Source organism: Melozone crissalis, unplaced genomic scaffold (assembly GCF_028551555.1).
Source record: "Melozone crissalis strain CALT ecotype California unplaced genomic scaffold, PUWL_Pcris_2 ptg000019l_1, whole genome shotgun sequence".
In the NCBI taxonomy this organism is placed as follows: domain Eukaryota; kingdom Metazoa; phylum Chordata; class Aves; order Passeriformes; family Passerellidae; genus Melozone; species Melozone crissalis.
In genome coordinates, this window is record NW_026535797.1 from 6,424,713 (window position 1) to 6,496,801 (window position 72,089).

The window sequence follows — 72,089 nt, forward strand, 5'->3', positions numbered from 1 at the left end:
AAGAAGTCTGAATAAAAATCCTTGAAAACTAAAATTAAAAAGTAATTACCTGAATAAGGCTCACAGAATTCATTACTTTGTAGACAGGGCTTACTAGAACAAGACAGACATGACAAGTATGACCTGCCATAAACCAACCAAACCACAACTGCATGTAAGAATGTACCATTTTGTCTGCCTTGTTTTCAGGTCATTGTTAGTGCTGGAGAATAGCTCTGCTCAATGGCAAACAAGTGATGGCCTCACCTTCTGCAGAACTGGCACATAATGGGAGCTGTAAACTGGGGAGACTAAACAGCTGGGAGGTTTGAAATATATTTTTGCACATTTTTTCCTATTCAATCAGCACTTTTTCCATAAATGTTTGCAGGTTAGAGGGATTTTTGGACCCTGACCAGACAAAGCTCTTGACTGCTTGCAGGTAAAGAGCTTGGAAGTCAATAGAATTACTGACCAATTTGAGAGCTCAAAAGAGCAAGGTAGGCAAGGTTTGTAGGGAGAGGTGATGTATTTTATGAGGAAAACCAGTATCACTGGAAAAAATGGACAAGCTGTCATGGACACAATTTTTAAGTGCAAGCCATGTCAAAGGTTTTAGTTTCTGCTGCAGATGAATTATTTGGTTTACCCCTTCTGTTGCTTTGAAACACCTCAGGGCCAGTTTCCTCCCATTCTCAGCCACTTGGCTGTGGTGCCTTTTCCCACAGCCTCGTCCATGAGATCTGAGTTGCTCTCTAGGTGTACCTTTCTTTTTTCACAGGGCACCTGAGGCACCTCCTGAATTATATGCCTATAATTCAAGGGGATTTAGGACACCTGACGTGTCGTGTAATGCTCCACAATTACATCTCAGATCCTAGCTTTCAACATCTAAAATCCAGCAAGCCTAAATGAGATGATTTCAGGCTGAGTCTCTTTGTGGTTCCATTATGGATTTTTTTTTCTTTTTGGACAAAGATTAGCTGTAGCATAAAGCAAATCTAAAAAAAAAAAAAAATAAAAAATGTGGCTCTGGATTCTTTATATACTCAATCCTCTAATCCACCCTCACATAACCTGTTCTGTCACACAGCCCTTGGTGTAGGTGTGTAATGGGATCTGATGACTGAGCCCCATTGTGTGAACACCCACTCAGCGCAAGCAGACGGAGCTGCTGCTGCAGCTCTTCCTCCAGCACAGCAGTGAGCTCCACCATCCTCCCTCCCTCTCATCCCCTCTGTGCTCCCTCCTTTTCCCTCCTTTACCACACCCCAGTGCCAGGGAACTGCTTTCTGCAGGCCAGACCATGGCCCGAGCTCCACTCCCTGCTCTGAATCTGCTCCAGAGATGGAGAAAAGTCCTCACATGTCCCTGACACCACCAGAGCTGCAGGATCTGAGCTCTGCAGGTGAGAGTGGAAAATGTGATGGGATCTGCTTCATACTGCACAAACACATGAGCTGACAGTTCTTTTGAAGATGAGCAAAAGAAGAGGGTGGGGATAAAGATTTCAACTGCATGTTCCCCAAATATTCCCCTGAATTTGACACACAAGGTCTTCATTTATTTCAGGTCATGCTGGGGACATTGAAACCCTACTGGAATATATATTATTTCTTCCAGTGCTGCAACTTTGCAATCAAATAACCTCCTATACTCAATTTATATTTCTCAGCCTTCACAATATGTGCCAAATGCAGAATCTCTGAAAAACTAGAGGACTGGTCAACAAGGGTTACTGCCTGCTAATAAGATAAATTGTGCTACAGAAACTTAACAGGTTGTGTGTTGAATGTTTGAAGAAAAAGAAACCAAACAATTTCCACCCACCCAAATACTAACTGAATAATATGAGGCAAAAGCCTCATATTCTTACACAAATCTACTTTATTATTAAGAAAAGATGTACAAAGAAAGATTCAACTCCTAGCAGGATGCAGCTTAAGAAATGGAGTGGTAGCAAAAGGGAGATTAGAAAAAGCAATGAGGCACAGGTCAATGCCAATATATCTCTTATATTTGTCTAAAGCAAACCTAATTGGAAATTTAACTAAAAATTGTTGCCAAATACCCCATTAGCTGATTCCAAAACCTGTTTCAACAGCTCAAACCTTTTCCATATCACTGAGACTGCACAGGTGCCTAAAAAGGTATAATTTGAATTTGTTTCTTATAAAACAGCTCATAAGTAGAAAATACCCTGGTTTAGCCATTATCAGGCATATTTTTCTAGGTGCCCATAATGGCAAAAGCAGCACAAGCCATTCACATCGTTAAAGCTTTGGGAGCTGACCAGGCTCAGCACACGGGCACTGTGAGACCATAAAGAAAATGTCTGCAAGCAAATTCCTATCAAGAATGAATCAGAACTCTGTGTAAGAGGTAATTTCAGCATCTCTGGCCCAGCAAAGTAATGCCAATTTAGGTACATAAGATAGGTATATATACCTATATAAGATATAAGGCCAAAGTCTTTTTACATAGACAACATTTCCATCCAGAAAAAAAAAAAAATAGTAGGAAACCTAGGTGGGTATTAGCCCTTTTTGTGCTTTGTTTTTTAACAAAAAGTAATAACACACCCTCATTCTAAAATTCACAGTCACATCATTTAATGGTTGCAGCTCATGCCAGCTCTCTGGATTAGTAAATCACAGTAATGAAATTGTGAAATATCTTCCTACCATCAAGAAAAGAAAAAAAAATTAGTTTTAGGGCTTTCCCAAGCATTTCCAGTGATGATCTTGCCAATCAATTCTTGTTGTGTTGTGAGCAGAAAAGAACTAATTATATGACGTTTTTTTTTTTTTAATTTCAGAACAAAGAACATATAATAATTATTGGTCCTGGAAACTTAAATATAGAATATGCTGTAATCCTGAGTTCATTATGACTTGAGGGACTGGTAATAATAATAAGGCATTACACAGCCCTAAGGAGCTTCATATCTAGAAGGTAAATACTTAAAAGCCTTGGTACATCAGCAATCCAGAGGCAGGAGGAGAGATTATTATGGTTTTAGGTGAGGGTGCATTATAATTCTTGTTTTTAAATCAGCTTTAAATCTGATTGCAGAAGAGCTGGATTTCAAAAAAAGGCTTTGGAGTGCAAGAACATGGGAAGGGCCTGTATTTTGCTTTCTATCCTTGTTTGTTGGTGCTCTGGGGTAGAAAAGGGGCCTGAAAATCATTAGGAATTGAACAAACTGAAGTTAAAAGCTTTGATCATGGAGTGGAAACAGGAAGCTGGTAAATGTGTTGAGTTTCCCTTCATTGTTTTGCCCTTAGACATGACATTTGAAATTTAAAGTCATTGTTTGCCCATTTTTTTTTGTTTGTTTACACTTTCCGTGTGTGTTTTGATCAGCTCAGTTCACTTTGTCATACAGAAATACTCTCACTGCAAAACAGCAACTACAAAGCTGCCCTTGTTTTTGACAGGCTAAAACACCTGCGTGATTAAAGCTATCAAATGACCTCCCTACCCTTAAAGCACTGAACAGCACCCAAGCCATAACTCAGCAATTACAGATGATCTATATAATACTCCTCCAGTTATAGAGTCTGTAACTCTGTAACCCTGATAAATATAATATTGGTAATTAATGAAGAGTTGCACTGGGGTGTTCTGTCTGTTCTGTCTCCTGAAGGCTGCCTGTGCTTTGCTTTGGCCCTGAGTAACACAAACCTTGTGGAGAGAAAGGAGAGGAGAAATCACCTTTGGGGCACTCTTGGAAGTGTCAGTGATTTATTCACAGCCCTGATCCAAATAAAACACAGGATTTCAGTCATGGGCTGGTTACATGTGCCAGTCACTGGACTGCAGGAGAGGGGCACTGGGGGAAGAGTTGCTGTCTGAAATAGAAACTTGGGGTGGAAATGAATCTTTGAGAGCTGATGCTCCTCTGAGTTGTGTTTCTGAAGGGTTGCTCTGGCTCCTCTCACCAGGATGCCAGCTCTCCACAAACACCTGGAGGTCACAGAACCCACCAGGCAGCATAAATATTCTGTTTCCATGATTCCTGCCACTTCTAATCCTTGCAATCCAATCCTGCTCTTGGATTCAGCACTGACAAGTGGCCAGGACTGACAGGACATCTCACAGAAATGAGACTGCTCCTGCAGCAAGGGGCTCTTGGAGAAACACTCTGTGAAGTTGAGGGTGGAAAAGTCAAGAGGACGAGGAAAGCATCCCAAAGAAGCCCATGAATTGAGGGAAAGGTAACAGCTGGATTAATGTTCAACTACTTCATCTTGGGGTTTGCCATGAATAATTAAGTGTAATTAATAAATAGTGCCCTGAAGATAGGATCAAACAGACTTTGGGTGTGGTGCTTAATCCTTCCTGAGTTGGAGAGCAAGGCCAGCAGCCCATAATGGATTTAACTAATTCTCTTAATTGCAGCTTCATTTGCCTGATCTTTCTAAATGGTATTAATCTAGATTTGCAGAATAAGCACTTGGAAAAGATTTACCAAAATCATGGTAGGATCTCAAAGATACATTTCTCTTCTTAGGTTTTCTTCAGTGGGAGAAGAGATTTCATTGTCAATGCAAATTCTATTAATTTGGCTAAGCATCCACAGTCTTTGTTGGCATAAAATAAGAATTTAAAAAGTCATTAACAAATTCAACCCTTAGAATCAACATTGGAAACGACAAATTCTGCAAGACAGCTAATTAGTTATTTACAGATTAAATACTTCTAAAAGGCAAAACTGCAGCATTTGAGTCTTGTTTCTGCACTGGGTACGGAAGCACTGCACAGATTTCTGTGTCTCACAGAAGGAAACACATCCCACGTGCTGACAACCACACTGGGAGACAAGATAATCACATTTCTTTATCGCCCTTTGCCTGGACAACAACAAATCTGCATGAGAGGTCCTTAGCTCTGAGCAAATTCCAGCCAAAAGAAGTTTTCATTATAGATGAAATCCTCAGGTCTTCCAGATCTGATCTGCACTCTGCTCCCACCACACTCCACCACTCAGGTGTTCAGCTCCCTTGTCTACAGAGCTCATTAAGTTGGTTAAAACAATTAACAAAATCTAGAGATGAAAACTGCCAACAGTTTGTCTCCTTGGGCACAACAGAATTTTTTTTCTCTGACAGTGTTTTGTTGGAGAAAAAGGAATAAATTGCAGCTCATATGGAAAAATGTGAAGTTGTATGAATGGCTTTGACTTGCCAGAGGTGACCAGCTGTGCCAGTTTTGACTCCTGACCCATTTTGAGTTTGATTTCCTACCTAAGTCCTGCAGAGGTAACTTCTGTCCTGCTTGCCCAAAATCAAGACCAACATTGGTGTTACCAACCATGAAAATAAATGCCAAAATTCCCACTGGCCCTGTGGTGCAACATCTGCCAGCTGAGCCCAGTTCTGCTCATGGCAAGGATTCTTCTCTCTTTTAACTACAGACTGTGAATAAAAGATAAATAAAATTAAATCAAACACGAGCAACATGAGCTGTCCAGCCACACACAACACTGTGTAGGGTTTAATGTAGGTTCACACCACTCATCTTTTCCCTTCCTATGGTTTGCTGCCTCCATTGCTGTGTTTTGTCTTAAGCTGGGTTGTAATTTATTAGGAAAAATATGTTTGTTTATTCCCCTGTTTTTGTGCAGCATTGAACACTGAGAATCCAAGGGCCTGTCACCCCACTCTACTATTAATAATTGAGACGAGTAATTATTTTATTCTCATTATCAAATCAAAGAAATAACGCTGCTTCAAAGCTACACATGTTGCAAGTAGCAAAGTGCATGTGATATCCATGGCCCTTTTGCTGCTCTTAGCTAGCTACTAACTCACTTAATTTTGTGTAGTTTAGCACATTACAAGATTGTTCAGGAGTGCCATAAATGATGTCAGGCACCATCAGAAACCACTTCAGAAAATCATTGCCTGTAGCCAGATCAAAAGGTGAACACCTGGAAACTTGCAGTTCTGGGAAAGCAGAATAAATCTTTTTTTCTTTCCCCCTTTTTTTCTCTTTTTTTCCTTTCTCTTCCTCTTGGAGATTTGTTTCTTTTTGCCTTAAAGAATTTGAAAGGTTTATTTACAGCTTTTCAAATGACCCCTAATCTATTTAGAAAAACACAGCACGGCAAATTCATCTCGGGTGTAACTCCATTTGTTGACTTAAGCAGAGTTGTGCCAGAAGGGAGCCTGGCCCAGGAGTTTCTCTGCAGAGAAAAACAAAGCATTTGAATACAACACTTAATTGGCTCCTTGAGTCTCCCATCACAGGCTGTCCTGGAATATATTTATTAAAGGCAATTCTTTTATTGTGGTAAGATTGTATCAGTGACTGAAAGTCGCGGTATTAGTTTTAAACCTTGCCTTGCTCCTTAGGCTTCCCTGCTTGAGGCTGATAATTTTCACAGCACCTGACAGTGTTTAGAGAGACATTGTATTATGTAGCTGAGTGAAATCTAAGACCATAAATAACTGGGAACGTTGCTTATTTTGTCAGATATCAGCAATATAATTAATTGCAATCCATCAGGGTCAACTTTCAGGAAGTAATATAAAAAGTTGTTTACTGTGGAGCTGCGGAATTTAGAGATGTGCTGGGAGCCTCTTGCAAAGACACACAGAGTCCATAAGTAACATTAAAATTATGCCTGCTATATAATGAAAAGCTAATTGATTTGTTTAATCCTACAAAATTCTAGCATTCTTCTCTCAACCTGGTTTTTATATTGATTCACTATTTTTAGAGGAATTTGTTATTTTTTTCAGCAAGTCCTGAAAAATGAATTCTTTTATAAACACATCAACCCCAGAAAAATAATCTGGGACACAAAAAGTCTATTAAAATCAATAGCTGCTGATTTTCTTGCACTAAGGATAGAGCATGAACCTGCCTATAAGAGCTCTCTCCACATGTTGTATATAGAGCACGGGAATGGGGGAGAGTGGAAGGACACTGAAGGGAAAGGATTGGCAAAAAGGATAAGGAAAAGAGAGCAAGGAGAGAGCAGGGAGAACATTTGTGAGGGGAAAATATTGAAATATTCTGAAAGCAGAAATCAGAAAGTCATTGAGACAGGGACAAAGCATGAACAGACAATTGATCCTCTTCCCTGCTTGGCTGGTGACTGGATATAATGTCCATGGAGCATTAATCCTCCCTGTCCTGCCCCAAGCAGCAATCCTTAAAAGATCCAGTGATGAAGCCAGCAGAAAACTGGTGGACAATTAGTGCACATTCTGGATGAATCAGTTGCTTTGCTTTCATTTGGAGGCTAATGATGTTGTGATTGTGTTAGAGTAAGCTGCGTTTGGGTTTTCTCAAGTACACAAAAAATCTGCACAGTTTTAATTAGTTTGCTATGAACAAGCTCACTTTAAAGAGTAGCATTTAGTAGATTGTAGAAGATTTTCGTCCCTTTTTTTCTGACTTTAATATACCAATTAAGAGTAGTGGTTGTTGCACTGTTTTGGCCTTACACAGTGATTTTGGTCCTACAGTTTAAGAGTTTATAAGAAAATCCTGAGGCCACAGAGCATTTGCAAACACATACCAAGCTGAACTGATGGGGAGAGCACTGAGAGGGGAATTTGCTTCAAAAAAAATATGACCTTCCATGTGCAAACAAACTCATTTATAGGAAAAGGACTAATAAAACAGAGCCTTTTAATGAGGCACCCAAACAATATTTTTACAAACCAACTTCTTGCTAAAGAAGCTGTCTCTGGGTGTATGCACGTGCATTGCTGCTAAAACCAATTACTTTACTACATATGCTAATAATACATATGTATGATTAGCAAATACATATGCTAATAATTCAGCCAGGGTAAAAATGTTAAAGGAAAAAAAAAAAAGAGTAGCATTTTGTAGAATTCTGGTTTTATTTATCCAAGCAACTTGAATTTATACACCACAAGGAAGAAAATGTTTTCTTTTTCACATATGAAACAACAGCAGGTAATTTAAAAGCAACAAATACAAGCAGTGCCAATCCCAAGCAATTATTTGAGATAAGAATAAATTAAATGCCCAAATTATTTCTATATACCTATATATCTTCCAGCATCACTGGGATTTTTAAAACGGCTTCATGAGAGCAAGGTCAAGCTCTGTAGCAACAAGGACATTCTAGACATTATTAAGATATAGAATTACCAAGTCAGATAACTTTTGGTTTTGCTCTCCTCTGTGAAACACACTTACAATCCTTTCTGCAGTTCCAGGTTACAAATGGCAAACTTAATCTGAAGAGAAACATTTATATATTTGATGCTAACTGCAATAACAGATCTATTCAGTTAGAGCTTTTAAACCTTTTAATAAAGCAGATACTTGACACAAAGTTTTTATTTTATTTTCATAATAGATATATCCCCCAAAAGCTTGAAGTAATAAATCTGACTATAGAGTAATATTTCTCAGAATTTGCCACATAGTTTGTACGTATTAGTGTTGCATAATAAATAGATGTTTAAAATATTTGCTCATAGAGGTCTTTCCTTGAACTTAAGCGTAAGTTATCTAAACAGTTGAAAAAAGATTTATAGTTATGAAGAGGCCTATATGTCAAGCAAAGTTTTATGATATGTTCCATAATAAATTAGCAATAAATGGATACAGGTGACTGTGGAATTTATGGCCTTTAATGTTTTAATGCTTCACTAAAGAAAAACCTATTATTAAGGTCCTAAAGGGTAATACAGGAATACCATCTACAAATTGTCAAATTAAATAGTTGTTGCCAGGTATTTGAACAGTGGAACATTTCTGCTTGTCCAGCAGCTGGGGTGGATAGCAAAGAAAGCAGGAAAAGACCAGATAATTTCTAAAGTACAGCTGAAGGTTTCACCTTGCAAACCCTACTCACTGGAAGTGATGGGTCTGATCCTAAACCACCTCACATTTGAAAAAAATGTCATTATCCAGTTAATCTAAGTCTGCTTGAAGGGCTCCAAACCACTCATACAGGTAAAGGCTGAAGGATTCATCCCAGTTTAATGGAAGGCTAAAAGGCAGTGAGTGAAGCTTTGCTTGGTAGAGACTTTTTAAAACATGAAAACTATTGCTTGAATTTAAGAAATAACACACTGTGGAAAAGAAATGGAGTTCACTGTCCTAACTCTGTGACCTCAGACAATACTGGAAAGTGCCCGAAAACACAAATGCCAATTTGCTGCTGCAGTCACTTGTGAACCTCTCTTAAGTGTTTAGACCTCCATCAAAGGATAAAAATATGGGTAAAAACTGATGAGAACCCAACCAGAAAATAAACAAAACCTTTGAGTCAAAAACAGGGATGGCACATGGTGAGGTAAAGGAAGAGAGATTTGTCTTTGAAGGGAAATCAGACCTGGCAGTAAGGAGTTAAGACCCCAAAACCACTTGGCAGTGCTGCCCACTCTCGGGAAACAGCCCCCCCCAGGGATGCAGCAGAGAGCAACCCCGTCCTCAAAATTGCTTTTTAAGATTAAGCACATCCAAGCTATTAGCAGGATGTCTGCACGTTAACACATCAGCACAGAGATAGGGCCAGGGGGAGGGGGAAAGAGTTATGCTAAAGTGCTCTGCGACTGCCATTGGGGCAGTTCATCCCTAAAGGGAAACACATGTTAGACAATCCTCTGCCTAATAGGGTTGGACAGTAATTAAAAAATATCTTTTATTTGGAGAGCTGGGTCTTGAAACTACCAGCTCGCACCATTAATCTTTGTGATGTACTGCAAAGATCTGCAGCAAAGGTCAGCGGGCAGGAGCTCTGCCGTTTGTAGGGGGACGAGCTCCCTGATGGGACAGTGAACTGCAGAGCAGATAAAGCCATTACACCCGGCTATCAGATAAATGTGCCTCACAAAGGGACCACAGGGTGACCACGACCTGATCGCATCCCCATCTGCTCTCATACCGCCGGGCCGTTGGTAAATCACCTTGCAGCTACTGGGAAATAAAATTCAGGTGAGGCAACTGCACAAGGAAACGATTTAAATGGAATGGAAAGCGGGGAGAGGGCTCATTGCTCTCAGGATGCCTTGGCCTGCTCCTCAGAGATGGCAGAGCCAAACCTACTGTGAAATGAGGTGTCTGAAATCCAAGTTATACCTTGCTGACTGTGCCATAGCAGTTAAAGCAGCAAACCCAAAGCTGCACTCTGTCCTCTCAGCACTAACACTGCTCTGCCCTACCAAATGTTTCCAGCAGTCCCATTTGCTCCAGCTGGGGAATCTTCTGCTCTAAAGAACCTTGATGTCTTCTACCAGTAAAACCAAATTCCCTGGTTGTACTGCCAGTATAACCAGGCAGAGTTTGTGGTCGGGGGAAACCCATCCATAGCCAGAAGAGGCACCAAATAACAGTTCCACAGCAGAGACCGGAGGGCAGCGTTTTAGCCAGCCTCTGACACTGTCTCCGAGCATGTGTCAAATTAAGCCCTGTTGTCATTCAAATCATCTCCAGCCAGAGCTTTCCACTGCAGATAGGGATATTAATTAATTAGCCCATCAGTCTTGTTCATTTCACAGCTCCTTTCCCTTCTGTGCTCTACTGTCGTGACACCACGAGATGTTTTCCCTTATTTTGACATGGCTAAGAACCTCAGTTCAGGGCTTTTTTTAGAATTTGGGGTGTTTTAAAAGAGAATTTGATGAACACCTGTGATTTCATCTGGAAGTTGTTTTTATCCCCATGCTGTGAGGAGCTAACTTCCAGATCACCCTCCCGCCCATGTGTCTATCAGATGTGTTCATCTTGTGCTGGGCTGGGCAGGGTGCTTGGGGGTTTTTTTCCACTATGAACTATGAGCTTATCTGACCCTTAACAACACAACACAGAGTGCTGCAGGTGAGTTGTAAAGCTATCTGCTGCTCAGATAAAACACAGATACTATCTGCAGGTATAGCCTCTGTTTCCAGGAGCCTTCTGCTGTGCTCTGTCCAGAGGGCCAATAGTTATTGCTTCCCAGGGAATGCTCCTCCATCCCCAGGGTGAAGCTTCTGCTGAGTCTAATATTATGTAAACTCTCAATGGTTGCTTTTTCCTTGTGCTTTTTTTTTTTTTTTTTTTGGCATTCATCATTTGCCCTAAAAATTCTGTATCACTGTAAAAGGCAGATTACCAAATACAGATCCTGTGGTTATTTTTTTGAATGCTGTTGTCTCCCTCAGGACAGAACAAACTGAGATGATTGTGAAGGATTAATTTAGCTTGGTAAGTGTCCCCAGATCTGGCTCTAGGGTGTAATGTCACCTCTCTATTGTCTCTGTATCCATTTCCACTCAGAAAATGGGGGAGAAGGACATCCTCTGATATGTTTTTTTCCTCCTTGGACAGCCGAAGTTAGCAAACTTAGGCCTCTCTATTCCTTTTAGGTCAACAGTGTATTTTATGCCATGAGCCCACATACAGAAATATTCTAGAAAGATCAGTTCACAGCAACACTCAGCTTCTGGGGACAGGACAAGAAAAACAACTCTTGTGCAAAGACAGTTGATATCTTCTAAATAAGATGGTAACAAAAAAATAGGACATATTTCTGATTCAAAACAATATTTATTTAATTTACATATTTAGCTGGCATATTTGTGCAAATGAGAGAAAAAACCGCACTACTATTTCACCACAGATAAGGCTCTTCATTATAACTACATGCTTCTAAATAATGATTTTCAGGTTTTTCTGCCTCTATCCACTACTGCAACATGACAAATCTTTAAACATATTATACAGATATGTTTTTTGAGGTTTCTAATGTATGAGTATTTTAATGGTATCTACAGTAGTGTTCAAATGAGGATAAAGAAATAAAATTTATGGATTTCAGATGCCCCTTCATTTAAAACAGACTGAAAAAACAAGGAAGTGGGGAAGCGATAGGTGTAATGCACCACAATTGCTTTGCATCTGGGATTTTCAAACATGTTTAAACCACTGGAATCTCTTCATGCATCCAGACACATTTCACAGAGCTTTGAAGGGCCTTCCTTCATACAAATGTGGTGCATTGGGAATGGGTGTGATCCAAAGCCCCACTCTGCATATTCCTCTGCCAGTCTGTGGCTCTGCATCCTCACCTGAATTTTGCAGCTGAGCTATTGCCCTGTTATGTCCAGGATTGAATTTTCTTGTAACCCTTGTAAGGCACCATTTCAAGTACCAAAATTATATCAGTGACCTCTGAGAGCTTCAGCAGGGGAAGAAGGGGCTGCCAGCCTTCAGCTGCAGCTTTCAGGCTGGTTCTTGGAGATTGGGCTGCAGGGGCAGATGATGTTTCCAGCATCTCCCAGTGGAAACTGCAGCACTGCTTGTCATGTACCACAAAATGGGATTGCTCTTGGCTTGAGAAGTCTGTACTGAGCCAAAACCCAGCAAAAAAGCCAGAGTAGAAATGCAGGAGGTGTGTGGTTTTCATGCCCAGGTTGCTGCAGCAACTGGGACCAGAGGGAAAGGGCAGCTGTCTGTTGTAAACACAAATGCAAAAAGAGGTGGGGGAAAGCAGGAGGTGTTCTGTCAGAGGGAATGGAGAAAGTGATGGAAGGAGCACCAGACAGAATAACATCCAAGTGGAGGTGAAGAAATTCAGATGGGGATTTTTCTTCTAGGCACAAGACAGGACTGCACAAAATCAGAAAAACTGAGAAGAGGTTAAGCTCACTGGAGGGACGGGGTTGCTATTGACAATATGAGATCAGTGTTTGAAATAGTAGCTACAAAACATGGCACAGATACCATGCTGCTGAAAAATAAATAAAATTTTAAAAAAAGGCTTTTCAGTTATTTAGACATTTCAGGAGTTGCTGAGTTCAGTAGAGTCTGTATGGAACAAAACAAAAAAAGAAGGACACAGCTTTTAAACAAAAGAAAAAGAAACCAAGATAGAAAAGTGAATGAATAAACCTCAATCTGTGAAGCTGGTGATACTTTCCACACACTCAGAAGGGGCTTTCTAAAAGAGTAGAATGTCTTTTGATGTTGAAAGATAAATACAAAAGAAAAGCACCAGTGGCTATGACTGGATATCCAAAAAATGTAAAGGTCCATTTGCACATACACCTTCAATATAAAGTGATAGTCTAAGACACCTGGGTACCTGTGTGATTTCCTGGGTTAATTGATTTATAGTCTTTTGTTTCACAGTAAGTATTTCCATAATGGAGATAATGGAGTGTGACATTTGGGGTTTTTTCTTCCCAAAGGTATGCAGCAAACTGAGTTTTGTACCCAAATATATATGTCTCATTTGATATGGGCTTAATGGCTACTTTCCCAAACACAACAATGCCTGGCTCAACAGCATTTCTACTGTGATTTATCTCACAGCCAAGTTCAGGAACATTGCTTTCTTTTTCTTTTGTTTTTTCTTTCTCTGATAGTATCTTCCTTTTATTTCTTAATTTCAACTCGAGATATGCTTGTATCTTTTGAAGATACAAGCAAAATCTTTAGTTAACATGCTTATTGCAAATTCAGGCACGCAGGATCAAAATTCAAAATTATTCTCACTTTCAAAAATAAAATCAATATGTAAAAATCTCTAAATCACCGCAGGGAGCACCACACCTTAAAATCAATAGCCTAATTCATATATAAAGCTGAAATTCCACCACTAAAGGTCCTGTGTGGTGAATCTAGCCCAAGCTGTTGTCTGTAAATTCATTTTACCAAACATCCCAACCTGGGAAGTAGGAGATTGAAGCAATAGCAGAAACTCACCTCATGCAGGAACCAACCTGACTGCAACTTGTCTGGTGTTGAGTGTCTGGCTCTGGTTTTACTCCTGTAAGACTGAAGTCAAACTATATATTCTTGCCCTCTGTCATCTGACAGAGGAATGTACTCAGCCCCCTAACATTTGCACTGCTTGTCTTGCTGCCATCATTAAAAGAACCTCCTGCCTTGTAAAAATGTAACTACACGTGTTTCATAAAAATCGATATAAAAATAACAACACCGGGGTACTTACATCTTTCTGGAACAATTGAATTCTGAAACAAGCATCTTGGTTCTTCCTCCTGCAAATGGATCAAATTACATTTCACTAGGTAATAAAGTGTGGTACAATAGCCTGCCCAATCTGTTTTCATCTTGTCTGGTACAAAGTTTCAGATATACTCACTCATTATTCAACCTAATGGGCTGGGTTTGGCATATATTGAATGTTAGCGCTCTCCCTGGAAGCTGCAGAGGTTAACTGCTCCTAACAGCCTCTTTCCTTCCTTTCTAGGCATGTTTTCCCCCTGAATATTTGAAACAACAGAACTAAATCTCATAATACCCTACAATGAAGGTGCTGCTACAGACAAGAGCGATGAAATAATGGCAGCAATTTTTTTTTGTTCTAATCCTTGGTCACCCCAGCGGAACCTGCTCCATACCTGGAAATATTTTGAAATGTATCAGAGAAGCAATCTGCTCTCGCCAAAATGCTTGCAGAATTGAAGGTCCACATTATTAAGCATTATTATTGTTCTTTATTCACTTTGTTGGTAGCGTTTGCTTGATTGTGGCTGTCCATGAGAAAATAATAATAATACTGTCAGAGAATGAACTGGAGATGTTACACCCTTCGTTCAATTATCATTTCAGAGGGGGAAGAAAAATCTTTCTAAACACAAATGACTTAATTTAATGTTAACTATGAGCTAAATAATGGTCATTGTAGTCCTGTAAGTAGTCCTGCTGCAGGAAGTTAAAAACAAAGTTACTTCTAAAAGCAGAAGCTTGAAAAACCTATGTATATCATTTCTAGGCTCCGAAGCAAGGAATTACACAAATTGCTAATCAGGCACTAAAATGAATATGCTGTTGATACAGTTGAAATGTTTTCTTTGCTCTCCTGTCGTGCTATAATATTTTTCTAGTCCCTGCACTCAAAGTAGATACATCACATTTTGATGTAGTTAGGCTCTTTTCAAGGTGTGAAATTGGTAAGTACCAACACCAAAGGAAAAAAATTCTTTTAATACTGCGCTGTGCCACTTGAAGCTGTATTACCCTTTGGCTCCGAGCCAGCAAACTCCAGTGAGAACTATTTTATAGCACATGACTATAATAAAAGATATTTAAACATGGCCTAACAATGGATTAAACTAGTAAGACATAGTTTGTGTTAGATCCCAAGGATGAATATCAAAAATAGAGGCAATAGTTTTGAAACAACAGCCAGCAGTGAAAAGTTTGCTTCTAATACAAACCAGACAGCCCCCAAAATAATTTGTGGTTTATTTAATTCTTACCGTTCATCTTGTGTTCTTTTGAGTAAGCTAAAGTAAGACACCCGCGTAAAAGCAGCAGCTGGTTTAGATTTTGATTCTGGATCTCTAGTGAGCTGAAAAACTCTAATCTGCATCTGCAAGGGTGGGGAGTCGTTTTTGTAAACAAGGAGAAAAAAAAGGATTTGCTGCAGGGGGAAGGGCAGCTTAGAAGAAGGTGCATTTTGGGAGAAGAGAGAAAAAACAACCTCGTTAATATATTATAATAAATTACTGTTTTGTCATTATCTGGTTATATTTGCACAAACATCAATTGCATGTGAGCCCTGAAAAAAGAATGTTTCATTGCCTTTAATACGCACTGCAGTGTGCACCCATACAAAATCATTACTGTAACAAAACCAGCTGCATGTAATAGAAAGCAAATGATTTACAATGTTACTATAAGAAACTACTTTATTTCATATTATCATAAAAAGAACAGCACTGAAAATTTGCATGACAAACACAAGAATCCAGGAAATTCCAAATCTAATTCATTTTTAGGTTTTAATAGGTATTAACTTATTGAGGTGAATTGTTAAGAACATTTCTTGCAGAATATTTCCAGAGAGTTTAGCTGCAATATTGGAACATATATTTAGTGAAATGTGAACTAGCCCAGCAGATGAAGGAAATGCATAAGCTTTAAATTCACTGCTGGACCTAAAAAAAGCACATTTATTTTTATCACCATGCTGTGGCAGAAGGTTTGGGTCTACCAAGGATCTCTCAAGCCAATGGGTTTTGTTCAGTCCTTGAACAAAGACTGCTGGATTTGACGCTGTTCTAAAATTTTCACTTCTGTTACCAACCTTCACAGTGACTGTTCTAAACTGCTGTGAAATTTTAACAAATAAATGTGAGCAGTTTCAAGCCCGCATTCTGCCTGGTTGTGTGGAGGGGTTGGGATACTGTGCTGATTTAGCAGATTATGAAGGACCAAATCCCAGGTCTGTCTCACACAGGTCATGAAAGCAGTTCCTGTTGTGTCCGGAAAGGTAAGCCTATTGTACTCAGCTAGGAAAGGAGATAACAGCTGTTACCAAAAAGGTGGCAGGCATGTAAAACAAAAACTGAAGTCTTGAACAAATGAAGCTTTATAAGACCCAGGCAGAACTCAAACAAATGTTCAATGAAAGTCACTTTTATGGCTGTACTTTGGTTTATCGCAAGGCAGTAATAAATGTGTCTCATTAAAAGCCAGTAAAAGAACACCACCTACACCACCAATTGCTGTAACTGCAGATATAGCAGATCTGGAATAGTTACCTAAAGACCCTCATTTCCTAGCATTTAATGCTTCCCTGTCCATATAAACTAGCTTTCTATGGATTTAAAGACTGTTGGATGCTAAAAGCAGCAGCTGTTGCTGGGAAAACGACACTTTCAAAGCCCTGTTTCTTTCTCAAGGTGAAGTTAGAGGAAGGTTGAATGAACATGGAACGCTCCTTGGTGAAAAAAAAAATTGCCAGAGGAGAACATGCCAACAGAAAAACAAGCAATTCCCCCATCCTGGCTGGAGTGTGAGTGTTTTGCCTCAGCTTTATTGCTCAGCGGGTCAAATTCATTCCTGGTGAAATGGCAGTTCCCATGGTGAAGCTGCAGGAAAATTCTGAAACATTCTGGCACCTGTCAAGAAATGGGGATGTGAAAGTGGGGGGAGGAACTGGCATGTAGAAGCTGGGATTAAGGGTGGGAGCCACCACATAAAAGGTTATTCTTGTTCTAGTTGTAAGAACTTTTTTATTGCGTAGAATTTACATACATGCTTATTAAGTGGTTTAAAAAAGAAGCCTGACAGATATTAAACAGCATGCCACACTCTTTATGCTGCTGCCATACAGATGTGTCCAAAGCATAAACAGACTTACAGTCAGCACTTGATTGCTCTATGGGAGAGTATCTCTGCAGTAAACTTCTCCAAACTTTTCAGGACAATTAACTTGAGAATTGGAATTTTTTTTTCTCCCCCCACACATTTGATCCATTGCTTGATCTCTCACTGCTTTCCAATTATGCAGGGAAAATATATAGCAAGTGTTTTAATACCCTAGATTGAATTTCCTAAACCTAAGCTAGCAGCAGAGTTACTAGGCCAGGGATTCTGGCACAAGAAGTACAGCTGTGTGTGAGCTGGTGGGAAAACTACTGGAATATCATGACTAGTCTTGGTGTTCACACTTCAAAGAAGCCATGGAAAATTGAAAATAGATCAGAAAAGAATGATTTCAAGATCTGGAATATCTGTCTTGCAGGGATAGATGTTTGCAGCTTAATCTGTTTATCAGAAAAAAGGTTAAAAGACTTGATCAATATATTAATACCGACACGTGGAGAAAGTGTGTAATGGTGCCATAATTTAAAATATAAAAATGAATCAAGACATAGAAGCTGGAAATGACCAAATTCTGATTATAGGTAAAACATATAGGATTATTAACAGTGAGGTTAGTTAGTTCTCAGGTTAGCTTTTACAAAGGGATTGTGGGTGTTTCACCCTAGAAGCTTTTCAGAGAGGATGGATCTGTGACCAAGGAGAGCTGGGAAGTGGGCTGGGTGCAGGTTTCCCAGGTGAGGCATTCTGAGCAGGAGAAATATGTTAACCCTGATGGTCCCTGTGACCCAGGATGTGCTGGGGCAGGTCAGACTTCTTCAGCTGAACTTCAGCCAACATCAGCACATGAACCAAGGTAAAACCTTCCTGAAGAGTTCCCTCTTCACAGCAGCGCTGATGCCCTGGGAAACCATGCCACATGTCCTTGGCTTGGTGAACTGCCCCTTCTTTCCATCCTGATTCCCTCCCTGTCTGTGCTTTCCTGCAGAAAACAGAACAAGGGACCCAGGTAATCTGCTTTGTGCAATCCCCCTGGTGCCATGCACAAACCAAGTGCTCTAACCTCTCTTTTACCTCTTTTTTTCTCGCACTTAAAATTTCAGGCTTGCCACTGGATAAAAGTCTTCTTTGGGAACATATGGTGGATACTGAAATATTGAAGCAAATCTCTGTTTCTGCAATATAAGTAATTCCAGGGATGACCCTGAGAAGTCATATCTTGGCTGGGATGATATTTAAGTTAGTATTTACAACTGCCTGTGAGTTTTGCTGAGTAAAGGTTATTTGCACAGTAATATATGTGGCTCTTTACTCAGCACTGTCCAGCCTTTACCATGCTGCTCAAACTCAGCAGTTGTGCAATTATCAGCTTCTGTGACATCTTGATACTGTCACTAGCAACCGAAGGACTCAGGCAGTGGCAGGACGCTGCACAAAAGACCCTTCAATAAATAAATAAACACCAAGAATATCTGATTGCCAAAGTGAAGCATTTAATCACAAAGGCTTTTCTATCACTGGAAATGAAGGCAGACATGCTGTTACAGTAATACGGGGAGAGAAAAAATTAGATTGAGCAGCAGCAGTAAAGAAACAAAGGAGAAGCTGAAGGAAAACAAAATATGGAGATGATTTAAAATCACTTATGAGACCTGTGCCTGCTAATGCATTTTTTCAAATGATTATGACTTACAGAAAATACATTCAGACATCTTCTTCTCATTAGAAACTGAGTTGAAAAAGATATAACCAGTATCCCAGTGTGCTCCCCTAACATGAGCTTTTGAACCACAGCTACGAAGTTGCATCCAACACTGGTATGCCTTAATATCAGATGTTGCTGCATGATGAGACATCTGTGTTCTTATATGGACAATCCCACTACCCCAGCATCAGCAAGAGTGCTTCTAGAGAACAATTGCTGATGTGTTAGCATGGTTTCCATCTTTCTATTGAGACTAGTATGCTCCATCTTTGACTTCATCATTTTCTAGCTGATGGGAATTTCAAAAGAGCTGCTGTAGAAAGCTTTTACTGTTTCTCATTGCTTTTTCAGTGATTGATAGGCAATGGTGTCAAACACCAGCAGAAATGAGGATGCATCATTGGTTCAAACTGTGAAGATCCAGTGAAAACTCTGAGGTAATGACAAATTTTGCTAAAACACCTTTTAAAGTGGTGGTGAAGAGGCTCAGCGTGATGTCTATGTCCTAACATAGTTAGTGGTGACTTTTTTAGTGAGAAAGAACTCTGGTTGCAAACTTTAGGAAGCAAAGACAAAGGAATATGAAGAGCAAAGCAACAAGAGATTTTAACACCAGGCAACTGTTCTCATTTTTATTTACTCAGACTCCAAAACCAGCTAACTCTGCCTGTGTCATTTTGTTTTCACATGCAGGTACACTTTCTGAGCATAATTCTAAAGTGAGAGTGGACAAAGTGACAGAAGAGCCTCAGTAGTTTCCTAGTGTAGGGAAAAAGCCTTCAGAGCTGCAAATAATAACCAGAGACTAAACTCTGCTCTCTGTCACACTGGAGAAAATTCAAAGTAATTACTCCACTGACTTCAGTGTAGTGATCCTAGATTTATATTACTGTAAATGACAGCAAAAATTGGACCCAATATAGAAATAATTTATCTAAGGCCCTAAGTATAGTTAGTTGCACAAATCAATCTGTAAATAATGCCTCTAATGCACATATGGCTAATTTACATCCAGACTATGAGAACATATCCAGTGCTGATTTCCAGGATGCTTAAAGCACTAGGCAGTGCCAAAATAAATCTGCAGTATTCCCAGAGCCCTCACAATCCTTCCAACTTCTGGGGTTGGAAAGAAGATGCACTACACACATTTTGGAAAAGTGAAATTCTATCTGCTATATACTAGTTATTGGATAATTCTTACCAAAAGGGCATAGAAGGCTGTTAAGCAGCACTCCATCTCTATTTCCAAGCGCTCTGCAAGCTCTCTCCTCTCAAGAAGTTGTTTTTATCTAATTTGTCTCTTACTGGGAGCAGAATTCTAGGAGCAGCTTGAGTTTTCTAAGAATAAACCACATTTGAAAGATATAAGGGTTTTAAGTAACATTGGAGAAGAGTGCTTGGAGTATATACATTTAACATACATAAAAATTAACTACAGTAATTTAAGTTAGATTCCTTCTCTAATCACATATTTATGTTAAGACCTCGCTGAAGCCAAATTGAAATTGATATTTGTAGGAGGAAAGATGGTATAAAAATCTGAATTATTCACCAGCTCGGCAAGAGAAAAAATTTCTGCCAAAATATCAAGTATTGTTCTGGCTTTGTATGGGCACTGCAATGTGGTGTGTGAAGAGTGAGAAAATCCATGTCCTGCTGTACCTTGGACGTCAGAGGAGATATGTTAAACCTAAGTGTAACAAACACAACCAACCTTCCTTCCTTCCTTCCTTCCTTCCTTCCTTCCTTCCTTCCTTCCTTCCTTCCTTCCTTCCTTCCTTTCTTCCTTCCTTCCTTTCCTTCCTTCCTTCCTTCCTTCCTTCCTTCCTTCCTTCCTTCCTTCCTTCCTTCCTTCCTTCCTTCCTTCCATTTTATGTTAAGTTATTTAATTTTTTGGTTGGTTGATTGGGGTGTGGGTTTTTTGTACCATAAGGGAAGAAGAACTCTCCTGTTATGAACGTGCAGGAAGTGTTGAGACCCTGTGGTTAAATGCAGATTAATCACGGCTGCCTCAGCGCTGCAGGTGGATTCCATTACACCCTTCAACAACAGAAGAGACACAGGATAGTCCTCTGGTAGAACAAAATCCCTGGGAAGAGATTTTGGGAGCAGCTAAGCCTGGGAAAAAGTCTTGGGGATGAGCAGGAAGTTTAGGTGTGTTTGGTTAAGACCAGACTTCAATGAGGACTCATTTACTCACTCATTTAAATGAGCACACCATGCTTGAAGGTGGGTGGGTGTTTTACCCACTTGATGTGACTGCTACCTTGGTGAACAAATAAATGATGTAAATATAACAATTTAATCTTTGTACAAATAATTCCATTTAGTCTGTCCTCACATGAGAGCCTAATGATGTTGAATGTGTGGGTCCTATAAAGCCATTTGAGGTCTTAGAGAGGGAAAACAATTAGAGAAGTTCAGAACTAACCTCATAAAGGACTCTTTTTAGAAGGAAATTTTCTGGTATTTGCCAAGATTCCCCTTAAGGAAGTTGATAACTTTGGAGAATTTGTGAGGTAATGGTCTCTCAGATCATTGGAGACCCATAAAGAATAAATGATCTAGAGAATAAATGCAGGAGTTATTTAAACACAGGAAAAGTACCTCTGAAGAAGCCTCATACTCAAACAATGATAAAAATCTTTCTTTTTTTTTTCTTCTCCTAGTTCATTAAGAAACTAGAAAGGTCATCATTTTGAAGCTGTTTTTCCCTACTGTTAATGTTTCTTAGGTTCTGTCAAGCACAAAAAAAATTTCTGCAAAGATGACAAAATTATCCTTGGTCCTCCCTATATTACTAATTTCTATTTCCAAAGCATAAAAGTTCTTTGAGATGTTCAGTCACTGGGACATGTACTGAAAACAGGAAAAATGTTTATATTTAAGTCTAAAAATAGATGCCATATAGACAATTTCCATCTCTAATTTAACTATTCATTTTGAGCCTCAGTTTATGTTTGTGTGATTTTTGAACAGGTACTTCTCCAATGGTCAGTTTGGAGATTTCCATGAAGTTTAGGTGAGCCAAGGGCAAATATGAATTTGGCTTTTGGAGGTTAGTTTTGAAAGAGTTTTGTGTCACTGGTGCTGTCCCCTGTGGAAGTATTGCTGATGACATTCTGAATTCTACCAAGTGTGGGACAGGATGTACCCCATGGCCATGTCAGGTTGAAGGTGCTGGAGTTTGCATGATGGGGAAACTTTGACAGAAGAGCACAATGGTTTGTGCAGAAGCTGCTGAGAACGAGGTGTTTTCATGTTTTTAAAAGGCTGAACTGAAATCTAACCCAGACAGCTGACTAACATCTTGAGACACAGGCAGTTTGGGTCAAACCTGGGTGACTGGCAAGTTTAATTATAGCATTTGATGACTGCTTTACAGCATTTAAGCCTCTTTGAACTTCACAATGGATGAGAGTGTTGAAAGGCTGTGAAACATGTTCAGCTAAAAATGGACAAAAAAGATGATGCTTCCAACACTCTTAGTGGTACCTGGCATTTATTTGAAGTCTGATATTGCACACAGGACTTCCATATCCGTGCCTCCAGATTTCCGGTGGAAAGTACTGGATTTCTATCAGAACAATGGACAATTCTGTGGCCTTTGCCCGATTTCAAGCCCCCACTCCCCTTTTCAGAGACACATTTCCTTTGCTGGTTCTTGTATCATCCCATTCCTTGCATTAATGCAAGAAAGAGAGGTGAAGAGTGAGGCAGGGCAGACACAAACTGCATCCCAAGCAGATAAACCCACAGATGGCTGGAGAGAAGAAATGAAAGTGGCAGCACCTGAGAACTGAGGACCACTGAGGTCTCTGTAGGGCTTTCGAAACCTACCAGAGAAAATTCAACCTTCAGGCCAAAGGTCTCCTCCTTCTGAGATGTTCCACAACAGTGAATGTGAAAGGTAAAAGAAATCACTCAGAGCAGGACAGTGGCTAACTGACCCAGCCTCAGCAAACCTTGAACATTTTGGGTTGCAAAATTTGTGATCAGAATAGAAAATTCATTCATATCCTTCTAGATTTTAATAATTACATCGAAATCCTTCCAGCATAATTAATTCTTCTCAAACCAAGAGAGCAGAAAAAATCAGTAGCTTGACAAAAACTTTCCAATTCACAGCAGTTTGAACCTAGCTATTTGATTTCTGCAGTCAATTAATTCTAGTGAATTCCTGAAGAAGTCACTAATTGAAAAAATAACGACAGCTAAGATAAAGCTAACAGGCAACAATGTTCAGTCTCAAAAATTGTGCAGTCTTTCCAGCAAACATTCTGGACAGTTGCAACAGCTACTGAAAGTTATTCAGCAAGGCAGGAAGCAGAAGCTTGTCACATGTCAAGACAAAACCAGCCTGTTCCTCACAGCAATGTAACGTTCAAAGCAAACACAACGCCTGCGATCTGCCAACGAAGAATTATTCAGCAAATAATTTCAAAGAGGAGATAGCATTTTCATAAGAAAAAAAACCCAACAAAATGTTTCCTACTTCATAAACAGAAATCAGGGAGAAAATAAAGCACCAAATTACCTGCTACAGTTTACCAGTGTAAACACAACTGCTCTGATCCTCTTTAGCAAGTACACAACTGGAAATAAGAAGCAGAATATGGAATTGTCTCAGTGGCACAGGCAAAAAGATTTTCTTGCATTTCCTTTTGAAAGGGCAGCCAGAATATCAAGGCTCATGTTTAATCAGATGTACTGTAGGCTCAGGAGGGAGAAATGAGAGGGAACTACAAATTACTGACATAGAAAAAAATCCACCATATTTCTTGGAATTCCCTCTTAAAAAAAAAAAACCCAAAAACCAAAAAACAACAGTGTTGATGTCCTGGGTCAGAAATGACTGGAAGAACATGTAATAGAGATAGATGGCACAGATGAGCTTTAGGGGTCTGTATTAAATATACCATGGATATCCACTGCTGTTCTGTGATTAACAATTGATTTTTAAACTCACTCTCATCACTATCTACAAGGAGATGGGGTGTTGGAGTATCCACCAGGAACACAGGACATCTATTTCAAATTAGAAACGCAGAAACAATTTTCTGAGGCCACATATTCCAGATTTGATGGCTTTTTCTTCATCAGCAAGAATTCTGGGCTTGTTTTTCTCACCTTTCTCCAAAGCTATGCAGAGGGTGGCAGAACAGGGAAAAGGGGCAGGGCACAAAACACTACAGGAGCCACCTACCATCCACAGGGAGAAATCCCTTTTATGACAGTGTAGCAAACAAAGGAGCTACATTTGACTGCAAGCTCCAAATATAAAATTTTGAGCTCAAAATCCTCTAAACTAAATGAAGGACTAGAAAATTCATGATGAGACATCCTCAGAGTGAGTGGATTTGGACAGAAAGCATGATAAAGCAGTGACAGTGAGTGTAAAAGATTATTATTACAGAATAACAGTGGATATCTATGGTGCATTGAAGGAATGGTACAGTTCTGTAACCAAAATGGTGCATAGGAAATAAAATGGATTTTCTAATGTAATATTCACTAAATCATGGACAGTGACAAGCAAAACCTACAGTGCATACAGGCACTGAGCAGTTGGGGTGGCTCAGTGAATGAAAATCTGAGTCATTTTTGGATTAATGCTCTAACATAGTGCCAGGGGACACTGTGCTGCTGGAGATATCATTATTTCTCTGAGATATTTTGTCATTTATATCCCACGCTACATTCCAGAAGATGACAATTACCCTATTCCAAAGAGGACAAAATCAAAAGGCCAGCCTTCAGCTTGACCCCAGAGGGGTGCAAGAGGGAATAAAATATATCTAGTGCACCTTTGAGCAGAATTCTCTTCAAACACAGGGGTGGAGGAGTTGAGGAGGCATCTCCCCAATGCCTGCTCCACCAGCTGAGCAGAGAGGAGAAACATGAGAAAGGGGAAAGGTTCACACTCCTCTTCTCACATGCCAGATTGCACATAAGGAGTAGAGGACTAATAATCTGTTTATTTTTGAAAGCAGGAAAGGCAGATTGGGTATTGCATTGATATATGGTCTGCAGCAGTACAAAAGTTCTTCCACCTTCCCCTGTTCAGCTGTGTGCACATGTATTTCAGTCAGCTCCTGCTTAGAATGAGACAATAACAAGAAATTAGAGAATACCAATAAAAGGCAAGGAAAAAGCACAAAACTTGCCTCTTGTAAAAACTCACTAAAGTTTTCCTAAGACGCAGCATGCGGGACATAATATTTGACTTAAATTTCTAATAAATAAATACATTCTGCCTACCTAAAATTCACTTCTTGTTTTGATTTGATGAGTTCATCATGCTTGGTTTTTACTTACTGCAATGAAGATTATTCTACTAAAAGAGAATTTGTATGTGGCAAAATTAATTTCAGAAATGTTCTGATGTACATGAATCTCTCTGGTTTCCAAGAAGAACCCCGTGGCTTTCCCCCATGGCCTAAATCTCCTGCAGAGCACTGGCACCATAATCCCTTCTGGCTCTTCCAGCCCAAAATACTGCAACTCTCCCCAAGCACAGCAGCTCCTCCTGCGAGCTTCACTGTGGAATTTTTGGGAAAGATACCCGAGGATGTGGAAGAATGGCAGCTGCAGAGTAGGAGAAGGGGTTTTCAGGTGAGGGGATGGTGATTTATCCCAAATAAATATGGGATATTTATATAGGAAATAAATATAAATATTCATATATTCATAAATATATAAAAATTATTTATATTTAAATATAAATAAATATTTATATATTTATATTTGACCTGCAGCCTTAATTGACCATTAGTATCTCAGCATCACAAAGCAAGGCAGACAACCATAGCATTTGTAATGCTTTCAGAAACTACTATCCTAAATGATCCATTTATACATTTTTGCCTAAATATATGCTCCCCGGACATGTATTGAAGTTACCATTTCCAACTGGACCATCTATTTTCCTATCAAGAAAAATCAGATACAATGTGGAAGAGGAAAGAAGTGCCAGCACTATGTTAACTATCACAGCACGCAGACAGCTATCACTGCCAGCCAAAATCTGAGCATCAATGAAGTATTTATTAGAATTGTGTATAGAGATGACATGAGCTGGGCTCAGGCTGATTGTGTGTACACTGGTCATCCCCCCTTAGAAAGAGACAATAACAAGACGGAAAATAACTTGCTTGGCATTAGGTAGTTTGGGTAGCATCATACTTTACTCTTCCTAATGGCCTTCACCTTTAAGTTTTTAATTTCCTGTAGGTCTCAGCTGTATGGGAACGTCTCCCGAGGTTTCTTTGCTCACTTGTGAGCCATGGACCAGGGACTCATGAGTGAGGGATGGTGGGTGAAGTATTATCTCACCTGGCTGCTGGTTTCCCTGCTTTTTATGGTTTGCAGGGATGGGATACAACTGATACAACTTGCAACTCTAATTTTTTTTCTTTTTTTTTTTTTTTTGGTAGAAACGACATTAATATCCATGACTCCACTCACAGGTGTGCATGTAAACACGTGCAGTCTCCAGGTGTACCATAAGCAAAATTATGTGTCCTCAAAACATCTTGTGTAATATTTTTATTAATATTTTTATATTTTGTAACATCCACTCTCTCAATTAAATCCAACAGATTTTCCAGGGCGGGTGGATGGGGCTGCAAAATAAAGACGTTTCCGAAGCGCTTGGCAGCAGGATGGGTTCCAGAGCAGCACCACTCCCGGCTGACTCCGTGGCCATCACCAAGCCCCTAATATTGAATAAAAATGACAACAATAGACGCCTTTAGCCAAGTACCCTCCTCTCCACAGCTCCTGCAGAGCTCTCTGCCCGCTCCAGAAAACAAAAATAGCGCAGAATTAATTAACGGGCCGGGGCTCCCAGCCGGGAGGCGGCCCCGGGAGCCCAGCGCTCCGTCACGCCCGGGGGAGCCGCGGCCTCTCCGGCCCTGCCCGTGGGCAGCGGGGGTGCTCGGGGCGCCGGGCAGCGCTGCCCGGGCGGCCGGGAACGGCGGTGAGGGAGGAGAGGGAGGGGGCGAACCCTGCCCTCTGCCCTCTGCCCGCCGCCGCCCGCAGCATGGGGAAGGCGGAAGCGGCGGAGCCGGCCCGTCAGGCCGGGCGGCGGCGGGGGGGCAGCGCGGCGAGAGGCTGAGGCGGCCGCGGCGGGGACGGGCCGACTGACGGAGGCAGGGAGGGCAGCCCGGCACCGAGCCCCCCGCCGGCACCGAACCGCCGCCGGCAGCGAGCCGGGACGGGCAGGGGGAGGCCGCCGCCGGCCTGCGGGGCCCCGCGGCGGAGCGGCCCTGCCCGGGGGATGCCCTGGGGGCGGCGCGGGGCCGGGCCGGCGGCAGCGGCGGGCAGGGCCAGGCCGGGCGCGGGAGGGCGGCGGGGCCGGGGCTGCGGCGGGACCTGCAGCCCCCGGCCATGGAGCCGCAGGTGGGGCTGCCGGGGAAGGGGGGACCCGCGGGCTGGTGAGGGCCACCCGCGGCCAGCAGCGCTAGGGGAAAGACTAGCCGAGCCCCTGACAGGTGTCTCCGCCGTAAGTGCCCTTACGCAGTCCCTCGAGGGCTGACAGACTTTGCGTTTGTTGGTATTGCTGCTGCTGCGATCCTCTAAGATGATGTTGGCGGAGCAAGCCCAAAAGTGGTTCCCAACTCACGTGCAAGTTACGGTCCTTCAAGCCAAAGGTCTGAAGCCAAAAGGTAAAAATGGCAGCAACGATGCCTACACCATCATCCAGCTGGGCAAGGAGAAGTACTCCACCTCGGTGGCTGAGAAGACTCTGGATCCCATCTGGAAAGAGGAGGCCTCCTTCGAGCTCCCTGGACTACTCATGCAGGAGAATCCCGAAAAATACATCCTGTACCTGATTGTCATGCACAGGTCGCTGGTGGGGCTGGACAGGTTTTTGGGACAGGTAGCCATAAGTCTGAATGATATATTTGAAGACAAGCAAAGGCGGAAAACAGAGTAAGTGATGGTTGGTTTTTTTCATTATTATTTGTATTCCTTGGACAGTTGCACTTGTGGAGGGTGGGAAATAGTAGCCTTACTATGAATGTAAGTACTTTGGAATGAAATTAGTACATTTCTGTCATTAATTCTGGGTTCAAATCTCTTAACCTATACAGTTATGTCATTGTGGCCTGACCTCTTCCAGAGAAGTTTACTGTAATCAAAGTGCTTACTGTGCACAGGGAAAGACTGTCAATAACATTAACTTCTCTGACAAACTCTTGTGTGTAACATGACCTCATTGCAGACTGTTTATCTAAGCATTTTTCTTTGTTCTGCACAGGGCCATACCCCCATTCATCTCCTACCTGAGTTTGAACCATGCATGAGACTCAGATACCCTGAAACCTGGTGTGGTTCTCTTTAAAATTGTTTTCCTTCAGTTGCTTCAACCACGTGTCTTTAAATATTTTATATTTATGTTTTAGTGGTCAATGAACTGTGACTTAATGAAGGCTTACCACAACAGCACAGTGCTTTGCTGGTCCTGATTAATCTTAGGCCATGATCCCACAGGCTGCACTGTACAGCAGGCCTCAGCTGAGAAGACTGAAGAGAAATTTCAGCTCTTATGGTAGCTTCCATCACTACCTACATAAGCCTTTGTCAAATAAAATAGTGTTTGCCCGGAAGTTCAGGCACTGGAATGCAAAAAATGGAATTTAAAAAAAAAAGGTATCATAGCAATTTATGAAGTTGAACTGTACTTATCTAATTCTATGAGTTTTTCAATTAAATGTGTAAAGTTGTTATAATTCCTAGGCAGGACATGGTTGCACAAAGGTGTTTGGTACCAGCATAATTTGTCTTCTATATGTGTGTGTAACTCAGACTGTAGGTATGAGAGTAGGCATGCCTGTGACTCCATGCTTTGGGTTTGGTGTGGATATGCTTATGCCACAGAAATTGAATCAGAACAGCTTGGAGACCTCCAAGTGAGCTCTGTGTTGGCAGTGACATGGACGCTGACAGATCTGTCTGGAGTGGTTAAAAAGTTCCTGCTCCAGGTGCCTTTCCTCCACTGGTGTCTCTTCAGAAGAGTACAAAGGCTCCTGTTGAAGTTAAAGTCTGGTATCCATAGTGATGGTGGCTCTGTGGTGAGGTGCTGGACTTGGCATCCAAGCCACTAAAGACTGGTGTTGCTTGTCTGTCTGTGACTGTGCCAGGGTTGGACCTCCAGCAGCATTGGCAGTTGGAGATGGAAATCCTTATGGTTAACACCAAGCAGGGCTTCTTGGTCAGGCAGCTGAAACCACCTCAAAACCTGGTCCTGCTTAAATGCATGGCTGAGGTTGAAGAGCACCAAAGACAAGTCCAAGCTCTCTTTGCCCTGGTGTTTGTTTTTGTAAACTGAATTTTTTGCAAGACAGTATGTTCACAAACCAAATGACAGGAAAGGAGAAGTCTGTGCAGAATCTTTTGTGGGTTCGTTGCCTGGAGTATTACACTTTTTAATTCCTTACCTTTTTATGGATAAACCAGTTATCTTGATGCAATACATGGTGATGCCTGTAGCCTTAGGGTCTTAATTTCTGTTAACACTTGATTCAAGGAGTTTCACTGCTCTTTAGACATATATCTTAAAAATTCTTGACTCATTAGTTGTAATTATCTTGCAAATCAGTAGTCAACTGCCTTAGTTGCAACACCTAGCAACAAGGTGAAAAACAAGGTGAATGAATGAGGGAGGAGCGCTACAAAAAGTAAAGACTGTAAATCTAGGTAGAAATATGTGTTCAGAAGCTGGAGTAAAAGATGTAAATTATTCCATTATTACTGTGAGTAACAAAGAAGAGGAAACATAGGCTCCTGCGCCAGGTTTAGCAAAAGTAGTACTGGAGTCAGTCTTGCAAAATTATTCCAGAAATTTTTAAGTGGGGTAAGTAACACAGTCCTTGTGATAGTTAAACAAACATTCAGATGTGCAGTGTTTTTATAGGAAGCTGTGCTTAGCAGGGCTCCATAGGTGCTCTTTATTTTATCATTTCTTCCTCTGAAGTGGGAGAGAGGCACTCCTGCTATGTGGCTGTGGAGCAGTTCCTCCTTCAGAGCAGCGCTGAAATCACCGGGAGCGCCGCGCGCTGCTGCGAGCTCTGCTGCGCGAGATGGGGGCCTATGGGGGAGGCTTTGCAAACAGCCCGAGTCCTTTCTTCACAAGTTACTTGAGCATTTAAGATTGCAAATCTTATTAAAGGTTGATGGGTGTTAGGCTTCTAGGGCCGAGCAGCCGTACTTGTAAAAGTCTTATGTAAGTGTAAAAGCGCGGCTGGGCGGCAAGCGGGATTTTTGGCAGCGCGTTCTCGCGTAACGCTGATTTAAATTCTTACAAGGAAGGAGCCACTGAAAAGTCCAGTTTTCCCCTTGGTGTCTTTACCTAAAGAAACCTCAAAAATGTCCTTTCTAAAACTCACTTTCAAAAAAAAAAAAGTAACTTGATTCTGAAGTTAAATGTTTTTGAGAAGTTTTTGTGGTTGTGTGCCCTCGTGCCATGTGGGTGGATCGTGGCTGTCTCCTTGAAGCACTCACTGGAGATGTGGATGCAATATTTGTATGTGTGTGTGGGACAAGGGCAAACTTTCAAGGATAGATTTACGAATGCAATCTCAAACAAAATGCTCTTTTTCCCCCTCTTTATTAAATCCTTTTTGATAGAAAATATTCCTATTCCTGTGTTGGCAGTAAACTAAGGGTAATATATTTGGACCTGAAGACCTTCTAACTGTGAGTGTGGTGTGGGAACTGAGACACCCAGCACCTTTCAAAACCAAGTCCAATGTCTTTGTTACATTCTGATGGTTGAAAGCTATATTCATTGTTTCAGAAACACTAATCTGTTTTATTAAGCAATGTTTTTACTTTCAAATATGTTCAACAGGCTTGTGCTGTTATTAAATCCAGAGTTATTTTCTTATGTTGATGTAACCTTAACATTTCTTGCTTTGTTTGGGGATGAATGAGATCCAGTTATTTGATGAAGTGTCTATTGGTAATATTTCTACTTTTTAATATATTTAATAGCTTCCTCTTTCCAACACAGCTGTACATATGGTGCTGTAAGAGACAGACTCAAGAGTCACCAGGGTATTGCAAAAAAGATATTTAATATTCTGCACAATGCTGAACCCTGTCAGCAATTCCCTAGTGCTTTTTTAGTAAGGAGGTATGAGAAGTGAAGGCTACCAGCTGATTCTGAATTCTTAGGAAGACCATGGGGTGTGTGACATTTGGCTTTTTACATATTTTTTTAATTTAATGTTTCATAATTTGGAAGAAATAAATTTCAAAAATCATTGCAGACTCAGGAACATTATGTTAGGGAAAAATATTTTTTTTTTTCTGTGGAGCTTTTTATGTTACTTGTCACATCTTAAGACAAATACTCCCTGCAGTAAAGTTTTCAGGCAGAGGCCTCATGATGGGATTTGTCTTGTGTTCTAAGAAACTTGCTCTGGCTCAAGACTTAATGAAACAATGTAGTCTCTTTACTACAACTTGATAGGGAAAATTTTGTACACAACATCACAGGATGTCCTTTTGCTTTCTGAAACTGATGATTTTTCAAATTCTTAAAAGTAAAAATTGCTGGAACAGTTAGGTCCAGATGCAGCTCAGATGGTCCCTCTCTAGATCTCTTCCAAAGACTTCATCCAAAGCATCTGCAGGATCCCAGTCCATTTTCTTTCTTTCCTGGTGCAGAAATGCCCATTGTACTGTGAAAGTTGGTAAATTTGTGTCTCTGCCATCTCTGCTGTAGTTGGAAATGGACTGGGACTTTTTACTTCTGCTCTTTTTTCCAGAGCTGAAAACTAGGCTGCAGATGCTGAAAGATTTTACTGAGGTTTTTTAACACTTCAAAAAGCTTTGGAAAAACTGCTTTAATGGAAGTGTATTTAGCATAAGTTTTCAAATGTTACATTTCTGACATGGCTTTTATTTTTTGCAATAACATCACACAGGGTTTTTAATTCATCCTAAGAAATACATGGCAATTGTTTCTGTCTGCTCCTGCAAAATAAATATACCTCTTCTCCTCTTCCATTGAAATGTAAATTATGATCAATGAACATATTTTTTAAAGCATATATGCTTTTTGGTAATAATTTCCATTCAGTTATAATTCACAGTTGCCTTAATGCTGCTCACAATCTGATTGCATAGCATCAAAACAAATTTTTGAGTTACCATGAAATAAAAAAAATACTAATTTTCTGACATGTCTTAATTTACTGAATTATTTTTCAGTTGTTTTTTACAGTGACTCTTAACTTTCCCAGTGTTATTTATTTCCTCTGCTTTTTCTTCATCCTTGGTACTCTCTAATTCCACTCTGTTTATTGTCTATTCCTTCATGAGCTTTCCTGGACGTCTCATTTTATTGTATGTTCATCTGATTTGAGATGTAACACTCGTTTGGAATGCTATAAATTTGAGAAGGCAGGTGATGTAGAGTTATTATTTCTATGGACATGGTGGAGGAGACATCTTTTATTTGTGATTTAGTTCTTCTTCTCCCTGGGGTCTATAATACCTCAACATCACTCCCCTCCACTCACACACAAATTGCAGCACTGTTTAAAAAAATACTTGCTTGAGCATAACACAGTGAAGGAATTTGGCCTTTTCTAAAGATACTTCTCAACTTCTATTGATAATAAAAAAGAGTCAAAACCAGCTTCTCAGCAAGCAAACAAAAGGAACTCATGGTTGACCATGATCAGTACCCCTGTGTGGTAGGCACTGACTTCAGTGCTGCTGAGCTTCCTGGAAGATATGCAAATGGGGTGACTTTTTCCAAATTAATGTGAATTCTTTCTTGGCAGCTTCTGTCTTGCATATAAACTCTCTTAACTGCCTCTGCTCTGTCCTCTCTCATCTGTAGCAGCATAACAAGAGGGAGGCTTCAAATACATCTGGAATTATGAACAAGCAGACAACTAGTAAATAGATAATATATGGGCTCAGTGCTTGTTAATGAGTGGCAACCATTTTAATAATACTTCTACAAAACATAACACACTATTATTTACTCATGTTTAGTCTTAAATTTAGTTTAAACAAGAAAAATGAAGGGATGAGCTTCAATAGTGGTGGAAATGGCAGGGTGTAACAGAAAATGTCTTTATTGTGGTCAAAACAAGGGGAAAATCTTGTTCCACTCGAGGCAAAAGTGGGAAGAGTAGTAACTTAGAAATTTGTTAAAGGCACAGAAATAAAGAGCAGCCTGGAGATTCTGTATGGGTTGTCTTGTGGTACCACTCATTAAATGAAATAAGAAAATAAGGAATGTCAGTAGTGAGGAACAAAAGAGAAAGATGGTTATGGGAGAAAACAAAGTTTTGCCCAGCTGTAGCTTTATGGACTTACAGTGATATTTTCAAATTATTTAATAATATTCCCAGCATTTACATTTTGATAACAAATCCATGCACATCCTCTCAGTAAGTCATAACTCTGAGTCAGAGTCTAAGTGCCATCTGGATTGAAATGCTTCTCCATTTTCTGTGCACACATACTCAAATAACTGGCCTTAATTCTCATACCTTCAGTTAGTTTGTTTCTAACACAGAAGTATTCACACATAGCCTTTAGCCAAAATAAAAAGTAAACTAAGACCACTTTAATGACTTTGATTCCAGTTGATGGTAGCGAACCCCATAGTGAGGGTGTTGTGATAGCTGTCAGTTCCCATATGTTTTGTGGTGTTACAATGTCACTCTAGTATTTATTTTAAACTGCTTTCAATATCTCATTTCAGTTGGCTTCCAGAAAGTAAGAGTGTTCATCTTTGTGAGTGTCATCACTTATTTTAATAAATAATTTGTTTTCTTCTTAATTTCCCTTCATCCACAGTGTAGTCTGTGCTCAGCCCCTTGACTTAATTTTCCTACTTGCTGACTTTTGGGGCAGCCTCTTCGTATGGTATTGGAATGATTTATCACAAAACATACTTCTGCATTTTTCAAAGTGCATACTCTGCTAAATGGAAATGTCAGACTGTTCTGGGCTTTGGATGTTGTTTTACATCAATTAGCTGGGGATATTTATGTTAGTGGGCTTTTGTGAGCAAATTTCTTCAGTGTATCTAGCTTAACAGTAGTCATCAACTTCATTTTTGTGACAGCTGATGGACATGTTCTGTCATTGAGATTCTGATGGTCTTTTATAGGGGTAAACTTAGAAGTATCTCTCTATATATAAAATTATCATTAAATGTGTAGCAGATCAGGGTGCTGATTTTTGCCTGTGAAATCAAGGTCAGAAGCCTTGGTGGAAGCTGTGATGATTATGTGGCTTTTTGCACAATTTCCTCAGTAATTTGTGAATTGAAATAAAGATTTTGTAATATTCTTTGGGTTTTTCAGCAAAGCAAAACTAGATCAGCTCAACTGGTAGACTGAAGGCAGAGGGGTGTATTTGAGAAGCAGAAAGATGGGAAAATTCCTTCAATACTTTCCATCTTTGGCACTGTCCAGAAGACAGAGTTGGGAGATCATCCTGTCATGCACAGGATGAATGTGCTGGCTGGAACACTTAATTCCTGTTGAAACTGGTAGATAAGTTACCCAGTGGTTTTGGAGGCTTTCAAAGTATATAATTAAAATGTAATTGAAATTAGGTAGTGCCTTTTCTTACCCATGCTGTCAGCCCATCCTGCTCACTGTTACATGGCGAGCAGAACAGGCTGAGTGATGCTTCTTCAAAAGAGGGAGTGATAAGACTTGGAAGTGACAGTTTCTGAGGCAGATTTGGAGGACAGATAAAATCAGAAAAGGTGAGGACAAAACCAGCTGAAAGTCTGTAGATCACTAGCTGTTTAAATGAAATAGACAGGCCATTTTGTAACTTGTAACATTCATTTTGTAACTTGCTTATTTATAGTAGTTTATTTCAATTCTCTCCACCCTTCTGTCTGTCTTCCCCAAAGTGAGGGTTCATTACTGGTAGGACTGATCAAGTTAGGAGAGTTTGTTTTTTCCACCTCTAGTTGTAGGTGTGGCCAGAATAAACTGATCTTGTCATGGGTAGAAAGTAGGCATGCTGCTTCATAGGGGTTCAGCTTTCCAGGGCTGCCTAGTCAGCAGGATTTTTCTTATTTAGCCTTGCATGTTGAGCTTCTCTTTGCACATTCAAGAAAATTGTCAGCATGCAGAGGGATAATTTATAGAATACTTAAAAGTAAAAATTAGCAGAAACCCATGCAAGACAGGCAAAGCCCTGAAAAACAGATGAGAGAAAGAAGCAAGGGTTGTTCTGATGGAAGCCATCGGGAAAAAGTTGAAATTAGAGGGTGTATGGAGGACATTGCCCTACAGAACATTTGAAGGTGAGAGCAAGAAGAATGAATGTGATTCCAAAGGCAACAGGGCTTCCTTTGAAGTTGGGAAAATTTGCCAGACTTTGTACAAGGTCTGTTTAAATAAAGACTGTCTGCAAGACTGGATGTAATATTTGGTTATTAAGTAAAAGGGCATCTGCTCTCATAAAAGCCACCCTGTTTTGTTCATGTATGTTATTGGCTATTTTCCTACTTTGTACAGGCTTTCTATAGGATAAGCTCATGGCAGCCTGACAAATGGAGCATTTATTGTGGCTAAAAGTACTGTAAACAAAACCAAAATAGCACGTTTTATTGGCTTTTATAATACATTTCAATTTTTTAAATTGGCAGTAGTATAGTGGAATTTAGTGTTTTAGGACCCAAATGTTATCTGAAAACAGTGGACTTCATTTCCCCATTCTTTTTTCTCTCCTCTCTAGAGCTGTTTTTTCTATTTGCTGCTCACACCCATGTGTTGTCGAAACAGATTCTAATAAGAAACATTTATGGTCTTAGTTGCTCATTCACATGCAGCTCCACATAAATGCATTGCCTGCATTTGTTCTCATCTGTTTTAAAAAGTAATTAGTTGCCTTTGAGTTTTGAAGAAAATCATGATTTGAGTCTGCTTCTCATATTGTCTTGTTATGAGCTGAAGCATATGGAACCTTCATTATAAGTAAAACAAGATAAACTCTACAAGGTAACAAAGAAACCTCCTTGAAATGCCTATGAAAATTAAATATCTGTCTTTCATACAAAGATTTGATCCAGCAATCATTATTCAAATAGAAATTCCATTAAAGACCAGAGGAATTTTGCTGGAGCAAAAGAGTTTATGGTTAAATTCTGTTGGAATCAGTAGCAGTGTTGAACCTGGTTCCAGCAGGACCTGCTGTTCTCTTCCTAGGGAAAGGAGAGTTTCTTTGTTTTCCCACCTGAACTTACTTTTAATGTGAAGTTCTTCCAGATATACTTTGAAAAGAAATGTAGAAGCTATGAAGGCCAGGTCTTAGTTGTAGGCTTCTCTTTAAGAAGAGGTAAATGTCAAAATAGTTCATTTGCCCTTAGCAGGTGAGTGCTGGTAATGACACAGCCTTGTTGATTGGTGATAAGAACGCAAATAATTGTTAAATAAATTTTTAAAATAAAATGCCTTCTTTCCCATAGCAAAAGATTAAGAATTTATGTCTTACACTTGTTCTAAAACAAGTTAAGTGTCATGGATAAATTTAAGGTTTTGATCATTTGGAAGCAGAAACATAGAAAAATTCACCAGTTTTATCAGAGATAGAGTATTAATGTTTGAACCCTGTGAGGAGAGGGAAAAAGGGAATGTTTTGTTGCAGTGTAGGCTGGAATATTAAATTTGAATGTCCAAAAGTGAAGTCCTTTCTGCCTCCTACATTTCTCAAACCACTCATGAGCCTTATTTTTGCTGGTGTGTATATTTAGTGTGTGGCTGAGGAGCTGTGGGAGGACTTTCTCAGGTCCAGGATGGTTTTTCTTTGGGGTCCAGGAGCTGTCTGAGGCTTACTCATTATGGCTGTGCACTGTTTCTATTTTTAAGGGAATATGTGAGCATATTTTCTTTTAAAGAAGAGTTTTAATGAAAGTAGGCTATCTTGTCTTCCAGTGTTTGCAACGTTATGTTAGCACAAAGACAATTGACTTTTGGTTCTGTTTTTGTTTTCTGTAACAACTCTATAGATGACTTAAAGTGTTTCTGGAATCAGTTACCAAAGAATTGAAGCATTATTAACTAAAAGGAAAAACAATCCATCTTCTTCAGACACATATTCCAGGTTTTGTATTTCATTTAAAGTATATAAATGAAGTTACCTCACAAGAGAAGTAGAGCTATTTTCCTAATGATTTAATTATCTTTCACCTGGTTTGAGCTTCTGAGTCTACTGGTCTGGATTTATATTGTTCATTGCAAGAACAGAGGAGGTCTGATGAATTATTTTGCTTTAGTATGAAGTATAAAATCTTGTGAATATCACAAAGCAACATAAAAAAAAAGGGCATAATAATACTCCTTATCCTTTTGTTATGTCACTTTTGGAAGTATTTTCTCAACTGAAAACATGTAATCTCTGCCTGAAAACTTGATTACAGCAGTCACCTTTAAAATATATTTATGAAATGTGAAAATAAATTGAGGGTTATTTTTCTGCTTTCCTGACCTTTTTTTTCTATATTTGGCAGGATTGAATAATGTATGTATAACTGTATAATCCATTTTGTGTCTGTGTTAATAGGCAATTTAATTTCTTAGTCTCTCCAATTCAAAAGTTACTGGTGGTCAGGCACTGTTGTGTTAGTCTGTGTGCATGGATTTCTCCTGAAAATGGATTTAGAGCACTTCTTTGGAGCTGGTGGATCTGAAATATGCCCTTGTGACCTTTTGAAATAGGGAAAGGCTCTTGGTAATGGTTGTGGAGAAGGGATTGTGTGTTGGTCATTCATTTAGGTGAAGCTGTGGAGGGAAGATTGAGCCATAATTCTGCAGATGCTTCCATGGGACAATGGAGCACAGTAGGGAAGGAATAAGACACTTGGATAATGATAAAGCTTTTGCTGGACCTGGCAAAGAAGCACACTTGGCTTTTTGAAACAGATGATCACACCTTTGATCTCTTTTCAAGGAGTGGGGATTTATGTCATGATTCCAAAGGAAATATTTCTGAAGTTAATCCTGCTGGTGACCTGCAAAAGAGAGGATGCTGTTGGATACACCTGCGCGCTCACTTGTGCCTGTGCAGTTTCTGTCAGCACCCAGAGGGGAGGCAGTTGCACAATTGAAATGGTGGCTGACTGCTCAGGGCTCTCAGATATTTCTTAGCCAGAATTGCTGCAGTTGTCATAAATCTTAACCAGTGCTTAGAAGGAAGGAAAGAGGGGACAATGTTTGCTAGTGTGTAAACCTGAGCAAAATCCAAGGAGAAAAGGTTACTAGATCAAGTAGGTGCCACATAGAATACATTAATATGCATCACTACTGAAGGACGCTTGAAGGCTATTAAAAAAAAAAGAAAATGTATCTGTATTTATAATTAAGTACAAATTCTCCTTCATAGATGGAAGCCCTTAACTTTGGTGATGTTTTGTCAGCTTCCAGAGTCGATTTTGATTTTGAAACACGTGATCACTGTAAAGAGCTTCCTCCTGCTCTTTGTTTGGTTTTGAAACAAATATAAACTAAGAAGTTTTTGATGAAAACAAATATAAGCAAAGAAGTTGTCTTTGAAAACAAATATAAATGAAGTTTTTCAGTGCAGGAGTGGTTGAATCTTTGATGCAGAATTTGGGTTTTCATATTTTAAATTGTTCTAACCAGATGCATTAACCAACTAACAGGAGTGTAATGATAGAAAAACACAACTTAACTTGCTCTCTTTCTCCTTTAAGGTGGTTTCCCCTAGAATCCAGACAAGGGAAGAGAACAAAAGACAGAGGAGAAATCAATGTCAATATTCAGTTTATGAGGAATAACATGACAGCAAGTATGTTTGATTTGTCAATGAAGGACAAAACCAAATCCCCATTTTCTAAACTAAAAGACAAAATGAAGGGTCGGAAAAACGATGGGACGTTTTCAGACACATCCTCTGCAATCATCCCAAGCACTCACACACCTGATGCAAATCTAGAGGTGTGTAGTGGTGAAGTGCAAATGAAATCAAAACCAAAAAAACCCTTCCTCTTGGGCCCTCAGAGGCTGTCCTCAGCTCACTCCATGTCGGACCTGACAGGACCCCACGTCTCCTCAGAGAAGATGAAATCCAGCACCGTTGGCTACACCCATCTTTTCAGGCGTCAGCTGGAGTCCTTTGGCTCTGTTGATGAAGGGGGTAAGTAACACTCCTGACCATTACAATTACAGCTCACTGCTGTTAGAGCGTTCGCAATCTTGCTTCACTTTATGAAGCACTCACAAGGCCAAAATGTTAAGAAATATTGCTGGCCTATTTTTTCTTTAATTGCTGGCAACTCATAATTGCTATTTCTGAGCATAACAAATAACTTACATTGCTCATGATGTATGACAGTTTAGCATTGTCTCTTATTTTGTCCTCATCTGAGAGTATATTCCATTTCAGAGGGGACTCTAGGCAAAACAGCATCTTATGAGAAATAAGTCTAATTAAAAAGTCAAAAACTATCACCAAATTTTAAACCTGATTTATACAAAGAGCTGAAAATACTTTGAATTGCTCAAAGTTATTATGCAACATCATGCTATTGTCTCTAGAATGGCACACCAGTCATAGCTGTCTTCTCTGTAGAACTTCATTTTCATGCAGGAAGCAAAAATTTCCTGTGGTGCCTTTCCATAAACATTTCTGAAACATGAAATCAAGGCCACAGCTGTTATTTTTTTTAATAGCTTAGTTAATCACCACTGTTTTGAACTGAGGCTCAATTGCAAAGCTTCTAGATCTAAGCTAAAATGGGTTTTCTGCATGTCATAAACTGTGATATAGTGTCTCATTGATAATATACTAATGACAGATTGTTTGCAGGGAGTCTAAAATCTCCACACAGAAGGACATTAAGTGTTGATACTTCTAAAATGAGCCAACTTGACAGCACAGTTGATGAAACTGCACTTGAAGCACAAAATGACCCATTTAATGTGAGTGCTTCATTACCCCAAAAATTTGCTACACTGCCAAGACAGAAGAATCCATTTGAAGAAAGCCCAGCAACGTGGGATCAAAACATAAGTCTGTTCTCCAAACCTGTCGAGATCAGAAAAGAAATTAAAAAAGAGAAAAAAGAGAAAGTTAGCCTTTTTGAAAGAGTGACTGGGAAAAAAGATAGCAAGAGGTCAGATAAACTTAGCAATGGGGGATCAGAGAGTTCTAGTGACTTGAAATCACCGAGTGCGTTTGGGGAAGCTCATCAGGAGAGTTTTGATTATGATTCCACTAATCCGTTCATGGCAAACTTCAAGCCTACAAGCATGTTGCCATCTTCAAGGTAGGTTTTTTTGCTGTATTTCAATCTGATATCTTGAACATGTTATATAAATGAAAATGTGGAGTATTGAGGAATACAATCTTTGTGCTCTATACATGTTTATATCAGTGCTTTTCTATGTTACAAACTTTTTATTTCATTTGATTGTTTCCCACTTTGTTTTGAAGTGGTTTTTATTACTAATATGTGCTGTGAAGTTTTTTGGGTGTTGGTGTTTGTGGAAGACGTTGTTTGTGCTTTAGAATGGGCTCTCCCTGAAGTCTTCTGCTTTGCCTGAACATTTGTTGCTAATTTATTACATTGCCCTAAGTCAGGTTTGGAGACGGAAAGGTTTCAAGTGTAATAGGAAGAGGAAACTGAGTAAGAGTGGTGCAAATGGGATTAGTGAAAAGAAATCCTGTGGATGTCACTATTTGGGGGGAAAAAACAAAGGAGGTTTTAGGTTCTATATGTTAGAGTACAAGAATTGAAGAACATTCTGTTTCTAAATGGGAGCACCCACATGAACTCTTACCGCACCTGAATTCATTTGGCTCACTGCAGCTTTGCTGGGTTCTATATATTGAAATTGCTGCACGAGGCAGCAGTTTATGTCTTGAGCAGAGTGAATTAAGTTACAGGGCTGATAAGGAACTTTTATTTAAATAATCCATTTTAATCTTTGTTTGTCTATTAATGCTTTACTTGTTTTCCTTAAGAAAAAGTGTAACTCACTTTTAGTTTCCTTCCTGGGTTCTGTATGCTAGTGAGAAAGATAATCTTGGCTGTCTGTCTCTCTTTATACATGCATAAATATATATATATATATATTTATGTACACTGCCACCCACATACACTGTTCACAATAGATAAATGTTTAAGAAGTTAATTAACTTTCATTCCTTTGCATTCTTTTTTTATTGTTTATAAATGACAGGAATTAGCAGTCCTTGCTTTTTCAAGGTAATCATTCATTTCTGTGTAATCATTCATTTCTGTGTAATCATTCATTAAATTTGGTAGAAAATGCATTTGAAATTAAAGGCTGTAAAATCAATCACTGTTTTAAATGGAAATCATAGTTCTAGAAAATTCACCTTTTCCTGTGTATTAATTCCTTAATTAATGACATGTGTAGTTTCTTTTTTTTAAAAAAAAGGTTTTTGTTGTTTTGTTCTCTTAGAAGAGAGGGATCTTATTGTGTCCCAGCTCAGTTTTCTCCATGGGTTAGAATGCACGCACTCCTGATGTAAACTTAGAATCATTTTCTTAACAAAACTAATCATGGATGTGAATTAGGGAAATGAACTGAAATGGAACTGCTGTAGAAAAAAATTGTTGCTAGAAGCTCATCTCAACAAATTATCTGCTTAGAGCCTTCTATGAGTCCAGTCAGTTCCTAGTGTCTTAAATGATGTGTTTATACACAATCTTAGAATATTTTTTTATTTAATGAAGTATTTCTCTGGATTAGCATAAGGTTATGTTGTAACTTGGTTTGTCAGAAATTAAACTTCCATTCTAGTAAGTTCCTTTAAATAGAAGTAATTCAAATAACAATTCAAATTGCATAGCATTTAATTTTTTTAAATGAAATGCTGTATTCAGTCAGATGCTAGATATAAGTAGTGAAATCTTTTGAAGTTCTTGAATGCAGCAGATCTTGATAAATATAAAACTTAATGGTAATCATGATGGACTTGTTTTCTTTGTTTTGTAATTAAAAAGCTCATCACAGTGCCCATTCAGAAGGACTCTAGTCATTTGTTTCTGTCTTTGTATGACAGTCCCTTTTTCTGGTTCTTGACTTTTATGTAAGCATAAACTTTTGATAAGACAAATAGATATTATTTTATTTTCAAAAAGCCAAAAACAGTAAACATTCTGACCTTTTTTATGAATCTGCAATAATGGCATAATATCTGGCATGCACTAAGTTAAGTTAGAAGCTCTTGTTTTTTCTATGTTCTATTATGATGTTCTGTGTGAACCTTTTAGACTTAGTTTACTTTCTTCCAAATGTATCTTATAGAATTATTTTCTTTTGAAGTAGAAACTAATACAAAATGTGCATATTTAATAAGTTTACAGTTTAAGTTTACCTTTTATCTGTGGAGGATTTCTCGAATGGAATCCATTTTTAATTTTTTGAACTAGTGATACTGAAGAAAGAATTTTTATAAATATGTGCCCAAAATAAATGAGGCTGGGTAACAAATTCAGTATGCAGAAAGTGTAGGCAGGGAATTTAGTCTTTGGGTAGTTTCTTATTTACTCAATGTGCTATTAAGCTCTTTTGGATGAATCCCATTTCTGCAAGTAAGCCAGGCAGTACATTTTTATTAGGGTGTGTCCAAAATTAGTGTTCTGTTGTGGAACAGGTGTCTGCTTTGCAGGTGGATCTCCCATTTAACCCCCCTTAGCTAAGCCTTGGTTTGGGTGATGGAGCATCCTGAGCTGAGGAAATCCCACTGGAGGATGTATTCTAGGAGCACACTGGAGCCATAAAACATCCAGTCTGTGGGATCAGGCTGGACAAAGAGAAAAGTGGAAGAGAAAAACCCAGCCCATAGCATCCCTCCCTCAAAAAAAACCCACCAAACCCAGCTCCTTCATGTTTGTGATGTGACTGGCACGTTCTCAGTGCTGGTGCAGCCACATCTGTAACCTTAGGGGGAAGCTTTTCAGTGACTTTGGTGAACTTTGGGTCAGGCTTAAGTTCATCCTAATTAATTGTGGTTGGTAATGCTGAGTGAGCAGAACAATGTGGAGGACAGCAGCTCATGGCATCAGCTGGGTGAGCTGCTGAACAGCCCTTCACCAGCCCATCCTGCAGTGCCTGGCTGGCTGGCTGCATGCTCTGTCACTAATTACTCCTACTTACTAATTAAACAAATGAAGATAAGTGCATCTTCCACGTGTTGCTCGGCTGCTGATCCAAGAATTATAGAAGTGGTTCAGCAACACTTGTAGGATTTTTTTTTTCCAAAAGCAAGTATGCCAGGATTATTTAAATTTTTATTTGTTGCTATTTTTTATTATTGTTGTTTCAAGAAGGTTTTAGAGGTATTTTGGAGAAGCAAAATAAATACCTATTTGGTTTATATATAATGCTTACTGACAGGAAATCACAATGGACCCCTAATTTCTATTAATGTCTGATCTGGCAAAGTTGTTCTCTGATTTTGGCTAAAACTGTAAAATAGGGATGATGCTTTGCCTCCTGCAAATGCTGAGTGGATAAATGAGTATTTTTAAAGTGTTTGTGTAGATATGATATCACAGTGTTACTAAGTGTTAAGATTGGGGTTTCCATTGTCTGTTCTAGGAATAGTAGAGATATTTATGAACTGATTTCTTGAGAATTTAAAAATATAGGAGCCTCACTGGTTTTGCAAATACTACAAAATCTGTTCATTCCAGAGGTTTTGTATGATACAGCCAACAAAGAATTTTTAAGCAAACAATGTCTAGTGCTCTTAGCCAGCATTTACCAGTAATGATTTTCGTTTTGTACTTCTTAATGCACTGTTTTGAAACTTTTACCCAATATTGCCTTAAATTGCACTCATTCTTACAATTACTGCTATTGTGGCCCTCAGGAGGTTAATTTGCAGTCAGAAGCCACATGGCTTTTGTGTCGAACACAGTTAAAGAAACTGAGGGTGCTCCTGGAAAACAAAGATTGTTTTGTGCCACAACCAAAGCTTGTGCATCGTTTATCTGAAATTGTTTTTGTTTAGGAAAATACATGACACCACACTACAGGCTAATAAACTGATGTGAAAATTTCTCAATTTACACCACTTGACAAGTGCTAAAAGAAAAGCATCTTTAATTTTAATGTGTTATTAGGACCTTTTTAGAGAGATTGTACAAGTTATTAACAAGGTCCTCTGAGACAGGAGACGGGTAATTAACAAGACCTACAGAAAGGGAGTTTAGGTAATTAACAAGATCTCAGGCACTGGACACAGGGAGACAAATAGTCCAATATTTAAAGCTGACAGGTTGTTGCTAGTCAGATCAAATTCCAGATCTGGGAAACTGGATTGGTAAGTGTTTGGGAGCTTTCTACTAAACATTATATATTTTTAAAATATATACACATACACGAATAATGTCTGTGTCTCTATATACACATGTATAGTGTATATATATAGATATCTTGTGTATATGTGTATATATATACACATGTATATTTATATATATATATGTATATATATATACATATACACAAGTAGATATATATATAGTGCATATATGTATATATAGTGTATATACATATATATCTTGTATGTATATACATGTGTATGTATATACACATGTATATACATAGAAGAGAGTATACATACTCTCTTGTATGTATACAAAAGAGAGGCATTAAAAAAAACCCTTCTAAAGTAGCATTTGCTTGACCTAACTATTGTTATACTTCATAGAAAAGAAGATAAAGCTTGTGTCTACATACAGATTACACTTTATCTCAAGTTCTGACAATAAGTATGTTACATTCTTAAAAATGTGGAAGATGGAATAGTGGAGGAGAAAGGAACTTGTGAGATACTAGGATTCACTGTTACAATTACACATAATGCTCATAGTTATAATATTAATCACTGGTGAATTGGAGCATAAATTATGAAAATATTACTTAATTTTTTTCTGTATTTTCTTACTGCTTCGGCAATTTTTCAAATTTGCAACTCAAAAAGAAAACAGCAGCCCAATCCTTCAATTCTTTTGCATCTTTCTGCTTGTAGTTTCTGAATGTGGTGATTTTCTTGAGCCTCTCTCCCACCTTCATCACATGTGGCTCTTGGAGCTGCCTGTCTCCTCAATGTCACATGTTCCAAACAGATCAGAGACTGCAGTTTTGTTTTTCCCAATGGAGGCAATGTTTGAAATAAGCAATGGCTCTGCATTTTGATATGGCCATTATTAGATTTGTTAAAAAACAAGTGAGGTGCCATGAAAACAGGAGGCTTTTGATAACAGTGATGTGTTTGGATATTATTAAATTGCTAAGTCTGAAGCACAGCTGATGTCTGTAACATTTTAAATGTGTGATGGTCAGGTGTTTACAGAAGCTTTTGCAACATCCTGGTGTTCCTCTGGGTTCCTGCTTCTCACTTGAGCTGTGACAGTGGAGCAGGTGCCAATCGTGAGTGAGCTGAAGTTCTAAAGTAAAACCTGTTATCCCAAACCACAGTGAGGGTGAGTTATTAGTGCAATAACTTCAGCATAATCAAAGTCACTGTTAAATGGTTTCAGTCTTGCAGAGTTACTGGCAACAGCTCCATTGGAATGAACCCCAAAAGTTGCCTGATGAGAGCAAAGGATTGTAGTGGCTGTGTATTTCTCTGCCAAATAGGAAATTCAGTGTGCAATTCACTCTGCTTTTCACATGCTTTTTTTTCAGGAATGTTGCTCTCTAGATATTGCTGTGCTTGCTAAAGCAATAAGGTCTGTTAAGACATTTTAGCACATTTATTTCTTGGTTATTAAAAAATGACATCAGGTGAACTATGGTATTTTCAAAATTTTGTTTCCTCTGTTAGTGTTAGCATGTCTTATTTTAAGAACAGTGTACTTCTGCATTGCTTTTCTTGAAATGAATAATTTTTTTCAGTTCTCTACTGAAATTTGACTAGACTTTAGGCACCTGTGATCTTCAGTCTAGGTAGAATATTGATGGACTATGACAGTGCTTTAATTGTGCTCTAGACCATTAATATTTGTTAATTCAGTGTGGTAAAGCTGCCAGTGGAACATTATTTCAACAAGAGAAATACACTGCTGGTACATGAGAGGTAAAGAGAAATTACAAAACAAGCAGAAGTCCTGCAGAGATTCTTAGTCTGTCCTGCCAGGACTGTTATCATCTGATTTGAAAGATCACTGCATGTGATAAGAGAATAATGAAATCTTTTGCAAAGTTCCTACAAAGCAGTGGTCACAGCATTTGGGACATGACTAAGGTGGGCTGGAGCCGTCAGCTCTTTGAGGGATATTGTAGAAATACTTGGTATTAATCTTGACTTTTGCAGGCTCCTCACCAGCAATCAGTCCCTCCTAATGAGTTGACTGTTTTAGGAATACTTTTAGGAAAGTTCATCCTGCTGGCTGCATGACAAGATTTTTTCAAGCTTTCAGTGTCTCTTGGTGCACATTAGGGCATGTGAAATCTTTTTTGAGAGGATGCATGAGGCATATTATCTTTCCCAAGGGGAAATGCACTGCCTGTTGTATTTCATTTTAAAAAAGAATAATTTGTTCTATTGTTCCTTTATTAATAAATGCAGAAACTATGTAAAAACAATGCACTTTTTTTTTCTATTTCATTGTAAGAACTAAGGATTAGTTCTACTCTTTTAATAATTCAAAAATGGATCTGTAGGTTTCAGTGTAAAATATAATTTTAGGATTGTTTGATTTGTTTGTTTGTTGTTGACTTAGAGATCTCAAATAATAGGGCCTTCCAGTGGAAATCCTGGCACAACTTTTAGTCTAACAGTTCTTTAGTGATCTCTTGAGAAAAGAAACTTATTTGCTATAGCACAACTCCTAGTAAGAGGAGAAATATTTATATACTTAGAATTCTAAGTAATCAAGAAAAGGTAGTGAGAGCCACAAAACCTGATCCTCTTTTTGTGTCCTCCTGGGGTTACCCAAACTCCAAAAGGCCACAGAACATGGCTTGACAGCAGAGCAATTTATACAGTGAAGTGTGTTAAGTGATGTTCCCCAGAATCTAATTGCAAAATAGATGGTAATATGCTTTTTCTGTACTTGTTTAGCTGCCAGACAAGACAGTCATTCCTTCTCAGAATATAAATTGAGCTCTGCATTGCCAGGCACAGCAGGCTGATATTCTATGGAAGGCTAAGTTTCTGAATTTCATTAACTGTATCTGATTTTATTCATTTCTTTTGGTTTTGGTTTTCTTTTTTTTATTTCCTTGTGCAATAGTAATAACTTAAATGGCATCCTAATATTTCAAGATTTTGATATATGTTGTGAGAATCCAAAGAAAAATGCATAAGCACTGAAATCAGAATCAGTCCAAAGACCAAGAATTAGGATAGGAATAGGAATTTCAACTTGAGTGAAAAATGAGTATGGCAAAGCTTTGCTAATTACCTGTATGCAGACATTCCATATTAAAGGAAAGAAACTGAAAGCTCATACTTACCTCATTGGTATAATAGATATTTTACAGAATGTTAAATTAACATAAATTTTAATACTTTGAATAGTAATGATTAATTTAAATATCCTAATTTTAATTTCTAATAGTATACACTACTATTAGATTAGTTACTACTATCATGTAACTAATAGGAATAGCAAAAGGTAAGTAAAAAGCTTTTGGTCCTTAAGAAAATACTCTTTCCATGGAGCAAATGTAGGAGTCTGATTCCCATTCATTATGTTGTCAGACTAAATGGCACTAAAATGTTTAAATCAGTTATAGGAAAGATTTGATGGAGATTGTTTTAATCTCTAGGTATTCAGAAGCTAAATATTTATGCAGCCACTAGACCTGATGTTTGAATTTTTAACTACTATTAAATTTCAATAAAGTTGTAAGATGCAGCCATAAACCTGAGCTTGTGACACATCCTGAACTCAACTCCACTGTATTCTTCCTATACAAACTGTTAATTATCAACATGAAATGGAAATATTTAATTACCATAAAAAAGTGTTATCAAAAAAAAGTTTCAATTAGTTCTAATGAAATGTTTTTAAAAAGAGAAAATGACACTACAGTACAAAATAATATGCTTGCTATGAGTATGAAATAGCAACCCAGACCACTCTACAGAATCAGCCCTGCAGTATGTCTGTCTCCATTATTAGTTTATATTATTTTTATTTCTCATCCCTTTCTCCCCTCAGGAGCAGGACAATAGAAAAGGGTTCTCAGCTCAGGTGAGCTAAAATTGAAATCTAAGCCAATGAAACCCCAGAAGTTCAAACAAACTTTACTATTCAAAAAAAATGTAAAAAGAAAGTTATGTCCAAAGCTGTAAAATAATATGGAACAATAAAATAATGGGTATGATTTAATCTGGTAAAAATGTCTGTTATATGAAGTAACTGTCAGGGACACTAATTGAATTCCCAGCTGAGTGAGATGGGGGACAGGACTGATTGTGCTGGGTTGGAGAAATCTGTTCTGCCTAGAGAAGGGTCGGGGGGATGTGCAAGTTGGGGGCTCAGTGTCACTTCCATGATCCTCCTGCAGCTGATTTCTAATCTGTCTGGCAGGATTTGCCTCCCTGCTAGTAGCTCCTTGAAGGTGACGTGAGAGAATGAAAATTTATTACTGGTAAGAGACAAACTGTTAAAAATCAGTATGAGACATCACCTGGAGGCACATGAAAAGTCCATTTGTTAGAAAAGAAATATCTTTTTTTACTTGTAAACTGAGAAAATTTTGTTTGAATATAATTGACAAACAATAATTATCGAATCCCACAGTGCCAGTTTTTCACTATCACTGTTCACAGTAATCCTCACTCAAAAAAACCCTACAAAAATCCAAAAAGATACTCTTTTTCCCAAGCTGTCAACATGGGAACTTCTTCCATAGCAGGAGTTCCCTGCCAGTTTATCAAACTCTGGGAAAAAACCCCAGAGACTGGATTATAACTAACACTATCACTATGAACTGTGAGTGTAACACAGGAGAAAACAATGTTATTTTTTATAATTGTTCAGATCAATGATTTCAAAACAATGTTGTTTTTTATAACTGTTCAGATCAATGATTTCAGAATTTCCTTAGGGTGCCCAAAGGAAGCTTGTGCTGCTTGTACAGCATGGGCTGCAGTCCTAGAGGTTTGTTTTATACAATTATTGCCAGTAATTGAGTGAGATGGTAACTTTAGGGGTCTATTATTGTGATGAAATTTAAATTAAAAAATAAATGCTCTCGTGAATTTCAATACACCAAACAGACAACTCCACCAACTGTTTGCATTCATAATTTTATAATTTTGAGGTGTTACCTGCCCCTCAGACAGTGAAATAGGGGTGCAGTGGTGGGAATCTGCATCTGCTCACACTCACCTCGGGCTGGGGCACTGGCAGGGAACTTTGCAGGGCTCAGCAAGGCTGATGAGCTCCCACCTTACTTAGCAGACACTTTGATTTAGAAAAATGTCATTATATGCAATCTCAGCGCCTGCTTCTTCCTTGAGAAGCAGTATATTTTCTATGAATCTCCTTAAAGTATGAGTAAGAGCCCTCATAGCATTTGGATTTTTATTGGGGAATATTTTAATAGCTTTTTTTTTTCGGCAAGTGTATTCAAATTTCTTCTTGCAAAATACACAGATGTTCTCTTTTGAAATTGCAGTTATGATGTCCACAATTTTACAGAAATTATTGCAGGTTTTTTTACTGCTTAAAAAAACCCCAAACAACTAGTCCATATTGCCAGTGATTTATAGTTCTAATTTTGAAATGCAGCCTCTCATAGTCAGAACTGCTGCTTTCATTTTAAGCTACCACTACGAAAAAGAGCCCCAGAACTTATTTCACAGAAACTAAAAAGTCATTGAAGGCAGTGAAAGATCCTGCTTTTTTAACCTTTCAGAAAGCCCCCCAGTTGAGCAGTCAGGCTGCATTATTCTATATCTTGTCTAACACGAGGAAACAGTCCCAAAAGAAAGATATCCCAAATTAACGCCACACTTCGTTAAATAGAGACATTCTTGGTTTTCACCAAGCTAATTCGATCCAGTTCAGTTAACTCATTTTTTTTTGTGCTGGGATCACGGGAGGCAGCCATGAATGGAGCGAGTTCATCATGTGTTTGACACATCAGAGTGGGGCTGAAAGGAGGCTGGGAGGGAGGGAGGGACCCTGCCTTTGGCTGGGCAGACAATGCCCCCTGGAAAAGGCTCCTCATTCAAAAGGGGTCTCAGCAAACAGGGCAGACTGCTGGGGATCGCTGTTCCACACAGGTGGAACGGGAATTAGCCAGGCTTAGTGACACCTCTGGGTGTCTGCTTGGGGCTGTTCCTCTAATCCGGTCTCTGTCAAATACCCTCAGATGGTTTACAGGATTTCTGTGTGAGCAAAAGTTTGCTTGCTTTGGAAATTAAAAGTCATGTAGAGACTAAAAAAAAAGAGATTTTTAAAAAAAAATTCTTTAGAGAAAAATATCATCATTCATGTTTTATGTATTTTTAGTTGAGAAATGATTTAATATCTATATATTATATATTTTTTATGTATTTTAGTTCACAAATTTATATATATATAAATGTAAAATATATATATTTTAACGTATTTTTAGTTCGTACATTTTTTGCCCTTCCACTTCTACACCATGAAGTACGTAGTTTATAAATTCAGATAACAGTCACAAAATACATGTTCCCTAATACAAAAAAATCTTCACAATTAAAAAAAAAAGTGTGTGTGTATATATATATATATATATATATGTGGGTGTGTGTGTTTTTTGTAGCTCTCAGTCACACATCACACTCAAAGCCAGTACATGCAGTCTAACTAAACAGATTCTGTGTTGTGAAAGAATGTGCCTGCTGTGGTGCTACCAAGTAAATAATATTTGTGAGCCATATCTAGATTTTGGAAACATTTTTTGGGAATGTTTTATCTCCAGACCTGCTGTAGCAAGTACATAAGAACACAGCATCCCTGATTTTTGAAGATACTTGCTAATAATTACACCAGCCTGTGTGGACAGTTTCTTAAACCTGGCATTTAGGCAGTGGCAGTTTTATCAGGTATCAAAAAAAAAAAGGGCTTTCCTTTCTGGATATGCAGTATAATCACTAGGTTTATAAAATAATAGATTATTTACTCAGTTTTAAGTACAAAATAAATGTAGCTTACAGAAGATATCTTTTTAGCCCTAAGCTGGTGATCTCACTGGAATTTTGTCTTCTAGGAGCTTTGTCCTCTAGGAGCTGCCATGAAAACTGGGAATATGTGTTAGTCTGTAGGGTTTGGTTGTTGGTTTTTGTCAGTCTCATTCCAGGGACCTCTTTCTAGGATATTTCATTTCAAGTAGCATTCCATGCTTAGAAGCTCAAGCTAAGTCTAGAGATAAGAGGAGAGATAAGGAAGCCAAATCCATAATTGCCTTTCTTGCATTTCTTAATTAGTTATTCAAATTTGATGACAAAAAGAATACAAAAAATACAAAGAATTGTGAACAAAGAAAATATTCACATTTCCTTTAATTTCTAATATTTTCTTTTCCTAAGTTTAAAAAAATAAAGAAAATAAAATGTATTAAATACTTCGTAGCTGTGTAAGTTTATTTTATGTAATGTATATATATATATATATATATATATCTTGTATAATAAGATTATTCTTATGCATTCAGACTGTGGTGTCTAATTCAGTACTGTGTTCTAGCAGATGTTTTGGTCAAATAAGTGTGCCCTGCTAATATTTGTTTGGTATGGTTTTTTCCCCACAGTTTTAATGTGAATCCTTCTGGCTCTGAGGATCTCAGGAAAAAAACGGTGAGTTATGAAATGTTATGGAAAGCCATGAGTGAATGCCAGCTAATTGATACTTGTGTTAGCTTACAAGCTTTTGTTCTTTTTTAACCTCTTATATGGAAATGTTGAGGTTTTTATTTTTCTTCTGTTGACATATCCAGAAAACCTAAGTAGAAAAGCACAGGCTTAATGTAAATTTGGAAATGAAGAAGAGTTTTGCACTCAGTATGGGGTTTAGCTGTGACATCATGAAGAGGGCAATATTTAGTTCTTTGCACAAAAAGTAAAAAACCCCCAAAACCTGAATTTAGGAGTGGTTTAGATGACTCTAGAGAAGTAATGGTCAGGTTAGAAACTCTGCATTAGGCAGTGATTTATTAATTGACCAGACTGGAGCTTACCATCACTATAATAAGAGAGTTGAGGGCAGTCTCTAGAAGGCAGATCAAAATTAAAATTATAACCTGATATATTGTAGGATTAATAATGCACATAATAAATGAACGAATGAAAACACTAAAAAAATATAAATGCTAGAAGGTATAATTCAAAATGCTCTTGCTCCTAAAAGTACTGAGAATAAATTGTGTACTAAGAAAAAACAAAAAATAATCCACAGATTGCCTGGACAATGCCTTTGTTTGAAGGAAAATGTGGTCTTACTAGAATTTGTTCTGTGAATAGATGACATCTTTAAAAGTGGGGTTTTTTCAATCTCTAAAATATATAGAAAACAAGTTTCACAAGCAAATATGACTTTGTACTGTTTGTTTTCTGCTGGTTTATGTAAATGATTTGTAATAACATTTGATGTTATTGTAAATGCCCAAGTTTTTATAATGTAAGTAGCTGGTGGGAGATGTCAGAGTATTTGAAGGCTGCCTTTGATCAGATAGTAAACTGAATTCTACCAGGCAGTTACTTAATCTCTGACAAAAAGAGACATCAAAAAATTGATTTAACTTAGCAGCCATTGTCTGTAAAGTAACCATAATTACAGTTTCTATGTGCTTGCAAATGTACTACTGCAAATCATGTAATTTATTGCTGGTAAAAGCATTGGTTTAATTCTTTTAAGAAATAAGATGTGGATTGTTTTATTTAAAGGATTTAAAGGTGATAAAAGAAATCCTTGATGATTTTTCCTTTGGAATACCAGCCACCCTAAATGTCTGTTATAGGATTATGAGGTGGTGCTCATTTAATGCAAAATACAAATTAGGTGGGGAAGAAACTCTATCTCAACCATAGTTTTGAATGAAACCATTTGAATTTCCTTTTAAATATTCAGGATTGCTTTCTAAGGTGTTTGAAGTAATTTATTATTAGATTCTGTAATATTAGCCCTCACCAAGTTATTATATTTCTTCCTTGTGCATATTATTTAGTAATTATGTTTGTGTGTCTTCTCCTCTGATGCCAACACCTGTCTCTGAAAGCAGTGTTCAAATGGGAGCAGTAGCCAGTTGAAAGGGCAGCATGAGCTCTTTAAGGCCTAATTAAGAACTGAAAGGAAGATGAAGTAAGCAGGACAAAAGATGTGAAAGTAGCTTAGATGACATTCCCAGAGCAGAATTCCTCATTAGAACAATGAGGAGATGGTCAGGGATTGCCAGGATTCATTTTATCTGTCCTTTCCTGTGGCTGGCAGTGTGTACCCCAACAGGGTTTTGTAGCTGAGACAATCATTCTTTGCATGGCTTGTTTAGAACCTTTTTTTTCCCCTTAAAAAATTAATTATAATATTATTCTTATGCATTAACATGGTGGTGTCTATTTTTGTAAATAAATAAGTGTTCCTTATAAACTTAAATATTACCTACTGGCTCAAGCTGAATGTACCAAATCTTAATTTTAACAATATTAATTTCTAAATGCTAACATAGTTCTGCTAGAATTTTTCGTACATAATTAAGACATGTATGGAGCATGTGCATGATAAACATCTCTAAAGCATATATATTACACACAATTTTCCAGTAAACTTGATTGCATAATTAAAGTCATCATTGCACTACTTTATTCCTGTTCCTTTGCCAAATCAGAAAATTAGGCAAACCCTGTATTTTAGGCATATAAGTTTTAATGGTGTTTTCTCCAGTGTGTAGAAAAATTTAGTAAAGAGATTAAAATTTAATAAAGAGAAAGTTTTACTTCCTTCTTGTAGAAGAAAATGTGCTAAGAATATGACAACAAAGTGAAGTTACTTTCTCTTCTATACTCGTTGAAAATGGATTGCCAACCAATTTATAAATTTATCAGGTTAGCCATTTTAATAAAGTGGCAGTTACTGATTACTTACAATCCCTTAACTTGGTGTGTTTAAAATACTGAATATGCATCCATAAATGTGACATTTAATGTCTCAAGTGCAGAGAGAAACCCTTAAAAGCATATTTTTGAGAGCTACTGTTAGAGTGTAATTGATGGAGAGAGCTGATCTGTCACACTTCAGCCTATTTGCAGGGCACCATCACTTTTAATTAGGCTCCTTTGAAAACTTTGCCCAGCTGCATATTTTAATGGGTCGACATGTGCCAATGTGCAAATATGGAGCTGTATGGAAAGAAAAGAATGGGGCATGGAAAAGGAATGAGTATGACTATTATGTGGTGTGCTTCTTAGCTGTGCAAGCTTTATAATTTTTAATGACATGCTTCTACTGTAAACAAAATCTCTCGTGTGCCCTGTTAGAAGTGCTGGACTTTGTAGGTTCCATATCTTCTAAATGTTTTCATTTCTGAATGAGATGGAGCATACTGCTTAACATGTCTAACAGTGCTGATACTTCTGTAAACCAACACACAAGAAGACATTCAGGTTTACAGTCTTTAGGATTACATGTTGTCCTTTTTAAGATGACTAATTTTTCTATCTCTAATATCTGCACTTACTGAGTCATCAGAAATCATTACAGAAACAATTCTGTTTTCCCTACTGCTTAATTCTGGGCCTCTCCTGCTTTAAAGCAAGCAAGGTCTTTTATAAGTACACATTTATTTCTGCCTTAAGTGCTCTGGTGCAAGTAAGATGTAACCTTTTGCCTTCACCTGCAATTTAAAATTGAAAGTTTTATTATGTGATTCAGAAGCCAAGGCCTGGAGAACCACTGGTGACTACAAATATTTATGTGAAAGACAGATGAGGGGTGATGTCATGTAGAGCTGAGTAAATGCTTTGCTGTGATGCTCTCCAGAGGAAAATACTCAGAGAAGTTACAGTAGGAGTTGAATTCTCAGGGCTCTTCTCTTGTTATTCCATAGTTAAGGGGGTTGGTTTCCCAAAATGAACCTGCCAGCTGTTGTTGTGCTCACTGCTCATACAGTCACTAACTCTGTGTGTCCACCTCACTGAGATTTTTCTCTGAGATGACAGAGTGGGAAATGTTCAGCCAGCTGGGCAGCCCATCTCCAGTGGGTTTGCTGGAGGGAAAAGCACTGCAGCAAACAGGTGTTGCTGAAAAAATTGCTTTTCATGTCCAGAGATGTGCATGAGAAACACAAAAAGCAATAACCAGTTCATTTTCTGGAGACACTGAACCGCTTAATGAAATCTGGTGTTTTTCCACCCTTACCTGCAGGAAGGAAATCCTTTTGATGCCACTGCAGGATACCGAAACCTCACTTACGAGGAGGTCCTGCAGGAGCTGGTGAAACACAAGGAGCAGCTGAAGAAGAAGGACAGCCACATCCGAGAGCTGGAGGATTACATTGACAATCTGCTGGTGCGAGTGATGGAGGAGACCCCCAGTATTCTCAGAGTGCCATACGAACCCTCTCGCAAAGCTGGCAAATTCTCCAAAAGCTGAGACAGTGCTGCTTTCTGCTGAATGCATTAGTGGAAGGAGATCACACTTTAATATTTTGTCTTCTCTTCATTCCTTTTCTCCTAAGAAATTCCAGCAAAATGGGGAGGAGGGACAATGGCGTGGGTTTTTTCCTTTTTTTAAAAAATCCAAACACTAGCAGGGGCTGCCAAAAGTTGTTTTATGTTAGATTACTTAGGTACCTTTTTTTTCTTTTTGAAAATACATTAAGGTACAGAATACTTAAAATAGAGTTAATGATACATAATAAATATGTCCATGCAGTTTATATAAGAGCTTAGTGTTCACCATGTGGCAGTTTCAACAGAGAAGCCTGTGCTGTTATGAATGTTTTCTTGAATGATTATTGGTATTAGGCAAATATATTGTTCTTTTTTTTACAGCATGCCATCAAGACCACTGTTTTCAATCCAGTGTAGTACTCTACTAAACCTAAGTGTGGTTTGTTGCAATGGAATGTAGTCCTGCACATATTAGAGGAAAACAGTGATGCACAACCAATCCTTGCAGAGTAAATGCTGTATTCTATACAATGTGCTTTTTATATAACAATGTCAAAAAAAAACCCCCGTGCCATTTCTGTCATGGCACATGCTGGAACCAGTTATTTTACACTTAAATGCTGAATTTTGTGTGTAATGAGTGAACTTTGGTAGTGAGCTCATGAAATAAGGTTGTTTTGAGGATCTTTTTGTATGAAGTTACTGCATGCCTTTTCATGTGTTAAAAGTTCTTTGAACAGTGTTCACAGAGTTGGAGGTACTGGAGAACTCGAGTATGGAATAAAGAAATGAATACTTCTGTTCAGTCAAAGTCTACTGCCATGAAAATGTAGCAGAAATGGAGATGCTGACTTAAATAGACACGATAAATCAAATTAAGGTTGAGTTTTACATTATATATGTGTCTTAACTTTTTAAATCTTATGGCAATGAAGTATATGCCTTTAGAAATAGGCCATGTTGCTTAAACACATCTAGAGTACTTAGGCTTTTCATTAAAAATGTCTGTATTCCATGTAAATAGTTCTAAAAGTCAGTTCTCACTGAGAAAAATGAAAGAAGAATGTAGTAAATATCTTCCTGATCATTTAATAATTGTTTGTAAAATGATGTATGAAAAGGTACCTGTTATACAGTGAATTGGAAAAATATAGTGATGAAGGTATAATGGGAAAATACTGTAGGGGAACCCTCAAAATATTAAGATGAATAGATTTTAACTTTAATTTCCTTTATAAGAGTCCTATTTGGATTTTCTTTTGCTGTGAAACAGTAAAATGTTATTTAAAACATGTACAGAGAATATTTTAGATTTGGATTTAAGATAATTGTCTTCTCCTTTCTTTCTGCACCTGATCTGTTGGGGTTTTTTTCAGCACCATGGCATGGCTGCTGTTGAGGTGACCAGAAAAGCTTGAAATTAAATTCCAATTTTTGTTGTTGTTGTAAAAGATTTTAATACATTTTCATTTTTAAAACTGCAGAAATTAGTAATATCTTGAATACTTATATGTGGAAGGGTTGAGAAAGTTCTGTCTGTCTGCTTTTGATGTCATTAGTGTTGTAGGACAGCACAGAAGTATTCTTATTACAAAAAAACTTCTTTGTACAAATCCTCTCAGATTTCATTTACTTATTTTTGGCTTTTTCTCCTTCATTTTCTTCTTTTCTGTAGCAACTACCTCCCAATCCCCATTTAGCACTGTCCCTAAAATGTGTGCAGCCAGAGTTCCCAGCCCAGCCGTGGGATCCCTTGGTGTGGATCCCTGTGCCTGGATGGATCCTGAGAGGTGCCAGCCCTGCCCAGCTCTAGAGCTCTGCATTTGTGTTTTGCAGTGCAGAAATCCATCCCACACCAGGCAGTCTCTCTTTGGTCAGCCTGAGGATGTATCAAGTTTGGTTCCTCAGAAACCACGTGAATGTTCTTTTCACCCACTTAGGATCTCGATGACTGTAAATTTGTTGTAATATATTCAAAGTGCCAAAGGTCATGTACTAGTTCATGGCATGCTTGCTGATAGAAGTTGAGGTTTACACTCAATTAGATTTTCATTTTCTAATTACGCCAGGATGTGTTTCAGTTACTCAGTATTTCCATAAAAGTTCTTAAACATTTTCAAATGCTTGGCTGCAGCCAGGGGTTTTCTCCTGTTGTTGGTGGGGAATTGTTCTGCAACAGTTTTGAATTCCACCCATTCAACTAACTGGTATGAGACCATCTCTAGTATCCACAGTGCTTAAACCATCCCCACAGTGAGGATTAACAACTGCACTAACCAGAGAATGTGCTCCAGTGACTTCTCACATGCAAGCCAACTTATAATTATTAAAATGAAACTCTACTATATTTAGCACCTCTGAAATCACTTCTTTTAGAATGTAAATGTAGAATATCAAACTGCATAATTGACTAAAAGCAGATCATTTGACATATTTGCATACCAAGAACGATAAGCAGATTAAAGGTAGCGAAAAGATCAATTTTTGTGCATTAGTGAAGAAATTTAGTGAAGCTTTGAATGTGCTATCTGGTCTTTATCTGATCTCTGAGTGAATAAAAGCACCTTTTGTTTCTAACAATTTGTCAAGAAAGAGGAGAGAACAACAAATGCAATTTAGAAAAAGATAAAGTTACTGAGAGGCAGAATGGGACATTAAAATTATGAAGATATATTTATAGAGTTAATAGGTAAAAATACAGGCTACTTTTGGAGCAATTCTTGAAAGATTACATACACATAATTTTCTGCTTAGAAGGAAAATATTAACATTTTCCTGTATTCTGAGATTATTTTTTAAAAGCATCTTTACCCCACATGTATTTTTGATCCATGCAGCTTTCAAATGAAAACTTCTCATACAGAGTAATTTGTATGTTGAAAACAAAGGAAGTTCTGTTTTTCCCATAGGATAAAATTGTAGACTTTCTTGCAGATCATTTTAAACCCATAAAAACTTGCCACTTGTGGTCAGTCTTTCTTGCCCTTTAAAATATAGGGATGAAAATTTTGAACATCTCCACATTACTTTGATATTTTCCCTCCTAAATTAGCATAATAGTTCATCCATGCATGCACTATATTTTGAAATTATCCTTTGAAACAGCTCTGCCATGTATTTTGCTTACTTAAAAGGACAAATATGAAGGCCATACTTTAATGTTGTAAGTCAGAAATGTAAACTTTCAGCCATTCAAGAAAGATGTTTAATATTTATGTATGTTACCTCTTGCTGCTGTATTTTAAGTTTAGCTTGGTTTTCCACCTCCTAATGAATGTAGCATTCTCTCTAGATTATAACTGCATTTATTGCTGTTGGCTCTGTGTCAAGAACTATTTGTAATTTTCCAGCTGTGGAAATGCTGCCTTGTATTTAGAAAGGTTTCATGATTTGGGGACCTGATGAAAATCATGCTCATTAGATACTAGCCTGCATTTCTTTCTGTACAGGATGCCCTTTCTAGAGTGCATCTTATAACAAACAGAACTGCTGTCTTAATGTGTTTACTGCTGCACTGGGGGTTTATTTATGCTTCCAGCTTTAAAGAAAGATTATTGTCCTACATCAAGTATGTAAAGTGAGCTGATGCTTTTCTGCTCTTTGTACCATTGCTGTTGTAGATATGATAGAGGTGTTAGCTGGGCTTTTACAATGGTGAATTTAGAGCATGTTGACTAACTTGCCCTTCTTTGAAGTACTTGCTGAAGGATTATAGCTCTGCTGTGTTCATGATGCTACATTTAAGGGTCTGTCAGCACTTTCACTAGGAAACCCTATTTTCAGGGATTTGTAATTTTAAAATTTCAATACAGTCACTGGAAGTATTTAATATGCAATAGGTAGCACTTTAATATGTTTATGAAGGGGTTTAAGATTTGTTTCTGTTGAAAAGGTCACAGTCTCCTAAAGCATGGTGGGCATTTGCTTTATCTTTTATAATTTCTACATTGAGGAAGCCACTGTATGTTACAAGTGGTTGAGCCATTCCTATTCATCTTAGAAGCTTCCAGATGTATTACAGTATATTATAAACAGCTGAAGATCCAGGTTATATAGGAAGTCTGTAAAGGATAGGATCTCTGCTTATAACTTAAGGGTTTTATTTTGTCTTGTGCATCAATGGTAGTTTGTCTACATTTAATAATGGTACAGAATCATAACTATATGCACTTGTGAGAACTAAAAACTTAGAATGCATGAAAAACTTTATTTTTGTTCCATTATTGCAACTTCAGATCCTTTAATTTGATGAAAATGTTATCTTAATATTTTAATTTCTGTTCATTAAATAAATATTGCATGTCTAACACTAATAAAGCACCACAATGCACTTCTGCAGTATTTATTGAATTGTGACATTGATCTGTGTTATGCAAAGCATGTGGCTCCTAAACTCCATGGTGTTAAGGCTCTCATACCACAGAGAGGGGTATTTCCTTAGAGACAGCTCTGAATGAAAATCCCAGATGTTTGCAGGGTAGCCATTAAGGGAAATCTCTTCAGTAGTATCCAGAACTTGGAATTAGTGGAAAAAATGGTGTATTCTTAAATGTCCTAATCTGTATGTCTTTTTTCATATGGTATCTGCAATTCCTTTAAATGCACTATTCCTCTTACGCCATGGCTGTGTAAATATTACCAGGAGATCTTTGGCACTGTAGGCCAGAGCAGCATTTAGCATGAGAACAAACACTGTGCAAATTCTGATATGGAAAACATGGCACTTATTTCTCTTAATACTTGACAGAATAAAAACCCAGCCAAAATAACAGAAAACTGAAGCATCCTCCTCCATCACTCACAAGTATTTTTTTCAATGCTCCCATAATTTTTTCTCCTTATCCATGAAGCAGCAAAACAGCAAAGTGTGTCCCCTGACAACAGCAGGTTTCTGGATGATGAAGACGTATGGAGAGCAGTCCTGGTTTGGGAGAGGAACCTTGTGAATCTTCCACCCAGTTTCTTGGAGCTTTGAATTTCACAGGGATGTGATTCTTCACAGTTAATTTTCCCTGTGGGCATGTCCTTTGTCAATACATCTGTGGGCTTAGAAAGGGTTCTTCTCTTGGAGGTGTCCATGAGATGTGGTGGTTGTGGGAAATCACAGCCAGTTTGTGAGCTGTCCATGGACTTCCACAGATCCCATCATGGATCACAGGATTTTAACTACCCTGGTGTGTGAGGACTGAGGACAGGAGGGGAAGGCACCACACTGCCTGTAAAATACCAGCTTCCATCTGTAATTCACATCTGGTAACTAATCTCAGCTCCTGTGCCCCTTTGAAAAGGGAGCCACACCATTTCCCTCCCTCAGAGGCATAATGTTTGTTAGCTGACACCAGCCACAATCCTACTGATGATATGGGAGCCCAACTGGATTAAACAGCTTCCAGTTTCCCCAGCATGAAGCTGTCTTTGCAGTTATCATTACTAACCATCTCAACCCTCTAATAAAGGTTTTCAAGGTTATTTTAAATATAGTTTAGCAGTTAAAGAATTACTGAAATTAGATACTAGAAGTATCATTAAGGACAATTCTCTCTCCAGTTGTACTTATTGAAGTTATTTTTTTATGGAACCACAGAATAAAAATCAGGATTTCATTTCCCTATTTTGATTTGTTTTTATGGGAGTGTTGTGCAAGTTCTGGCTACAGCTCACTTGGGATATTTTGCCCTTTTGTGTAACTCTGGGCATGTTGTAAAGTTATAAATAATGATGATTAAAAAACACATCTCTTTTACTGGATTAATTAATTAGAATTTGGATTGTTTTGTTGGATTGTTTTGTAATAGTACCATTTTAAAAGAGATAGAAATAAGACTATCTGCTAATGGAAGCTGTTTTTTCTGTACCACTTATTGAGTAATTATGAGAGAAGGCTACCACACTGAGTGCAGCCCAGCCTGGAAACTGTGTGGCATTGATTGTGTAATGTTTATATAAATATCAGTATTTTCAGTGCTGGGAGCCAGTGGCTATTACATGGGGATTATTGCAATGTATTTATAATGTGTTTTTACAGCATTTAGTAATGTAGATCAGTCTTTGATAAATGGATGATGATTTAGGACAGAAAAGTACCCTCCGTGGCTAAACACTGACATGTTTATACTTTAAAAGTAAGCAGCTTAAAAAGGTTTTAGGGCCATGCAACGTTTAAATGAAGCTGTATACTAAAAAGGGAGGAAACTTTGTGGGATGTGTTTTGTTTGTTTCAGCCCAAACAGTGTCTGCTGTGTGACATGCAGGGAATGAGTAGAAGCAACACTGGGGAGATTCCATTGCTGGGATCCAAAATCCCAACAACAATAAAAGGTTGGTAGGGCTGGGTGTCTGATTTTAAGGGATCATTTGCCCAGCATGAGCCAGGTTATGTTGATAGGAAGAGATAACACAGCATCCCTTCCTAACAAGGCTATTGGCAGGGTGAAAACCCCCAAAAAAGTGGGAGTTTATCAGAGGGATGAATTCTCAAAGTTTTAGGTGTGGGACAGGTGTTGGGCAGAAGCAGTGCTGTCACTTCTGCTTTTCCAGCCCTGCTGACACTTGGTGTTAAACTCAGGGATTGAACAAACCACATTCCTAGGAAGGTTAGGAAGTGTCTGAGGAAACTTGGGCTATGCAGCATGTGGCTGGCCAGGTTTCCTCTGCTGCTGCTTGAAGTGGGTGTCTGGCTCAGGGTCCTGTGGAGTGGCCAAAATGTGTCACATCACCTGCTCTAAATCATTCATCTGGGGCCTGCCGAGGTGCTGAGTGTCTCCTTCTCCGATAACTTGCTGCTCACATTATGAATTCTCTGAAAATTGACTCCCTGGGACATCTTTACAGGAGACATCAAGGGTCTCCATTTAAATTTAATGAATACTGTGTAATTTGCCAAGGACTTCTACAATGCATTAGGAAAATCTGCCTCTTTGAGACCAGAGCTTTGCCAAAATAATGGCAGCTTAATTGCATCCTTTAAAAGCAACTGCTGACTCTCCAGCTATGAGTATTTTCCATTTCCTAATAAAATGTTTTCCCATTAAAGCAGCTTATTTCATTAACTTATAATTCATAGCTTAAATATGCTTATATTTTGCTAATTGTAGATTACTTAGTTCTTATTTTTAAGGAACACTGGAGCACAAAATACAAAATGTCAGGGCTTTTTATAAAGAAAAGTCTTGCCTTGTGCATAGCAATTGCATTTGGATAAGCATTTTAAATATGCTATTTTTAAGGAGTTTTTACATGCTATTTTAAACTAAATAATTAAACTTCTATAACAAGAAACAATTTGAAGGGTTCATGCAATTTATAGTTTTAATTCCTTTATAGATATGGGCTCCAATATTTTATAGTTATGATTCAAAAGCGACCACAGTTACCTGTTTTAAATTGTAAGGATATATTGTGAGATTTCAAATTATTCTTTTCCAAAGTACACGAAGCCAAAGTATCTGATAGACTCTTTTGTGTTGTGTAAAAGTTCAAAGTGAGCTCTGGGAGAAGTAAGGTTTTCCTTAAAAATTTGTGGAAACCTTTGTGTTGAACTGCAGTGCAGCTCGATTTGGGTACATAGCTTCAGGCACTCCTTCATCCAATAGGATAACATCAAATTTCCTTTTTTTCCTTAACAACTCAATGACAAGAGAGTAGGAATCTGTCTGCAGCAGGCTCTGGGTACTACTTGTAAGGACCAAGTTACAAAATGTGGATGCTTTGTGAGCTGTCGTTTTGGCTTTTTTGGTGTTTGTGAAGTAGATGGCAGGTGAATACCAGGCTTGTTCCTATTTCCAGGATCCAGATAGAAAACTTACTATTTCCAGGATTCAGGCAGAAAACTTCGTATTTTCTGATACTTTCAGATTTAAAAAGTTTTATGATTGTTTTTTCTTAGTGGCCAGATTATATTTGGCTACAATGCATGTAACATTTCACTTGATTAATGTGACTGCTGTTTGAGACCCTCTTGTAATTGGCCTCATAATCCACACACAGAGTACAGTGAAATAGTGTGAATTTGAACTTGAGAGACTGATGAAAGGAACATCCATCAATAGTGGGGAGAAATGAACTGATCCTAATTAAAAGCAAAAGAATTTTGTGATCTGAATTGAGATTCAGTTGGTGGATACTGAAGAGTCATTTTCCTGGTAAGTATTTTTATTATAACTGTCCAATATAGTTGTTTTGGAAAAAAACTCCTCTGTTCTGCTTAATAGTATAAACTTCATTAGCTCTTTATGAAACAAATATTCAGTAAGGCTCTTTTGCTTAACCTTTGTTTCATTGGATATGATTTCAGAGGGTTTAAGCAGAATTTTATTGCTGGAGTTGATCAGCACAGCTCTGTTTGCTGACAGGCTCATGGTTATTCTTTTATCTGTTTCAGGATTTTCTGTTTAGTTTTAAGTGCTGAACATTTCACCACAGTCTATTTAGAGCTTTATTTAAAACTCGTTCCAGTTCTCCTCATTCTTACGCACGCCCATGTGTTAAACTACTCCAGAAACTGGCTTAGCTCTGACCGTATTTGGAGGCTGCTCCTCTTCCCTGCTCTTGGGCTGGTTTGGACGGGGACTTTGGGCTAAAGTAACAAATGAAATATGTGACAAGAGCTGGCTGCCAAAACCGGCATCAAAGCAACTTTCTGAGGAGCTCACTGGAAAACTATCCTGAACTTTGGAAGGATGACTCAAAGCCACGTTCTAAACAGAGCAAACCACAGTGAAATAAATGGCAAGGTGAGAACAGATTTCTTGAATGAGAGGTCCCCCTAAGACCAGAAAGTCGCTTCAGTGCTGGGGGAAATGAAGCAAAGCAGCAGATAAATTTCAAATATTAATCAGGATGGGTTGCTCAGGATGTTCTTTGTCTGCAAGCCCACAGATCTTTGCAATTCCTGTCTGGGTTTACTACACAGAAGTGTGTTAGCCAGAGAGCACTCAAAATGAAAGGTAATATTTGCTGGTCATGTCATGTGGGACATCACTGACTTGTTTGAAAAGTTGCCAAATCTGAGGGCGTGCTCTGTTAAATTCACACAGTGTCTTCCTCATCTGACACAGAACTATGAGAACATTCAGCTCTGATTCATTTGTTTTAGGCAGCTCATGTGAATAAAGGGGAGACCTGAATAAGGAGGATTTCCCTGAATCCTTCACAGAATCATGTAGACTTGCAAAAAACAGCTGCTGTAACTGAGGAGAAGGCTGTGCTTTGTGGTTGAATGCATGTTTAAAAAAGCTGGCATTGGAAAAAAGAGAGTTCTGTGAGAAACCTAAGCCTCTCTCACAGTCGTGGCATCTCTCAAAGTCACAAGACTTTAAGATGTTTAGAAATAGCTGGAGAAAACCATCCAGCAATGATGGTCTGTAGCAATTGGGAGCTGGAAAGAGAATTGTTAATTTTACAGGGAGAGGAGGGGTTTGTAATGAAGATGGATAATGCTAATATACAAGGCAGCTGTAGAAGGGAGCAGCAGCTCTCTCAGGATATCAAAGGTGGAGAATGAGCTTGTTGAGTTTTCCAGGGGCAGGGGATGAGAAGCAATAACTGCTTCCTTGCAGGAGGCAATAACTGGCTGGCTGCAGTAAAGCATCACTCTTCAGGAGAGCAATGGATGCTGTGAACGCAAACAGTAACAGGTTTCTCAGATTTTCCTAGTGCCTGGGAAAAAAAATCACACAAATTGTCTTCCAAAGGAAATTGTTTCAAGTACAAGCCTTTGGAAAATAGCAAATACAAAAAAAGAAAAATTAAATCTCTTCTTCTTTATTTTATCCTACCTTTGACTTGTCTTGAAAAAAAAATTGTGGATTTTAGACTAAAGGTTAATGGAGTTGTTCAAAGACTGACATATCAGCAGAGAATAATGCAGTTACAAAGGGGAGATGTCAGGTTAGCAGAGTTGTTATTATTGCTATTAAAATCTTCCAGTGCAATGGTTCTCTTCTGCCAGGAGTGCTTTTTGTTATGTCCTTCCCATACAAATAAATCCATTCAATAAATCCCCATGCAAAGCAGCTGGCAGTCTAACTTGGGAGGAGTCACTGGCATGATGCTGGCCAGCTGGAATAACCACTCACATCAGCCCCAGGTACACAGTGATGCTTCCTCTGAAGTGTTTTAGGAGGCAATGCTTTCTCATTAGAGCACATTGAGAATTTCTGAGGGATAAGATCATCACATTCTAAAATACGCAGGATTTCATCTTTTTCTCATTGCTAGCCTGGGACTGGTACTTGGACGTCATGGTCAGTATCTGAAAAACTTTAAGCAGGAGAGGATCTCAGCACAACGCTTGGATTATTTTGGATTATTGTTATCTGTGCATTGTATCAGTTTGTATAATAGAATATATATATATATATATATATATATGCAATATATTGTTATCTGTGCATGGTATCAGCTTGTATAATAGAAACACAGAGTGGTTGGGGTTGGAAGGGACCTCCAAGATCTTCTTCCAACCTTCCACTGGGCCAGCCTGGCCTTGGACACCTGCAGGGATAGGCAGCCACCCTCACAGAGAACAATTCCTTCCTAATTCCTAATCTGCCAGCTCCCTCAACTGCTGGATATTAATTATTTAGGCTAGTGGAAGAGTGAACCTCCCTGCTTCCCACAGGTATAAAATGTGTTTATTTTGATGTGCCCCTGGAGGTTACAATGCCTGTTGCTTCCTGTGAGAAAAGCTGGCAGCATATCTGCTAAAAAACATGAATCTCTTTTTATCAGACCACTACTCCTGAGCAGCAAAACTCAGGAGGCTCAGTTCTGTGCAAAACTTTTTATTCTTTTTTTTTTTTTTTTTTTTTTGCCTCCAGATCCTTACTAAGTATAAAGCTGTAGAATCCTTAATAAATGTAATTATTTTTTTCAAACTTTGGCATTAGTACACAAATTTGGCATTATACCAGGTCAAAAAGAGCTTAAAAGGCTACTAAATCCCAATATTTAGAGTTATTCCCACTTTGCCCCTATTTTAATGGCTATATTAGACCCAGGGGAATGGACCCTTATCCCACCTGTTTTCAAAGTAGCAATTAGCTTTGCTGACAAAGAGGAAAATTTAGGGCCAAACATAAATCCTGGTCCTTGGGAACGAAATATTTTGGCTTGTGTGATATTAAAGTTGCACAAAATACAATGTGTTTGTAGCCCAGGATTTCTGTGAGCTGGCAATAGCATCAGTCTGTTGCTTTCTGAGTCTTTCCTCTTCTGGCACACAGCTCAGCAGGCAAAGATGTTGATTTGCCACAGCTTCAGCTGTGAATTAAAGCTTTTCCTTCAGCTGTTTGATAACACTTTTACCTGTTGGTGCACCTGTACCTGTATTTGGCTTCAAAACAGCACAGAGCATGAACTTGGGGAAGTTGTAAAAATTAGTTGAAGAATAATAAGAAATAAAATGGCATTCAGCCCAAGCGAGTTGAGTTTTCATTACTCATATAATAACAGCTCATTGGAATTATTTTCCAGAGACAGTTCTGTATATTTAAGTATGTATCAGAATAACTGCACTTTTAAATCAAGAGTCAAGTAGCTACTTTGTATGCTGTGCTTATCTTAAACACAGTTTGATTTAAAACATTTATCTTCCCTGGTATCATCTCCCATGTCAAAGCACATTTAAATCCTGCTCTGTTCCTAATATCACTGGTGTCAAAAATGGTATCTGAGAACAAAAAAGTTTGATGATTGCTCTGTTGTTTGCCCACTTTGTAGTTATTAGCTGCTCTGTCCTTGTTTTGAGCATCCCTGGAGCTGAGAGGGAGAAGCCTCAGCAAAGTAAACTGTTAAAAATTAAAGCCAAGGTCAGAGCCAGGGTTAGCAACACGAGCAGACAGCAATTTAAGATGGGTCCAATTATGCAAAATCATGTGTTGAGTTACAGCCTCGAGTCTCCACTGGGACCTGGGTAGAAATATCAGAGGATTTCAGGGGGGTTTTCTTTTGTTTCTCCCTTTATCTCGAGAGAGGACAATGCAATATGGAGTGAGAGCTTTGCTTTTGAGCTGAGTGCCTGCAAAGGAAAACTCTTATTCCTGGAATGTTTAGTGAGTGCATTTCAGTGAGGGCAGCAAACCCAGACTTTTGGCACCTTGTTGCATTTTATTGGTTTGCACAGGCACAACATGGAGACAACACCTCTGAATCCAGAAATAAACCAGTTGAGGCACACCAAGTGACCCACTAAAGCAGAGCAGATTTTACTGTTTGTGTTCTTAACATTTAAACCAAGCACCATCACACCTAGGTGTTTCTTTAGAAGATATTAACTTTCCCTCATTGTTAATTTATCTTTTCCTTCCAATAACTGGAAAGCACAATCACACAGTGGTGCCAAGTGGTGACTCCCAGCAAGGCTGGGAATGAAGAGATCAGACTCAGTTTACTTGGAGGATTTGTGTGGAAGTTAAGATGATTATTATTTTGCCAAAAAAGGGCTCTTTAACTTTTTTCCTTCAGGGTTAAAAAACATCATGTGCTATGCTTTTAAAGAACTTATCCCCAAGCAAAACACTGCAGAGAGATGTTGTAGTCTTCCTACTTCAGAAAACATCAAAACTCACCCCCATTACATCTCTCCAGCTCTCTGTGACTCTGAGGTGTATGGTTTCATAATTATGATCATTTGTATGAAAGCATCCTTAATAAGAGAAACAGAGAGATTATGTTCAATAAAAGCAGAAACACAGTTCTGAATATGTTTAAACAAGTTTTTGCATTGATAAACAAAACTACTGGGTATTTTTTTCAATCACTCAGACACAAGTACTTACTGAAGAATTTATACAGTGCTCAGGGCAAGTTACAGCTGGATCCTCTTAAAAACCTCAGTTTTTTCTAGCAAATGACTCATAAAACTAATGTAGTTCTGAAGTTTTTCAGAAAATATATGTAATTAAAAGGGATTTTTGCCATTTGAACAAATAGTAAGTTATTGTAAATATCTTAAGGATGAGATAAAAACCTGATGTGTTGCTTTTGCAGAGCATTTCTCTTTCAAAAAAACCCAGGAACTGAGTTTCAAAACTGACAAATTTGCTACAGGATTTGTTCAAGTGTTTTTGTCAGTGATGCTTCCTAGCAAGCAGGGCTGAGGCACCTGGAGGGAAAGTCTTGTGCATCTGTGCAGTCATCTGGGTGCCTGAGAATTTGCTGTCCATTCTGCAAGAGTTCTACTGCACCAAACACCTTTTCTTATGCAAGGAAAGTTTATTTGTAAACATTGCTTAAATTCCTTTGAATCACTGACAAAGTAAATTCAAACCCTGACTCCTTCTGCCATCCTCTGGGATCTTCTCTTGCCTTTGGAAGTTGTTTAGCCCCTCAGGTATCCCCTCTGCCTTCCTCAGCTTGCAGGGGACTCTGGTTTAAGCTGTTCCTACAGCAGCAGCTTTTCCTTCTCCTCCAGGATCTGCCAGGTCAAAATCAGCTCCCTCTGCTCCCTGTGCCCGTGTGGAGTCAGGCTGGTGGGGCTTTAGGGAAATCTGCCCCTGGGAACACAAGGACACAGCCCTGGACAGGAGAAAAAGCTGAATTTGAGCATTTCTCCTCTTCATGCCCACTGTAGAGGAGCAGTTTGTGCAATAAGACCATTAGCAAGTCTAACCAAGGGAGCTGAATAATTTCTTCATGACCAAAGCACTCGAGGGAAATAAATTCTCAGTCAGTTTTAAAAATATCTGGTGACTCACTGGGATGGGATGTCTACCATAGGATAATTCAGGCTGGAAGGGGCCTCAGACTGGATCTGCTGGTCCAGCTTCCCTCAGGCAACATCACCTTTCCAGGAAATCTCTGCTAGTTAAAGAATTTCTTTACAGGAACATAACCAGCTCTCTTTTTTTAATCTCAAAATGCAGAATTGCACAGGGTAACAACTTTAAAGATGTACAAACAAACAACAACAACAAAAAATCCTTTATACTGTTACAATGTAAAATCCATTATACTCTTGCAATGACCTATTTATGTTAACAGGATTGTGTTGGTCAGGAATGGGAATGGAATTAGGTCATCTTCTAGTCAGCTGATAATAATGAACTCAATAATGAACTCCAATCAAACTTTGCAGAACTTCCCAGAGATGCGAAAAAGTAGCTATGGTCTCTATGCTGAGGTTATCAGCGACTACTACTTCCAGAAATCTAAGAACAAACTATAATAAAAGCTAATGTGGACTCTAAAAACAGGTAATATTGAGTTTTCTGGTTTTATTCTGATGGAAAATAGTCAAGCAATTTTAGCAGCAAAATTAGCAATAAAGACAACAACAAGTTTATTAAAAAATAATACAATCCTGTATGATTCTTCAAAATTCGGGTTAGAAAGGGAAACTTGTAAAAAGGATAAAACTTTATCTAAGTATATTGTCAAATAACATTCTCATTAACAATAAGGGAGAAAACATTTAAAAGTCACCTGGGACCTATAAATAGATTTATTTGTAGAATACAACATGGAATATTGAATTTATTGATTGACCTAGTGATATTAGACCAATAAAAATTCTAATAATCAGGAATTTGGGAAATAATTAAAATGTTGTGAGGTTAGCATTTAATTGGTGTTTACCCAAGAGTTCAGAGGATACAAAGGGAGCTGGGCTGACTGAACTAAAATCTGTTTGAACACAAGTGAGGAAATTCAGGAGGCAAGTTGGACAATCATATTCTGGTATCCCCTAAAGCTCTGGCTGTAGTGTAAGATAAACAATGCATTCCTTGGACTGACAAAAATCATAGACATATAAAATTTATATGGAAATATTATTAGTAAGTTCTTATGAACCAATCCCCAAATTTGAAGAACAAATGTTTCACATTCAAAGTGTGAATGGCACAGAGTTAAAGTATGATAGATAATGAGGTTAGGGAGGGAAAATGGAAAATTCTGCACCAGGAACAGAAGCAAAACGGGGAGTTCAGCACACTGGGAGCACTGAGGCTCCTCCAGCTCAATCTTCTGTCAGCGGCTTGCAATGCAGCCTGCAAAAACCAAGCCATGTTGAGCTGATTTAAAGCAAAATAATAAAAAAGTAATTGAAATAATATTGATAAACAGGCAGAACACCTTTAAGGCTGCAATAACTTACTTATATATAGGCCCCACTTTATCTTGTATTTATTATTTAGGCTCTTGTATAGATTTGTTTCTATTTGCATTTATTATGGGCTGGATTATGTTTATATCCTCATTTATGTATAAATTATAATTCCAGTGGATATAAAATCTAGGAATTAATCTTAATGCTGCTGAAATCAATTATCCTGGGTAGGCTAGATATATAAGAAAACAATATAAATTCATCAAAATTCAATTATTAAACAAAGTGAATATTGTATTTAATTAGAAAATTGAATCAATTTACTTACATTCATCCTTATCTGTCATAATTTTAGAGATGATAAATCTCTCCCTCTTACACTGTATTGTTATACACAGACAGAAAGAAGAAAATAATATCTCTTCCATTTTGCAATTCCTGTTTGATTTTTTTTCTCAGCTGTGGATGAGCTAATTACTAATCAGAACTAGTGGAATAAACTGAGGTAAAAGGAAGGCATTTTTATACAAAAGAAAAGGATAGTGTTGTCAAAATGTGGATTAGACTTTGACTAACTGATACAGATATTTAGCCAGGACTTCAAATAACTTAATAGCTTAACTTTTATCAAAGTTCGAAGAAAACTTGTGTGACTATTTCCTAATTTTAAATTTTACAAATATTGTGAACTTAGTAAATGTAACTATTTTTAAAAAGACTTTTTTAAAATCTAACATTTTAAAATTCTGTTACTCATCACAATTTATAGTGGATAAGTGGGAAACAGAATAAAGAATATGAAATTTAAGATGCCTAATCCTGTTTTTGGGGCATTCCTTAATCATTAAAGTCCAGTAAAAAATTGTCTCTAACTTGATTTTGATGGACTAATTTTTTTTTTTATAAGGAAGACTTAGGACACTTAGAGTTTCAGTAATTAAAAAATTGAGGATTTATTTTGATGCTGCAAGATATCACAGATTCTTATGCAAATCAGAGTTCAAATTGCTGCTGGTCCCATTCCTTGGAGCTGTTCAAGCCAGGAAGAACTCCTAAGTTTTACACTCTCCCTTTATGTGAAGCTTATTGTCCCAAATGGGTCAGCCTGAAAGTCACAGTAGTAAAAGCTTGTTATATTTGGCTGGGATCTGCAATTGTCAGGAGTCAGCCCAAAATTCAGGGAAGTCATGGGTTTTCATCAAGTCATTATAAATTAATGCAGACTGGGTCTGTCACACTTCAGCCAACAATGACCTCTCTTTGCATGTATGAGCATTCCCTTTCTGAATTCGATTACCAAGATATCTGTTTCTTAAGCCCTACAAAGTACTTTCCTTGGAAAAATACTTTGCCTGTCAATTTTTCAACCAGTGATTATAAGTAGTCATGGTAAATCCTGCAAACCACACTGAGACTAATCCTGGGAGAAAAAGACCTGTGCTGGTGTCAAGAGCACAGGTACCCAGTTTTTTCCAAAGAAATGCAATTATAGTTAAGTATTTAAATAATACATGCATATTGAAAAAGGTGCAGTAAGTTTAGGGAGTTTCTTTGCATTACATTTCCTGAGAAACCATCGGGCTAATTTCCACACGGATTTATCATTGCATATAAAATTACTGCAGTTAGGAAAATTGCTGTTTGATGTATAAAGGGGTGAATTGTTCTTCTGAAAGCAAGATATTATAGGGCTTG

The 72,089-nt window shown here is 38.3% G+C and overlaps 1 protein-coding gene across 1 annotated transcript; it reads left to right on the forward strand.

Annotated features, from left to right (window-relative positions):
- Window positions 1-27,157: 27,157 nt before the first annotated feature.
- On the forward strand, window positions 27,158-59,686 carry RAB11FIP2 (RAB11 family interacting protein 2). The gene is made up of 5 exons (XM_054277052.1): window positions 27,158-27,685; window positions 38,463-38,905; window positions 39,578-40,037; window positions 51,493-51,538; window positions 55,098-59,686. Exons 1-5 carry the CDS (start codon window positions 27,333-27,335, stop codon window positions 55,323-55,325), a joined length of 1,530 nt encoding a protein of 509 aa, XP_054133027.1. The 5' UTR covers window positions 27,158-27,332; the 3' UTR covers window positions 55,326-59,686.
- The last annotated feature ends 12,403 nt before the right edge of the window (window positions 59,687-72,089 follow it).

Bases quoted from the DNA above. Each gene is read 5' to 3' on its own strand.
- RAB11FIP2 (XM_054277052.1), top strand. From the start codon at position 27,333: ATGATGTTGGCGGAGCAAGCCCAAAAGTGGTTCCCAACTCACGTGCAA. The intron at 38,906-39,577 runs GTAAGTAACACT...GATTGTTTGCAG, and splicing joins TGGCTCTGTTGATGAAGGGG to GGAGTCTAAAATCTCCACAC. The intron at 40,038-51,492 runs GTAGGTTTTTTT...TTTTCCCCACAG, and splicing joins AGCATGTTGCCATCTTCAAG to TTTTAATGTGAATCCTTCTG.